The sequence below is a fragment of the Crocuta crocuta genome, unplaced genomic scaffold, assembly GCF_008692635.1.
Source record: "Crocuta crocuta isolate KB4526 unplaced genomic scaffold, BGI_CrCroc_1.0 scaffold705, whole genome shotgun sequence".
Taxonomy (NCBI): Eukaryota; Metazoa; Chordata; class Mammalia; order Carnivora; family Hyaenidae; genus Crocuta; species Crocuta crocuta.
The window spans coordinates 289,559-360,445 of NW_027527827.1; the positions used below are offsets into that span (position 1 = coordinate 289,559).

The 70,887-nt window shown below is 42.9% G+C and overlaps 3 protein-coding genes across 4 annotated transcripts in view; 2 read left to right on the top strand and 1 right to left on the bottom strand.

Moving 5' to 3' along the window:
* Window positions 1-3,563: 3,563 nt before the first annotated feature.
* On the top strand, window positions 3,564-10,531 carry UQCC6 (ubiquinol-cytochrome c reductase complex assembly factor 6). 2 transcript variants are annotated; one of them, XM_077778453.1, is made up of 3 exons: window positions 3,564-3,671; window positions 4,002-4,119; window positions 10,361-10,531. In XM_077778453.1, the coding sequence occupies exons 2-3, from the start codon at window positions 4,012-4,014 to the stop codon at window positions 10,454-10,456; spliced, it is 204 nt and encodes a 67-aa protein (XP_077634579.1). In that variant the 5' UTR covers window positions 3,564-3,671; window positions 4,002-4,011; the 3' UTR covers window positions 10,457-10,531. The 2 variants fall into 2 exon arrangements, with proteins under 2 accessions (XP_077634579.1, XP_077634587.1); XM_077778461.1 differs by lacking the exon at window positions 3,564-3,671 and adding an exon at window positions 3,679-3,785.
* A 3,847-nt stretch (window positions 10,532-14,378) lies between these two features.
* HSP90B1 (heat shock protein 90 beta family member 1) lies at window positions 14,379-32,854 on the bottom strand. Its single transcript, XM_077778472.1, has 18 exons — window positions 32,672-32,854; window positions 31,430-31,532; window positions 30,585-30,726; window positions 29,966-30,082; window positions 28,596-28,927; window positions 23,734-23,845; window positions 23,406-23,525; window positions 22,586-22,702; window positions 20,475-20,612; window positions 20,314-20,391; window positions 19,913-19,978; window positions 19,031-19,300; window positions 18,531-18,776; window positions 17,762-17,898; window positions 15,839-15,917; window positions 15,592-15,747; window positions 15,213-15,329; window positions 14,379-14,674 (listed from the first exon to the last, which is right to left on the bottom strand). Exons 1-18 carry the CDS (start codon window positions 32,718-32,720, stop codon window positions 14,645-14,647), a joined length of 2,409 nt encoding a protein of 802 aa, XP_077634598.1. The 5' UTR covers window positions 32,721-32,854; the 3' UTR covers window positions 14,379-14,644.
* Window positions 32,855-49,277: 16,423 nt separating this feature from the next.
* LOC144243436 (putative tetratricopeptide repeat protein 41) overlaps window positions 49,278-70,887 on the top strand; it is a 68,206-nt gene continuing 46,596 nt past the window's right edge. Inside the window, exons 1-5 of the mRNA XM_077778491.1 lie at window positions 49,278-50,079; window positions 53,956-54,136; window positions 58,411-58,625; window positions 65,510-65,670; window positions 68,574-69,015. Coding sequence (XP_077634617.1) covers window positions 49,278-50,079; window positions 53,956-54,136; window positions 58,411-58,625; window positions 65,510-65,670; window positions 68,574-69,015 — 1,801 coding nt within the window. The remainder of the gene's footprint in view (window positions 50,080-53,955; window positions 54,137-58,410; window positions 58,626-65,509; window positions 65,671-68,573; window positions 69,016-70,887) is intronic.

The following is a 70,887-nucleotide window of genomic DNA, read 5'->3' on the forward strand; positions in this document are numbered from 1 at the left end:
AAAAGCCATCATAATGGAGCTTATTTTACAAGTGACAGGGAGCAAATGAGGAGACCTGTGGTTCACACTCTCCTGTATCTACTCAGCCTTTTATTACAGGTCTTTAATACTTAAACTATATTTTGTAAAATGGGGTATTTGTGGTGTCACCCTGGGGGAATCGCTACACGTTCCAAGCAAATGATTTAGGAAAAAAAAAAATCTGTGTGTCAGGGATTTAACGAACATTTATTTTAGAGGAGGATACAAGATTTTTCTAGGCTTTGAAAGAATTGACTTTCCTTAAAATTTACGAGCCTTTGAACATTTTTTCCAGTTAATGTTTAAACTTTTATTTATGTATTTTTAAAGTTTTTGAGTAGATGGTAGGAGCTTGTGCTGAATTGAATAGTGTCTCCCTCACATTTGTTTGCACTTGGCATGTGTGAATGTGGGCTTATTTGAAAACAGAGTCATAGCAGATGTAATCAAGCCAAGATGAAGTCATAGTGGATTAAGGTGGGCCCTAAATCTAATGACTGGTGTCCTTCTAAGAGGAGAGACACGAGATACACACACATAGGACTCATTACTGATAGACTACAATATGAAAGGGAGTTGGGCACTGCATAAAATGATTTTGGATTCATGGCAGAAAACTCAAAAGATAAGGGCATCTGGCTGGCTCAGATGGCTAAGCATCCAACTCTCGATTTCAGCTCAGGTTATGATCTCAGTGTTATGAGTTCAGGCCGAGTTGGGCTCCATGCCCCACATGGAGCTACTTAAAAACAACAAAAACTGAAAAACTCAAAAGATATAAAAGACAGTTTTTCTCTAAAGTGGAATTGAATCTTACTGGTTTGTCTTTTAACAGCTCTTTAAATCGTTTTTATTTATTTTTCTTTTTAAATATTTACTTGTGGGAGAGCACAAGTGGGGGAGGGGCAGAGAGGGGGGAAAGAAGATCTGAAGGGAGCTCTGTGCTGACAGGCTGACAGCAGTGAGCCCAATGTGGGGCCAGAACTCATGAACCATGACATCATAACCTGAGCCGAAGTTGGAAGTTAAACTGAGACACCCAGGTGTCCCCCAAATCGTTTTTAGCTGTGCTAGGCTGGTATTTTGCCGTACTTATCTTGCCTTAAAGATCTTGTCCTGAAATTTCTTATTATGTATTCTATCTCAAGAATTTAAAAAGTATATACTTTATTAGTTTATAAGAATGTATAATTTAAAAATATTAGAGGGGTGCCTGGGTGGTCAGTCGGTTAAGCGTCCGACTTTGGCTCAGGTCATGATCTCATAGTCCGTGGGTTCAAGTCCCATGTCGGGCTCTGTGCTGATAGCTCAGAGCCTGGAGCCTGAGGTTTTGGATTCTGTGTCTCCCTCTTTCTCTGCCCTTCCCTCACTTGCTCTCTGTCTCTCTCTCAAAATAAAACAGACATAAAAATTTTTTAAAAATATTATTAGAAGGAATGAAATTATCCTAATAGAAGTTAATGTATTTCTGCATTGCTTTTAGAAAATAGCCTCTGACCTTTAATATGGAATTTAATCAACAACTGCCATTTGCAACAGATACGCCAAGAATTTGATTAATGTTTGGAATCTGATGTAGCTTTCACTTCTCAGAGACAGGAATGTGAGATAAGGAACAAACCAAGATCTCAAATAAACAAAAAGTAATTTTCTGAGGTGTCTATTAAATGACTTAACCTCAGAGCTCCTTTCTAACACGAAACTCATGTTAACTAAAGAACATGAATGAATATGTAGCTCCTATGCATTTTTAAATTAATGAATTAGGGGAGAATTTGGCAGAAATTAAGGAGAAGTGAAGGTTTCTGAGCGGTGAGCTCAAGAAGTAAGGAGCTAGACCGTTGGGTAGGAAATCAATTCTGCTGCTGGCAGGCAGGGCAGGTCTCTTGGGTGTTTGGCCTGTACACACAAAAAGCATGATCCATAAAAAAGAAAATTGAAAATTGGACTTCATTAAAATTGGAAGCTTCTGCTTTTCAAAAGATTTTTAAGGAAAAGTAAATAAAGACAAGCTATAGTCTGGGCGAAAATATTTGCAGATCAAATCTATCTGATAAAAGACATCCATAATACATAAAGATGACTAAACTCATAATAAAAAACCTAACACAATAAAAAATGGATAAAAGACTTTAACAGGTTCTTCAGCAAAGAAAATATACGCATGTAACAGGATTCTTAGCATCATTAGTCATGAGACACCATTACTAACTTGTTAGAGTGCCTGCAAATGAAAAAGACTAACCAGACCAGGTGCTGGGAGAGGTTGGAGAGAAACTGGGGCTGTCAGCTCTGCTGGTGGGAATGTGAAACCGTGTACCTACTTTGGAAAACAGTTTGGCAATTTCTTTAAAAGTTGACTATACTCATACCTACTATTTGCTGTAGCCATTCTACTCCTGCTCTATTCAATGGAAATGGGAGCATATGTTCACAGACCTGTATATGAGTCTTTTTGTTACACTTTACTGTTTATAAAAGCTTTATTCCTATAAGCCCCAAACTGGAAACAACCAAAATATCCACCAAAGGTGAATGGAGAAACCAACTGTGGTATAATTACGGTCTTAGCAGTAAAAAGAAGTAAACTAGTGATACATGCGACAATGTGGATGAATCTCAAAATAATTGTGCTGCCTGAAATAAGCTAGACCAAGAGGGTGCATGATTGTATGACAATATTCCATTTACATAGCATTCTAGAAAATACATTTATCTGTTGTGACAGAAAGCAGATCAGTGGTTGATCCAGAGGAGACTGTGGAGGAATGAGAGGCACAGAAACTTTGAATGTGACAGATATGTTCATTATTTTGATTGTAGTAATGGTCACACAGATGTACACATGCCAGACCTCATCAATTTGCATATTTAAAATAAGTGGTTTATGTCACATATACTTCCATAAAAGTGTTTAAAAGGTGAGTGTATCATGATTCATGTTACATACACAACCATAATGCTTCAGAATATAGTCCTGGGTTAACCTTTCCTCAACAAAAACCCATAGCCATAGCACAATCTAAATATGCATAGATTAAATAATGTGGACTTCAGTTTTCTTTTTTTTCAGTGGCAGCACAGCCCAAGAAACAGCAGTGTGAGTGTGCCTTTGCTTCAGGTCCAAGGACACAAGAACAGAGCGCGCTCTTTATTTCATTCACTGGAGGTGACCTCATCTGAGCACGTAGTGGTCGGCAAGCCAATCAACCCGTAAGCAATTTTCTTAGACGTGTGAAAGGACAAACGAGGGACAATAATCCTGCCGGCTTCGAGCCCGAAATTCGATATCCGCATATGCGGCAGATTTTACTGTAGGGAGAGTAATGAGCCCGATGAGAGCCTGGGGCTGGGAAAGCACTGGGAACTAAGTTAAAAAAAAAAAAGAAAGAAAGAAGAAGAAGAAGAAAGTAATAAAGGAAGGAAGAAAAGAGAGAAAGAGAGGAAGAAAGAAAGAGAAAAAAACAGACAACGGCTCCAGCCCAGAGTCCCAGATCTGCCCGGTCACGTGGCCGCGCCCCTCCTGACTTTCTGGTCCGGCGGGGCTCTCAGGCCCTGTACTTTCGGTTCCGCCCGCGGGCCGTCGGCTCCGACCCCGGCGCATTTCCGGCCGCGGTCAGACCGTCTGCCGAGCGCTAGGGCACTTGGCGGTAAGGTCTCTCGGGGCGCGCAGTTAGGGCCAGTGGGGAGTGCGGTGTGCAGTTTCCCTCCCGCTAGAGGTGACTGGGGCGCGGGGAAGCCACCGGCTGTCGGCCTTCCGCTTGGTGCGCAAGATCTATCTGCCTTTCAGTTCCAAAGGCCCAGCCCCGACACTAAGAGCCCCTGGGAGGCTGCTCTCAGGCGTGGAGGGGACGTTCGGCCCCTCCGCGCGCTCGTTTCGTAATTGAGGACCCGGGGCGCGGGGTGGGAGAGAAGCCGGTGGCCTGTTTCGCCTCGAGCTGGAAGCGTTCTAACGCCGCCCTCCTTCCGTCCCCGTCCAGCCCCTCGACCATGCCCGCGGGCGTGTCCTGGGCCACCTACCTGAAAATGTTCGCCGCCAGCCTCCTGGCCATGTGCGCCGGAGCCGAAGTGGTGCACAGGTACTACCGGCCTGATCTGGTGAGTGCAGGAGGGGCCTGGCCGCTGGACCACTCCATTCTCCTCCCAGCAACGGAAACGATCCTAAAACGGAATTAGAAGCATCTCCGCCGTGGACCTAAGCCTTAGGATAGCATTCCCATTGCATTAAGAGCAATGCATGCCCTGTTCTTAACAAGGTCTTACGCGGGTCTTAGCTGTCACATGCCTGCCACTGGCCTTAATCTGCCATTTACCTCTTGTTCCCAGTGTTGCAGCCACACTGGCTTCCTTGCTGTTTCTCAAACTCATCAAGCTTGTCCCCATCTCGAGGCCATGCTTTTTCTCATCCTGGAATGTTTTCTTCCCAGATCTGGGGTTGGTTTCCTACTTCAGAACATCAAGTCTCTCTGCTCAAGTATTGCCTCCAGCGATGAGGGTCCTTTGGATAGTTCCTGAAGGATTGCTCCTGCGCTATTCTGTCTCAGTCCTTTGTTTCCAGAAGGGACTTGTGACAGTTTGCGAGTATTTTATTCCTTTGTTAATGTAGTCGTTCTTTGTTTCCTCCACCGGAATGTCATCTCCATGAAGGGACTGGGCCTGCGTGGTTCACCTTGTATCTCAGTCACCTAGGAAGAGCTTAGAATGTAGTAAATGCTCAATAAATATTTGATGATTGAAGAAGGAGGTAATATAGACATTCAAAATAGGGAGAAATTTACATTAATTTTAATAAGCATCCATGGAGTTAGAACAGGAAATACAGGTGCCTGGGAGGAGTTCTGGTCTTGCGGAGGTGAGGCAAGGAAGCACAATGGAAAGAATTACAAGCCTGTGCCAGGTGTTACGCTGCAGGTGTGAATAGAGTGGTTTGGAGCACCGCGTAGGGAATGGTCCTTTCTGCCCGGACTCTGGGCAGGTAACCCAGAGAACCAACCGGTTTTTTAGTTTCAGTTCCCTGTCAATTACAGTTTGGGAGGTATTCCTGTTTTCAGAGGAGGAAACCGAGGTTCAGAAGAGTGAACGTGATTTTCCAGGATCACATAGCTTACTGAGGATTTGAAGCCCGAGCTTTCTGTTTAGTGTTTCTCTTTTTTGATCCTGTTAATAAAGTGGTGCAACACGCAAGTAAAACATTCAGCTTGAATTCAGGCATGTGGAGGAGAATGTGAAAATCCCTCCCTCCCATTTACTAAACCCCCCTTTCTCCAGGCTGTTCCCCACATGTCTACCATTTTTCGAAGAGTGTATATTTGCAGACTTTTACTGTTGTTTAAATAAACACACACACATACACAAACACACACACACACACATACAGAGTTTATAGGGTGTTTTCCTCCATGTAACTAGGAGTTACACACAGTTCTCTGTAACTTGTTTGTTTTCGTTAAAATCTATATGAATAGACATATGTTTATATCAATAGCCTTTTTCCTTTCTGACCATTGAATCACATTTCATAATAGAGTGTTCTGTATATTATTTATTATTTAATCAGTCTCTTAGTGACATTTTGGGGGTACCTAGTTTTTGTACAAACAGTGCTGAAGTAGCTCGTTCTTACCACCATAGACTGCTCCTCCTGTGAGTTCTGAGGATGCATCATGGATATTTAGTGGAGACAGAAAAGTGTAAGAACCTTCCAGAGAAATGTAATTGAGTCATTAATTCGTGAGGAATTGACATGATGCAGGCTTTACAGAGGAAGGAACGCCTGTTATGTGACCCTGGGAAATTGACCAGATAATTGACGTTTGATTCACCTATCTCATTGTAAGTGGGAATATGCAGGGTTGCTGCTTGGACCTTGAGAAGAGGCAGCATGAAGCCAGAATCTCTAGAAGGACCATACTGAGGCGTCTCAGGCCACTTCATCCCGACTGGGCGATAACGTCAGCAGTAGGGTACCTCTCTAGGGACTTGACTGCCAGGGCTGGCCAGCTATGTGTAGGATGCCGGATGCTTTACTAATATTTAAAGGCTTTGTGTTCTTTAGCGGCGTCTGTTGGTATTGTTCTAGCAATCACTGTCACTGTTGTAACAACCTTTGTAGGAGTCTTTCACAGCTAGAAGGTCTGGGTGGAGCGCAGAGCAGAAGACACCCTGACAGCTGCCTCGAGCTCATGCTCGGCGCTGGCTTCAGGGAGCAGCATTAAGGATGCATCTCAGTTGTCCAGCTCAGCTCCTCAGAATAGGAACGGAGGCAGGACTCAGGCGGACACTCTCCCGGAATGCAAAGTGTGCTTTTGCTTGAGCTGCTCTTTGCATTTTCATTTACTTTTGCATTACATTTACTAGTTCTGTTTTCCTTAGTTTATAATCTATTTATTATCAAAGGAATGGCTGGTTAAAAAAAAAATTCAGTCTCAGGACTCACGTTGAAGTGTTCATTTTTGGGTGTCTCCAGACACAACTGTATACACGCAAATTGCTATTTAGAATGTCTGCTGACATTGTTAAATTTTGATGTGGGTAAACTTTTTAGTCTTTTAAAAGTTATATATTTTACATATATAATATATATTATATATTTTTAGTAAGTGAAAGTGCTATCTTTCTTTTAATAAAAGTTGAATTGTCATTTTAGCTTTGTAGTGTATTGGCGACTCCAGTTACTCCACATGTATGTGCCTGTGTGTGCATGAGTGTCTGTACTTTGTAGAAATTTGAAACATGCTGTTACTGTACTTTATTATATTTTTTAAAGCTTTTCTTTTAATTCTAGTTAGTTAACATACAGTGTTATATTAGTTTCAGGTGTATGGTATAGTGTATTATTGTATTTTATAGGGCTTTGTGATTTCGTATAATTTCCTTTTGTTTTTACTTTTTTTGTTTTTTTTATTTGAGAGAGAGAGAAAAAGCACATGTGAGTGGAGGAGAGGGGCAGTGGGCGTGAGAGGGAGGGAGGGAGGAAGGGGGGGAGAGAGAGAGAGAGAGACAGAGACAGAGACAGAGACAGAGAGAGACAGAGACAGAGAGACTCCCAAGCAGGCTCCAAGATCAGCATGTAGCTGGGTACTGGGCTCCATCCCACAACCCTGGATCATGACCTGAGCTGAAATTAAGAGTCGGACACTCAGCTGATTGAGCCACCCCGGCACCCCCATGTAATTTCCTTTTGTGACCTGGGGGAGAAAAGAGCCCTTCTAAATTAATTAGTTTCCACAGTTTGATGAACATGAAACAAGCTACATTCTTTGCCTATAGTAAAGGGATTGGAATGTCAACATCCCAGGACTAGTTTTAAGATAGGAAATTGTCACACTAGTTAGTCTGCCTTGTATTCCAGTTCCCATCACTGATTTTTTTGGAAAGTCATTTTCACCTCAAAATGAGAATTTTGCTGTGAAGCATGTCTCTTAGGTCCCTACTTCTCCTTTTTTTTTTTTTTTAAACTTTTTTTTAAATATATTTTTTATTTATTTCTAGGAGAGAGAGAGAGAGAGACAGCGTGAGCAGGGGAGGGTCAGAGATAGAGGGAGTCACAGACTCTGAAACAGGCTCCAGGCTCTGAGCTGGCAGTCAGCACAGAGCCCGATGCGGGGCTCGAACCCACGAACCGTGAGATCATGACCTAAGCGAAAGTCGGACGCTTAACCGACTAAGCCACCCAGGCGCCCCTGGTCCCTACTTCTCCTATGACCCTGACCCCACACTGTGTATTCTTTCCTAAACGATTTTGTTTCTTTAGTATTAATTAGTTGTTAGGAGATAAAAGAGTAAAATGAACCAGATCAAGGTGTTTGAACTTCAGGCATTGAAAAGCTATTGAGGTATNTGAAATTATGCTCAAATAATATTTTATATAAAATAATTTGAGTAAAGATTTTACTTCTCTATAATCTTATGAACTTATAAGGGTCCTGAGCACAGTTTTTGCCTGCTTTTTATAACCGCCTAGGATTGTAAGAAATGAGGAGATCACCATGTGGTCCCTTTCCTTAGGACCTAACAGTGTTAGCTGACAGCTGCTAGAAGTAGCTACGCCTCTGAATCATCACGAACAGTTGCACTTGGATGTGCAGTGAGCCTGTTCAGGACTGAGCTCCCCGTCTTCCCCCAGCACACCCGGCCTTCTTGAAGTCTTGCCTGTCGCAGTGGATGGTGACTCCATTGCTCTTGCTGTTCAGGCCCCCCCTCTTTAACGCCTCTCTCATACAGTGTGTGACAGCAGATCCCACTGGCTCAATCTGAAGAATGCATCCAGAATCTCCCTGCTTTTCACCACCTCCATTGCTACCGCCTAATTCAAGCCACTGTCAGTCACCTCCCACCTACCTCAGTGACCGTGTCAGCTCCCTGGCCTTCTTCTGCCTTCCACCCCTGCTCCTCTACAGTCTTTCCTCAGTAAAGCCATTGCCCTCTTTTTACGCCTGAGTCGGGTCATGCATGTCATTCTGCCTGGAACTCTCCAGTGGTTTTGCATCTCTGCACCCCCTTTTGTCCTCTGTCCTCGTCTCTTCCTAACCTCTAGTCCAATACGTCATACCAGCCGTGCTGACCACCTTGCTGTTCCTTGCCCATAGAGGCATGTTCCTGCCTTAGGTCCTCTGCATTTGTGGTTCCTTCTGCCTGAAACACTCCTAGATACCTGCATGGCTGCCCTTCTCCCCCTCCTCCCTGTCTTTGTTCAGAAGGCACCTTTTCAGACAAAAGAGGCACATGAAAAGGTGTGCAGCATCGTTAGCCATCAGGGAAATGCAAATGACAACCCCAGTAAGATACCACTTCCTAACCACTATCGTGGCTATAACGAAGAGAAGCAGACTGCTCGTGACAAGTGTTGGTGAGCGTGTAGAGAAACCGGAACCCCCTTACAGTGCCGGCAGGAATGTGAAATGGTGCAGCTGCTTTGGAAAACAGTCTGGCAGTTCCTGAACCAGTTCAACATAGAGTCATGGGACTTAGCAATTCCACATCGAGGCTTAGCCGAAGAGCAATGAAAACGTATGTTCACATAACAACTTGTACACAAATGTTCACGGAAGTATTATTCATAAGAGTAAAAAAGTGGGAACAATCCAAATGTCCATCACCTGGTGAATGGATAAGCAAACTATGGTATATCCTTTTAATAGAAGATTATTCTGTCCTAAAAGGAAATGAAGTACAGATGTATTTGACAGCATGGATCAGAGCTTGAAGACATGCCAAGTAAAAGAAACTAGTCACAAAAGACCACATGTTGTATGATTCCATTTATATGAAATGTCCAGAACAGGCAAATCTGTAGGGACAAAAAGTAGGCCAGTGGTTGCCCAGGGCAGTGGCGTAGTGTGGAGGAGGGTGGTGGGGGAAGAGTAGTGACAGCTAATGGGCACAGGGTTTCTTTCTGGGGTGATGAAAAAGTTCCAGAATTTATTGGAGTGATGGATGCACACTTTTGTTAATATACTAAAAGCCACTTGAGGCGCCTGGGTGGCTCAGTCAGTTAAGTGTCCAACTTCGGCTCAGGTCATGATCTCATGGTTCGTGGGTTCGAGCCCCATGTCGGCCTTTGTGCTGACAGCTAGCTCAGAGCCTGGGGCCTGTTTCAGATTCTGTGTCTCCCTCTCTCTCTGACCCTCCCTTGCTCACACTGTCTCTCTCTCTCTCTCTCTCTCAGAAATAAATAAAACATTAAAAAATAAGTAAAACAAAAGCCATTGAATTATAATTGTATACTTTAAACAGGTGAATGGTATGGTGTATAAATTATATGTCACTAAAGCTGTTAGCAAAAAAAAAAAAAACCAAAAAAGAGGAAGTTAACTTAGGCTTTTCCTGACCACTTTTTTTGAAGTCAGTTTTTTTCTTCTCTTTACAGTTTGCACATAATAGCCACTTACTGTTTGTTTTTAGTATAATTTATTGTCAAATTGGCTTACATACAACACCCAGAGGCACTTGTTTTTGAATAAATGAATTGATTTCTCATACCTGTTTCCTGTGCCAGCCACATGGTGGAGAGTCAGTAAATGGTGCAGAATGAATTTCAAAATGTGGAAAGCTTTATTAAGATTGTGATCTGTCCATTAATATTGATGTAAACTCTCCCTCTGTGAGCTCTGTAATACTGAAGACACAGTCTGGATAATAGAGTCCTACAAGTGTAGGCCAGAAAGGGACTTCGATTAGCCACAGATTCTCAGAATCAGGATTTACGATTGAGTGCACAGGGACTTTTTGTTTTTTTCTACTTTTTACTTTCTTTGATGCCTTTCAGGTCACGTATACTTACAGACTACAAAAGCACAGCTATCTATGGTTTTTTTTTTGTTTTTGTTTTTTTTGATAGTCAATACCTGAAATTCCACCAAAGCCTGGAGAACTCAGAACGGAGCTTTTGGGACTGAAAAAGAGACAACATGAACCTCAAATTTCTCAGCAATAGAAACTTCAAAATACAACTCTGCCAAGAACTCTGTGAATAATATATTTAAGTATTAAATTCATATTTTAAAATCTATTGAGTCAAACTGCTAATCTTTAAACACCTAATGCAATGCTGACTGCAAGGGGAGGTGCACAGGTGTTAACTGATGCACTGAGATTTAGTTATGGGTTGACCAGTGTTTCTTGAGAACTGCCAAAGTATATCATCAGCTTTTTGAATGTGGTTGAATAGATAGTTGGTTTTGAATGTCATGTGAGAAAGAATATCTGCAGTGTTTCCTACCCTTATAATTCTGGTTTATTTCTCTGAATAAGCCTGACTACCATGGCATAATGGGAATTTCTAAATTAACTATAATAAAAGTGTCATTGACAACGAAAGCTTATGGTATGAAGTTAATATTTCTCTAAAACCGAAAAGTGCTATTTTTACTAAACTGAATTAAGTTGAAATATTTAAAGTTTGAAGTTCTCTTTTTTTTTTAAGTTTATTTTTCAGAGAGCGTGCATGCGTGCAAGCGGGGTCCTCGAGGGGTGAGGGGAGAGAGAGAATCCCAAGCAGGCTCCGTGTTGTCAGTGCCGATCCCAACGCAGGACTCGATCCCACAGACCAAGAGCTCATGACCTGAGAATAAATCAAGAGTCAGATGCTTAACTGACTCAGCCAGCCAGGCACCCCAAAGTTTGGAGTTCTTTTGGGATTGTGTGCTTGACAAAATTATAAAAGACGTCATTTGGACTGTTGCAAGTTCTTTACCCCCAAATTTGAGAACCCTGTTACCATGTAATTATTATTATTATTTTTAATGTTTTATTTATTTCTAGGAGAGAGAGCGAGAGAGTGGGAGCAGGGGAGGGTCAGAGAGAGAGGGAGTCACAGACTGAAACAGGCTCCAGGCTCTGAGCTGGCAGTCAGCACAGAGCCCGACGTGGGGCTCAAACCCACGAACTGCGAGATCATGACCTAAGCGAAAGTCAGAAGCCTAACCGACTAAGCCACCCAGGCGCCCCACCATGTAATTATTCTTATAAAATATATTTTAAAGTAACCGAAAAGCTTAAATGAGCTTTGTTATTGGGTGAATTGTGTCCTCTCTCAAAACATGTTGAAGTCTTAGCCCCCAGTACCTGTGAACATGACCTTATTTGGAAATAGGGTTTTTGCAAATATAACCAAGTTAAGATGGGGTCATCTGGGTGGGTCCTAACCCAACATGACTGGTGTCTTTATGAGAAGAGGAAAGCACAGACACTCTGGGAGAATGCCAGGTGACAACATCAAAGATTGGAGTGATGCAGCTATGACCCCAGAGTGCCAAGGATGGCGGATCACTACCAGAAGCCAGGAAGAAGCAAGGAGGGATTCTAGCCAGTCTCAGCACATGGCCTGTGCTACACCTGGATTTTAGACCTCTGCCCTCAGGAGCAGTGAGGGAATACATTTCTGTTGTTTTAAGCCACCCAGTTAGTGGTACTTAGTTATGGCAGCCCTAGGAAAGTAATACAAACATTTCAAGTCTTCCTCTGAGTCTATAAATAAAGGACAAAAGTAACTGATAGAGCGGTTGGCTTTTTATTTAGGGCTATTCTTCCAAAAAGAGTTTTTTGGAATTCTGCATTTTTAGAAAAATGTTTATTTGCGAGATTGAGCAAATGGGGGAGGGGCAGAGAGAATCCCAAGCAGGCTCTCTGCTGTCAGCACAGAGCTCAATGCAGGGCTTGAACTCACAAACTTGAGATCATGACCTGAGGTGAATGAAACCAAGAGTCAGATGCTTGGGACACCTGGGTGGCTCAGTCGGTTAAGCGTCCAACTTCAGCTTAGGTCATGATCTCACATCTCATGGGTTCGAGCCCCACATCGGGCTCTGGGCTGAATGTTTGTTCAAAGCCTGGAGCCTGCTTCAGATTCTGTCTCCTCTCTGCCCCTCCTCCACTTGTGTGCTCTCAAAAATAAATAATAAAATGTAAAAAAAAAAACCATCAGGACACTTAACTGAGCGCACCCCTCCCCTCCCCAGGCCCCCCAGTAAAGTGCTAATTCTAAGGATTCTAAGTGACTTTCACCAAAGTATGTATTTCTTCCTTTTTTGAAGTGGACCCCTATTATTAAAAAGTATACATTATGGCAGCCACGGAAATGCAGTAAGATTCCCTAAGGCAAGGCAGTCAATACTTATCACTGAGCAGCCTTCAGTTGTCCTGGCTTCTGCAGGGATTTTATCAGCTAGAGTGGCCTTGCTCAGAGCCACATACCTCCTACCATTAGGCACAATTCTGAGGGGCCGGTTTAGCTCAGTTCCCTAGGGGTTGACTGGGGCCATCTTTGGACGTGCTTTGCTTCTCACCTTCTCCCTCTGCTCCATCCCGTTTCCTTTCCTTCCACAGGTGCTGATCTAAGCGCATTCCTTAGCAAACATCCTGTATACCAAATCATTCTAGTGCTTCCTGGACATATAAGCCAAAAATTAAAGAGTAGTACTAGATTCTTCCTTAATACAGCTGTGGGAGAAAACAACTCCAGATAGATCAGCTGCAAGCTGTTTAGTCATTAGATGAGGTCAAACAGCTGTGCAAGGCTACTAGGCCATAGCTGCTTGTTTTCCCGAAACCTGAGGGAGTCGGAGGCTTTCTAAGCTTCCTGCTGGAAACCATGGAAACTCAGAATTTGTAACTGGAGGACTCTGAGGAACAAGTTTCAGATGTTATTTGATGCAATGTGACGGCTTTAATTTCTATATAACAATTTTTACTAAAAATGGCAATTTATAGTGGCCAAAAGACTGGAAACTAGTACAATAGCCAATATAACATTGTCACAAAAAGAAGCCATAGTATGTTTCCCCCATGAGGATGACAGAGTTCCCATTTTCTCTCTTATAAAAGAAAGATTTTTAAAAAGATACATTCAAGTAAGGTGGCCATTAAAGTGATTATTGCAAATTAACCCTAGAATAGCTTGGAGGGAGGAGTAAGAAGCATACAAGCAACAGAGATACAAGCCCAGAAAAGGGTCCTAGATGATCAAAATTTAATCCCTAAGAAAATAAAGTTAGTTTCTACAGAATTTTCTCATATACACATGATCTCTGAATAAACAAGTCAGACTTTCAGTTAAAAAAGACTACCATTTCAGGTGGCTATAAACTAGTGAAATTACAGAAACTGGTTTCTCATAGATAAGAATACATTTCTAAAGAGATTAAATGATCACTTGATGAGGACCGTCACTCAAGATCTATCGTTATCTCTGTTGTAGGATTATGGGTGTTTGAGAGACAGCTTTATTTTGGAATAACTCGAGATTTACAGGGAAACTGCAAAAAGATAGTACGGAGTCCCCATGTGCCTTCTGGTTTCCATGGATGCTGTCCTCTTACATCACCATGGTGTATAGGTCAAAAGCCAAGGAATCATTAACTACACACCAGACTTTAAATTTTAGTTTAATTCAGGTAATGAATACACTTAGTTGCCATGTCTCCTTAGTCTCCGTCAACCTATTTTGGTCCTTGGTTTTGACCTTGAAACTTTTGTGAAGTACTGTTCGTGTTATAGGTTTGTCTGATACTAGGTTATCTTGCGAAATACCAGAGATGGTAGTATCCTTCTTCCCACATCCTGTCAGGGATACAGGACATCACTAATACTAACCTTAATCACTAGGTTAAGGTCATGTCTGCCAGGTTTCTCTGCTACGAAGAAACGATTTCTCCCCTTTCTGTGCGCTAGAGAGTAGCCACTAAGTCCTCGCCACTTTCAAAATGGAAAGGAGTTTAAGCTCCACGCTCTACCTCCTGCAATGTTTTTTGGAATTCTTCTATAAGGAACGTTATCTTTTCTCTATGTAGGTGCCTTTTTAAATCCACCAAGTATACAAAGTTCTATACAATCTTTATGAAGATAGGCAAGACACTGAATATTTGGGATCTTTTTTATTTTTATACACATGACAAGATTTTACACCAAGAATAGTCAGTTAAATAGTACAAATTTACATTCATGAGGAATGTTAAAAAAAATTCAACTAAAAAACCCACTTCTTTCTGTGACCCACAATCCCAACATTTTACAGTGCAGGGGTGAAGGGGGCTGGGGGGAGCATCCAAAACAAGTCTCTCCCAAAAGAAATGACTTAAATTTCACATTCCCTCTCCACACAGGATCCAAATGGTGAGAGTATAATTTATAATTCATCTTTTTCAGCTGTAGATGTCTGTGAAAATAAAAAAATGAGAAGATACTAAAAACTAGCAGAAAAAACCCTTAGCTCACAAGGTTCACGTATGAAAAAAAACAACTGAAATGGGCCCAGTGTATTTCCATTATTTCAGCTGTAGGCTAGAACATCATTTGTTGATCTGCAAAATAATTCAGAATCCAATAAACGGCCCCTGAACATAATTCATCAAAAATTTCAACTGGCCTAAAGCTGCTATATAGAAAGGCAGAAGCAAATGGCAAAGACTGCAGAAGTCTTGTGGGGTAAGGAAGAATCTGTTTAAAAATATCTCAAGAATGGACGGCTAAAATAAAGGAACAAAAGGAGTGGGAAGCCGAAAGTATACACTTTATTTAGAGAGAAAAAAAAGGAGTTGCTCCAGCTTTTGAATTTGATTAGATGCCCATTTTTTGGCAGGTTTCCTGAAGCCTGACTTCTAGAACCTATGCGGTCTTAATGACAGAACTAAAAATACAAGTTTGCCTAGCTGTGCAAGAACTGCCACACCAGTCCCATCCTTGCCCTGCTATACCTTCACTGTCTCTTCTTCTTCATCTGCTCCTGCATCCGTTTCTTCTTCGTCCTGTTCTGTGTCTTCTGTGGTGTCCTCTGTTGTTTCTTCAGGCTCTTCTTCAGGCTCTTCTTCCACCTAAGGGCAACACTTCTAAGCTCAGTTACAGATCCAATACCTTGGATCTATTTTCACTTTGCTCATTTAAATGTAGAAGATCATAATTAACTTTACTCCTGTTTTATCCAGAACTGCACAGTAAATCTGCTAATTAGAGTTAAGTCAAGCTAGCAAAGGGAGACAGATTAAAAAAAAAAAAAAGATATAAAAGGGAATTTCTTATTAATTTTAGCACAGTGTGACACTGGGGAGTCAAACATTTCAATAAATGATTTCAAACCTTTGCATCAGGGTCAATGTTTAAGCTGAGGCGAAGCATTCTTTCTATTCGATCTCCATATGCTTTAGTGTCTGGTAACAGGTATCCTGACCGTAGTGTTGCCGTTTCAAACAAAACAACAGCAAGATCTGAAACGGTCTTGTCGTCTTCATCTTCCTGAGATGGAAGAAGTGACATCTGATTAATATTAAAAGGTACTAAGTATTCCAATGAAAAGATTAAGGAGCATGGCTGTGCTACTACTCGCCTTCACTCGTCGAAGCATGTCTTTGATCAGGGGATGTCTGGGGTTAATTTCAAATGTTTTCTTCTGGCTGGCATAGTAACTGGGAAGGGGTAAAAACGAACATTAACATCGGACTTCAGGCTCCATACATTTCCCATATTCTATACACTTTTAAAATTATATAGAATTCTTGGAAATATCAAGACTTCTTTATATTGCTACACCATGCTTTGCCTTTTAAAAAGGGCAAGGTAGATGAAAGAGTACAATAAAGAGAACAATTTTATTTACTAATGGATCCCAAGTGCCTAGAACACTTTGCTGAGCGGATGAATGAATGGATTTAGCGTCTTCATCCCGTCTACACTTGTTCTCACTTCCTCATTAACTGCAGCTCCCCCCCTCCCCGCCGGCGTTCTGACACATCTAGGCGGTCTCTGGGTGCTGGTTAATTAATACCTTCTTCATGATGTCTTCACCAATATGGTTCCAAGACACATCAGTGGTTTCTTTATCTGAGCTTAGTTCCCAATGCATTCTAAATACACCTTCATACCTTTCGTTTTCTGCTATCAGCTGTGACTGGTCTCCCTCCTAGAGAGGAGGATAGGGAGGAACCGCATCTATCCCTATCTTGGTATGGCCTCTATAGATGACAGTTGAGAAGATTAGGACTTGGTTTGTTATCCTGACTGGTCTGAGTGGCAAAAAGAGAGCAAGATGTCTATTCACTATGTATAGACACAGTAGGTGTTTGCTTGTCAAATGGAAGGGAACTTCCTGTTAATAAATGACTGAAATAAACACACGTTTATTTAATGGCAACTATACTGTTACAATGGGAGTATAAGCAAAAACCTATTTTCTACCTGGGTTTATAATCTACAAAATCTTCAGGGCAATAAGACATAATAGAAGCAAGATAGCATGTTAGCACTTTACTGTGGAAACATTAGATGTTGGGGAATAAATAAATAGGAAATATAAATAAATAGGTAAAATAAAATAAAATAAAAATAAGTAAATAGGAAATATACTTCATATATACAGAGTTTTGGAAATGTGATAATGGAGACTACACTTATGAGAAGAATCCGTAAGTTAGGCCTTGGGGAAAACATGAGTAGAGAGCAAATAAAAAGAAGACATTCCAGGTGGGAGAAGGGAGAATAAACACAGGGAAGTCGTCATTTTCAAGACCACTGCTGTGACATTACAATGTGAGTATGACATACAAGGGCACCTGGGTGGCTCAGTCGGTTAAATGTCTGACTTTGGCTCAGGTCATGATCTCACTGTTGTGGGTTTGAGCCCTGCGTCAGGCTCTGTGCTGACAGCTCAGAGTCTGGAGCCTGCTTTGGATTCTGTGTCTCGCTCTCTCTGCCCCTCTCCTGCTTGTGCTCGCTCTCAAAAATAAATAAACATTAAAATTAAAAAAAAAAAAAGACATATATATTCCCTGAAAATAAAGGGCACTGAAGAACCAGTGTACCTCCAGTACTTAGCCCTTAAGTTCATAAACTTGTTCACTCATGGGTCTTTTACCCTTTATTTTGCCGGGCATACTATGTGGGGAAGGAAGGACGGGGGTTAAAAAGGATTTATCTCAAATGACAAATCATGGTCATTAGCTTCATCTGTTAACCATTAATATCTAAAAAAAGTAGAGGAAATACAGACACCAGGCCAAATATATGCAAAACTAAAAAACAATATATGTAACAGATTATATATATTTCCATTTGTATATAAAAATACTATAAAATAAATCATGAGCTCAAGACCTTTACTTTATCAATCTAATGCCCGAGAAGCTTGTCTGTAATCTTGTCTCTAGTGGCGGCCACTTAAAAACCCATCAGTTCTTTGTACAGAAGTGAGCATCACCTACTAACGGCTGGCCAAGAACAAAAACCTTGCAGGGACCTTCCCAAGCACTCTTACTTTGTAGAGATGTCTTTGCCCGTCTGGTAGGCTTGAGCTTTCATGATTCTCTCCATGTTACCAGACCACCCGTATTGGCTGGCCACAAGGGCGCACGGAGACTCTGTCAGACGCTGAGATACCACGGCCTTTTCAATCTTAGGATAAGAAATCAAAGTTAGATACACATAAATACCATCAGTTAAGGCCATTCAGTAATTGAATTTCAATTCCTTAAGGACTCACTAGTTAAGATCAAACACAGGCAGGTCATAAAAAGGTTTCTTATGGAGATTCTTAGGAGACTCTTGTCATTTAATAGGAATTTTTTGGTCAAAAATAAACACCAACTTTTAAGCACAAAGAAGACAAATTTAACCAGTAAAAATTTAAGTTACCACAAAAGCAGTATTAAACGACAGAAAACTTTGTTACAAAGAAAAAATAACCAAACAGTACCCACATACATACACAATAACCACTATTATCCTTTAAATTCTTTGTAGTTTACAAATCTTTTTAAAGTAGGCTCTACACCCAACATAGGATTTGAACTCAGGACACCAAGATCAAGAGTTGTCAGCTCTACAGACTACTCTAGCCAGGCTCCCCTGTAGTTTATAATTTTAAGCTCCTCCTCCCTCGAATTTAACCACTATATTAAATTTTGTTCTGTGCAACTTTTCCCTCTCTCTGCCCCTCCCCAGCTTGAGCTTTCCCTCAAATAAACATTAAAAAACAAAAAATGCAGACACTAAAATTTCACAAGTTTTAACTTTCAGAAGTATACCTTGTCCTTGAGAGCTTTATCTTTCATCCAATTGAGCAGAGGCTCAAATTCTTTCTCAACTGCCTCACGACTCTCCTTAGTTTTCTCACTTTCGTCAAATTTCACTCCTTCCTTGGCAACATTCTGGAACCTTTTTCCATCAAACTCAGGAAGAGCCTGAATGCAGTATTCATCCACAGGTTCTGTGAGATAAATCACTTCATAGCCCTTTTTCAGAAGTCGCTCCACAAATGGAGAAGATTCAGCCTGTAAAATTAAAGGAAGTGATAAAGTTTCCAAGGCTAGCCCTGGTATACCTGTTCACCCCAGCAGCTACATTAATCTAGAACTAACAACCCCATTTTACAGGTGGAGAAATAAGAGGTGCGGCGAATATAAATGACTTTCCTGTCAGTGACTGAGCAGGCCTCATAACAACTCTAGTGCACCGTCACAATTAAGTTATTTTTTCTCAAGAGTTGGCTCCATACCAGGGTGCCCGACAGCTGGAGTTTGCTTACCTCTTTCCTGCTGGACCCGGCCATGAAGTAGATTTTGTCTTGTTTCTCCTTCATTCTTTCCACATACTGGTCTAGACTCGTAATGTCACTTGCATGATGAGAAGACTGGAATCTAAGAAGTTTTGCAAGACGTGTTCGATTTGAGTGGTCTTCAATCACACCAAGCTTGATGTTGGTTCCAAATTCTTTCCAAAATGTATCATTGTACTTCTCATCAGCAATCTTCTTGATCATGTCCAGAGTTTTACGGACAAGCTTCTTTCTGATCACCTAAATAAAATTAGAGAATAACTCATTAGCCAATGTCATCTCACACTTTTGAGAACCTTCCATATGGAAGGCAGCAAGAGAGTAGGGGTGAAAGATCCAAAGACATGGCCTCGTCACTGTCGTTTATCAAGGGGCGGGGAATGGTAAGCAGTCCTATGTCAGACTGGGCAGAAACGAAGCTCTCAGTGGAAATAGTCACAAGATGGTTTTAATGATGAGATATGTTTAGAGAGAGTGCAAGCAGGGGAGAGGGGCAGGGTGGGAGAATCTAGAGCAGGCTCCATGCTCAGTGTGGAACCTGACGCAGGGCTTGATCCCAGAACCTCGGGGATCACCCCTAATGTTTATATTCGATCTTTAGACCAGGTAGTGGGATTATATGGGTGTTTACTACACAATTCTCTCAACTTTTCTGTATGTTTGAAACTTTTATAAAAACCTGGGGGAAAATAATCAGATTCATAGAATTTAATAATTCTAGAGTAAAATTTAATTCTTCAGCTAAAGAGCCAAGGATTAGTCTCAAACTGAGGACTCTGTTCACGGGGCCTGTCTCCCATGGCCCAAAGAGGAAAGAAAGCAGCCAGTCTCTTCCCAGAGACACTCACTCACCTTAAGCAGTTTATGTTGCTGAAGAGTTTCCCGGGAAACATTCAAAGGCAGATCATCTGAGTCCACCTTCAGATGTCAAAACAAAGTTTAGTGAGTAATAGAAACACTGGGGAAAAACCCAAACCAACAAACCAAAACCAAAAAAATATCTGTCCCCCCCCCCCTTTAAAGTTTATTTATTTTGAGAGGGAGGGAGGGAATGAGGAAGAGGGGAAAAGGGAGAGGGAGATGGAGAGAATCCCAAGCAGACTCTGCACTGTCAGCACGAAGCCTGACGGGGTTACAACTCACAATGACCTGAGCAGAACCCAAGAGAGATAGATGCTTAACTGACTGAGCCACCTAGGCGCCCCTCCTGTTTTTAATGACCCCCCTCTTTCCCCATATCTTCAGATACTTACAACACCCTTGACAAAATTAAGGTACTTGGGCATCATGTCATGGAAGTCGTCTGTGATGAACACTCGGCGCACATAGAGCTAAGCAGAGACCAAGGAAGGTCACTTTCTGGAAATTATACTTTCAAATTTTAAACTCAGTCTTTACAACTTAAAGAACTCACCTTAATGTAATCACTCTTTTTAGATCCATATTCGTCGAACAGACCACGAGGAGCAGATGTAGGTACGAATAAAATGGATTTGAAGGTAACTTCCCCTTCAGCAGTAAAGTGGATGTAGGCCATGGGGTCATCACTCTCCTATGGGAAGTTGGCATTCAGTCATTCAAAAGGCATCGGGAAAAGGCAGTGCAAAGGCTAAGTGATTTATTCTGTGGCACACATTTAGTTTAGCACTTAACAAGAGAGTCCCCTTGCCAATTAAAGGGGGGTGGGGAGAGAAACGGAGGGAAGAATTGGCTAAGATTGCTTTTTTATAAAGTGGCTAGGCATGTGGTTTTGCTGATGACCATCAATAGTGTCACTCAGCCTCTTAAACTGGGGGAAGGATGGAAGGGTCCAGGTTCCACACGTGTCAGAGGACAGGGTATGGAAGTCCTGATCCTATCTAAATGACAACATATAATGCTTCATGAGTGTACTGTTCACCCAGAAAGAAGTACTCTGAAACACATTTCTTCCGCTGGGATATGGACCACAGCAGTGGATGTAAAGAGGTACGTAAATAAATCATAAAGACAAATTCCCTAGTTCTGCATTATCCATTACAGTACCCACATGTGGGTACTAAGCACTTGGAATATGACTAATCCGAATCAAGAGATGTGGCTAAGCGTGAAATATACAACCAGACTTTGAAGATACGGTACAAAACAAAACAAAGAAGTAAAATGTGTCATTAATTTTTAAAATAATGATTATGTGTTCAAATATTTTGGGTATGCTGGGTTAAATAAATCATTAAAAATTAACTACGCCTGTTTCAACTTTTTAAAAAATGTGGCTTCTAAGAAGTTTAGAATTGCACGTGTGGCTCACAGTATGTTATTTTTTAAGTTTATTTTAGAGAGAGTTGTGTGCAAGTGGCGAGGGGGCAGAGAGAGAGGGATCCCAGTACTTGTAGTGCAAAGCCGGATGTGGGGCTCAAACCTCGAGATGATGACCTGGGCCAAAGTTGGATGCACCACCCAGGGGCTCACACTGTTTCTAATGCAGCTGACCTACTAGATGAAAGTACGTCATGTTTGTCTACACTGACTAACTCCGGTTCAGGACAATAGAAATGGAGGTAGAACCAAGGGGAGTTTGTATGAGTTTGTATAAAACTTAAAAGGTGGTCGGATGTTAACATGAGGAAAACAAAGAAGGTTAAGAAACAAATCAATAGATGAAATAAAGATTACAAAACATAAACGCTGGATATTAAGTTTTATCTAGCCATGCTAAGACTATTAAAATATTCTGTTCAGTACAAAATGCTACACAGGGAATATGAACTTCAAACAATCTTAATCAATGCCAGTTTTGGATTCTTCAGGTAAAAGGGAGCAATATAAGCAAACAGGCAAAGAAACACAGCTTTAATAATTACTCCTAAGCATATTATATCACAATAAAGGTCTGAGGTTGTAAGTAGGCTTTTTAAAGGTAATGTTAAAAGCCAAAGGAATAAACCAACAAAAAGCAGAATCAGACCTACAAACTGATGGTTGCCAGGGGGGAGGAGAGCAGGGGATGGGCAGAACGGGGGAAGACGAGCGGGACTCCAGTTACGGAATGAGTGGGCCACGGGAGTACAAGGTACAGCAGGAGGAACTGCCAATGGTACTGTAACAGCAGTGGATGGGACAGGCGGTGGCTACACTGTGGTGAGCAGGGCACAGTGTGGAGGGACACTGACTTGGTGTTGTTCACCTGAAACTAACCTAAAGTGTGTCAACTATAAGCAAATAAAAACTTTTTTAAAAATAAAAGGTATTCATTCTTGGAAATGGAAAAAAAAAAACCCCAATTATGTTAAAAGCCATTCAATACAAATATTATGTTTTATGGAAATCATCTGCCTACATATGTAGGCAGTTGTTAATCTTTTTCGTAACATAGACCTGTTGACAATCTGGTGAAGCCTACGGACTCCTCAGAGTAGGTTTTTAAGACGCATAATATAAAACACTCAAGATTAAAAAAGAAACCAACTGTGTTGAAATAGTTATAAAACCATTTAAAAATGCTTTGACTTAGAAATGTTCACATTATTCTAAAGTAGTATTTACCTTTGAAAAGGATTTGTAGAAAGCTTTGTATTCATCATCTTCTACTTCTTTTGATGGCCTCTGCCAGATCGGCTTGATATCATTCATAAGTTCCCAGTCCCAGACAGTCTTTTCAACCTGAAGGTACAGGACACGGTTAGTCAGTGCCAGCAGTTATACACGTGGTTAACTAGAACTTCAGGGCATTTCAAGTGAATGTGGGAACACCAGCGGACACTCCGAATCTACTATGGCTCCCACCAATGGGATCAAAAATCTCAAAAAAACTCCAAAGTGTTTCTCTTAACATTTTTTTTTTTCTCTTAACATTTAAGACTGATCTTTAATACAAAAAAGGCAATGGGTTATCATTATAATTGATAAAAAGCAAATCACAGTTTTTCTTCTGAACTAGCTAAAATGTTACTTCTTTTTTTTAGAAACTGTTATTTCTTGAAAGTATTTGTTTTCAGGTTAGGAGGCTATACATATTATTTATTCCTAGTTTGACTTACAGCAATCTAACATCTTACAATAGAAATATTCCTCAAACCTACCATTACTTCTACCTCCTCTGCTATCTGAACAGGTAAGAGAATTTATTTTATAATTAATATACACATGACAAAAGCAGAAAGATTTTTAATTTTAAAGTTCAGAACACAATAAGCCACTAGTCCTGGGCAACATAAAGAACTCGGAAAACTACTCATAAAAAATGACCTGTGTTTGCTATTTAAAATTTTCAGAGGCAGAAAGCACAAACACTAGCAAATCAACTCAGTCTTTTTCTTGGACCTATCCTAAACAGCATTTTAGTGCGGAGATGAACCAGACTTACTTTTTTGGTTTTTGGTTTTTTTTCCTCTTCTTCTTCTTCCACTGCAGCTTCATCATCAGAATCTTCCTTTTCTTCTTTTGCTGCTTCTTCTTCTTCCATGGGCTCCTCAACAGTTTCAGTCTATTGAAGTAGAATTATGGTTAAATTCATTTATTTAATAATCCTGATTTCATCTAGAGAATGCGAAACAAAATTATAGCTCAAACAGGTCTTCAGTAAGAAAACCCAGAGTCTCCTGTACTGAAAGGGCAAATGTGGCTGTTAAGTGTTAAAGATTTAAATATGTGCCAACGTAGCACACATGACCTTTTAATCAATGTAGATTTACCTTGCTGCTCCACACATAAATAGGGAAGTTTATGAACTGTGAATATTTCTTGACGAGATTTTTAATTGTATCCAATTCAAGGTAATCAGATGCTTCTTCTTTTAAAACAAGGCTGCAATGAAAATATGACATGTTTAGAAAGACATCCTTGGTTTAAAAGACTGGATTATAAATTCATCTAAATACCTCCCTGACAATGCTAACAGTTCGGTGAAATCCAAGATGGCCCCTGTTTTTTGCATTAAAAACTCTCATCACCAGTGATGGTTTGTGAGCTAAATATACTAAATAGCAGTACAATATAGGGAAGAATCTTCCTTGTATCCCTCAGGTGGAAAATATCCTTAGTCCCAAATAAGTGCAAATGTTCCAATCTTCTCAATATGTTAGTTTTGTTGTTTTTTCATTTGAAGAACTGAAATGTTAAGCTAGCTCAAGGAGCGAAGGCACTAAAACATTCTGGAGAAAAATGAAATTATAAGCATTCTGACAGTTACTCTAAAACCAAGTTATTATAGATGAGTGAACACAGGGGAGCCTGGCTGGCTCAGTCAGAAGATCATAGGACTCTTGATCTTGGGGTTGTGAGTTCGAGCACTGGTGTACAGATTACTTAAAAATAAAATCTTAAAAAAAAAAAAAAAAAAGCCTCTCCTATAGATAGCAAACCCTTAATAAAAACATGTTCCTTTAAAAACTAACCTGGAATACTGTTTATCTCTCCACTGACCAAAACAATAGTCATCAGTCACATTTATTTAAATAAAATTTCAAGTTAGTTCTTTAGTTGCACTGCCATACTGGGCAGTGAGTGCAGGGGGAAAGTGCTTCTGGATCTCCCAAACAGCGTGGGCTTAGAGAATTCTAACACTGCAAGTTGCACTATTGCTTTCTCTTCTTCCTTCCTTACCGTCCTTTCTGCAAAACCCACCTTCACTCACCAAACACCTCATAACATACCCTCAAACCCAGTGGGAAGCCCATGTACTGGTGTTTGGGCTTCTAATAAATATGGACAATGTCATATCCTGGGTCCCTTCTTGCTTCGGAAAGCGTACAGGATAGTAGCATCACCTACAGGTAGACAGTTCATGATGGCAAAGCCTAGTGAAATGGCCTTGCCTCTGGTGTCAGAGCAGGATCTTGGTGATGTGGGGTTGGAGGAGAGTTCAGTTGTAGATCCAAGTTGAAGCTAATGGTTACATCTCAGAGGTATTTAAAAGGCAATTAGATAAAGGAGTGCAGAGCCCAGTAGGGAGATGGAAACTGAGGGTTTGCAAACAATGGCTGGCACCTCTAAGAAATTTTATTGGGATACAACCTCATCCTATATGGTCTATGGTCACTTCCAAGCAAGGACATCAGGACTGTGACATGTGACAGATTCTATTAACCAAAACCTTAAAAATATTTACTAGCTGGTCCTTTATGAAAAAGTCAGCTGAACCCTGATTCAGACTGAGAATAGAGATCTCAGGACCCTGAGCAAGAACTGGAAGCTGAATGTATGACAGGAAGACTGCTTAAGGAACACCAAGATAATGAGAAAGGGCTGAAAAGTTACCTTTGAAAGAGAAATACTATCAACATTTAAGCAGAACAGAAAGGAAACAAAAAGATACACAGGGCCATGGAAACTAAGGAATTGTCTTAAGAGGTATGCAGTAGACACCGAATTCTATGGCAAACACAAGAGAAAAACTAAGAAAAAAAGGAATCCACTGCTGGGAGCAATGTCAATTAAAAAGCCCTGAACCCACTGGAATTAACAAGATTACTGGTGACTTACTTCAATGGAAAGGTGGTGAATCAAGTCATGATATGCCTGACAGAAGGGGGTGAGGCACTACCTGCCTCTTCCTTCCCCATTGAGACTTGAATATGTTTAGGCTTTGATGGTAAAGAGGGAGCATGTGGGAAAGGCTGCCTTTAAAGACGGGGCTGGAATTAACTTACACTTAGTCTCTGAGGAGGGAAGACAGAAGCAGCAAATGAGACACAGCGATCAGCTTTAGGGAACAATGCAGACTACCTCCCTCACAATAAATAGCAAGGACAGAAGCACACATACTAGTTAGTAGTAGCACTTACTGGATGCTAATTTCATGAGTTCATTCAATCCTCACAAAATCTCTCAGTAGTGTGTGTGTGTGGGGGGGGGGTGTACTAATTTAGGGATAGGAATAGAAGGAGTAGGTAGCAGGTGAATTGAAGACTTCTATTTCGTTGGTCAAATACAAGATGGAAGCCATATATATATATATATACACACACACATATATACACACACACACACACACATACACCATATATATACACCATATATATGGTAGAACCTTGACCTCATCACTTTTTTGACTTCTCTTTCCTTTGTCCAGTCTAGACTTTCAGTTCCTTAAATGGGTCTCTTGCCTTTGGAACTTCCAACATACTGTGTTTGCTTCCTAGAATATCTGAATCTAACTTACCATTATTTCAGTAGGCCTCTCCTCTTTTAAAAATATTTTATTACTACTTTTTAATGTTTATGTATCTTAAGAGAATCTGAAGCTGGCTCTGCACTTATCAGCCTAGTCAGCAAGATCATGAGATCATGACCTCAGCCAAAACCAAGAGCTGGATGCTTAACCAACTGAGCCACCCAGGCATCCTTAAAGATTAAATTTTATATTTGTTTTTTAATAAGGTTTATTTATTTATTTGGAGAGAGGAAGATAGAATGCAAGCAGGGGAGGGGCAGAGATAGAGGGAGAGAGAGGGTGAAAGAGAGAGAGAGAATCTCCAACTGTCAGCACAGAGCCTGACATGGGGCTTCAACCCACGAACTGTGAGATCACGAGCTGAGCCAAAATCAAGTCAGATGCTTAACCGACTAAGCCACCGGGGCGCCCCAAGACTTTAAGTAATCTCTACATTAAACGTGGGGCTCAAACTTACAACCCCAAGGTCAAGAGTTGCATGTTCTACTGATGGAGCCAGTCAGGTGCCCCAGAAAGTCCTCCCGACAAAGGAGATGTGCTCTAGCTTCCTTTCTGGTATTTGCCACTCTGAATTTATTTCACATTTTTCTTCTTTTTTTTTTTTTTANATCTGAAACAGGCTCCAGGCTCTGAGCTGGCAGTCAGCACAGAGCCCGACGCGGGGCTCGAACCCATGAACCGCGAGATCATGACCTAAGCGAAAGCCGGACGCTTAACCGACTAAGCCACCCAGGCGCCCCACATTTTTCTTCTTTACTTGAGACTCATGGAAGCACAGATTGCACTGGTCTTACTCTCCACCGAGTTCTAAACCCTAGCAGGTAACAGGCACTCAAACGATTACCTGCTGAATAAATGCTGGGGTAAAGGACTTGAAAAATGGTGATTTCGCTCAGGGAAAGCCCTCATAAAGTTTCACTCCGTGAGCAGCCATCCATGCTGCCTGCAGGAAGCTGTCCATATGTGCCCATTACCCTACTTACTCACTCCTATAAATACCTGCCAGTCAAGGGTGAGGCTCTGAAAATGGAACATTCAACCATGTTTGCTTCCATGAAGTTCCACCTAGATAATCCCGCCTGTGGCTCAGCACCCTAGGACACCAGCTCCTCTGGGGACATTGTTCTCCATCCCTGTAGTCAGGAGAGGAGATTTACCTATGTTCCTCTAACACCTAACAGAGAGGGCGTTGGGGCAGAACTATGAGTGATGCCTCCTAAGGAGAGCAGGAGCTAGGACTGAATAACAAAGGGAGAGAAAGGTAAATTGGGGACAATAAATTAGTACAAGTATTAAAATGCACTCATGCAATTAATCTTAATTAAATGAGCATTTATGAAAATGAAGATGGCACTTTCTCATCAAGTTTCTCAGTGAAGGACACTGGTCAAAAGGACAGATACATACATGATTTCTTACATTTGGAATACTTAAAAATTCTTATGTTGAGAAAATTTACAACTGAATTAAAAAAAAAGAAAAGTGGAGGCTGTAGGCACATTTTCACCTGGCAGGAAGGAAAACGTCAAATGACCCCTGAGATGGAATTTCTCTGATGTGGCCCAGAGTTGGCAGCTTCAGATTTACCTGTCACTGCAGGGGTATTAAGCAAATAGAAGTAACTTGTCATGTTTGTTGGGGGGCAAGGTGTGGGGGGAGGCAGAAAACTGTTCAAGGTGCTATAAATACCGAGAGATACTGGGTGGAAGAACTGCCTCATCTATAGTTACTGGCTTAAACCAAACTCTGATTTGGATTCAGTAATTTGCAACCGTCCTCAAAACAAGAGGTTTTCTTTCTTCTGAAGAACTTTCATGAACTTTAAGCTCTTTATTTGCACCTGGTCTCTCCCCTCCTCCCCCCCGCCCCCGGGTCCCCAACACCAGTTCCTCCCACAGTTGAGGATTTTCGGGGGTCACCCAGAGTCTCCCCTCACCCAGTCCCCACCACCCTCCAGATCATCTTCAGAAAACTTTAAAAAAGCTAATCAGAAATTCTATCATTAATTGCCACCAACTGAAAGGAATTTCTTTAATCAACAGGCTGTGCCTCTCTATGCCTTTATATGCCACAACCCTCCACAGACCTGAGGCTTCTTTCCCAAGTCTTTCCCAAATCTTGAATCAACCCACTTCCGGGAGGCCTCCAATTTGCCTTTTCCCCTTGAAGGACTAACTCTCAGGACTTTCTGCCCTCTGTGTACAGCAGCTATTATAACTTAGTGTCTGGCCCTCAGGAGGGCCTCCAAATAGTTCCTCAAGTGATGAGAACAGGTCAATTTCCTCGTTTTACAGGCAAGGAATGAAGGCCCAGAACACGCTACTTGCTCAGAGTCAAGATGCTCGCCGGGGCTAACTCTCATTAGGAATTAGCAACACTCACGTAATTGTCGTTCCCCGTCCCAGGGTGTTTCCTCTTGGGTCAGCAATTACAGAAAATTCATTGGAGTCAGATTCCCAGATGTGCTGGGTATCGTTGTTGTGTTTCGACGTGACAATAACCTTGTCAGCTACAAGGAAGGCAGAATAGAAGCCCACACCAAACTGGCCAATCAATTCAGAAGTTGACTGGCCATCCTCTTGTGCCTCAGTCATTTTGTTGAGGAACTCGCTTGTTCCAGATTTGGCTATGGTACCGAGGTTTTTAACTAGCTCTTCCCGGGTCATTCCTACACCAGTGTCGGTCACATGCAGCAGGTTCTTCTCCTTGTCACACTGAAAGGCAAGAACAAGATAGTTAGATGTGCTTAATACTGTATGACAAGTAAACAGTAAGCTGTAGATTTAGAAACTACCTGTTTTGGGTCACATCAATTCCAATACAGAAAATTAAACTGGGTTATTTTAGATTCTTATAGTATTTTATGGCCTTCTCAGAGAATGTGGATCTTACACACAAGCATCTTGATAGAGAATAATCTTAAGTTCAGCGTATTTGAGAAAGCAGCAATATAAAGGTGGCAGAGACTCGTCTAAATGTCAAAGGGCAGAGACAGACCTAATTAAAACTAGTTATTTTTGAAGAAAAAATTTTAAGAAAAATAAAATTTTCTATTTTGCCTATTTCTTTCATAGAAAATAAAAGGATTCAAAACTTAAACGACTCTCAATTTGCAATCTGTGGTGAGCAATGTTCTTCACTAAATATTCCCAGCTCTCTGACTTCTGGAAACAGGAGGAATATACTTCCTTCATTCTTGGTTATTGAGGCCATGTCACTGCTTCTGGCCAATGACCTGCCAAGTGGGAGTCAGGGATGTAGCATTCAGGCTAAAGCCTTTAAGGGATAGGAGACTCTCCACGCGCTCTCTGCACCTACACTCCAGATGGCAGCCACTCAATCAGCCAGTATCCAGGAATGAGGATGATGGGAAGCAAAGGCCACAGTGGCCTGTGATTGATGATTTAAGCCAGGGGCTAGCAAACATTTTCTGAAAAAGGGCCAGAGAGTAAGTATTTTAGGCTTGTGGGCCATATGGTCTCTGTCACAACCACTCAAACCTACTGTGTAGTACAAAGGCAGTCATAGATAACACACAAATAGGCATGGCTGTGTTTCAATAAAACTTTATTTATAAAAACAAGGAGCAGGTTAGATTTGGCTCATAGGCCATATTTTGCTAAACTCCAATTTAAGCCCCTAGGCTTGGGGATTATTTATTAGTGCAGCATAACCTGGCCTATCTTGATTGATAAAGACTGCCTATCACTAAGGATTCTTTTTGCCTTAAAAGAAATCTCTTTTAAGCTTACCTTAATTTTGACAGTTAGTTCCTCATTTCCAGCAAGAGCATTTTCATCAGTCAGGGATATTAACCTTATCTTATCTAATGCGTCAGAAGCATTTGAAATCAGTTCTCTCAAGAAAATCTAAATGAAAGCCAGATTTAACACACACTTAGATTAGCCTCAAGATAACACAAAACATCAAATTTAATGTCAAATTCATTTCACGTCTCCTCGGTACTCTGAAAAAGCACTCTATGAAACTCTTTATGGTACAGAAGTGGCTTTACTCTCTTGGTAAAAGGAGGTACAGCTCTTTACACAAAGAACTGTAGCAACTATAAGGGATACCTGAACAGGTGAGAGCAGTAACACCTTTCCGTATGCAACACACAGGGCGCAGTTTGTGGGACTGCCCTTCAGACTATTAACAGGCTCTGAGCATACTTGGAGGGGAAAGGAAAAAGGTGAAAATGCCTAAGCCCCCCCCCCATAAGTATCTAGTGGCAATTTTTATACATACTGGATATTTAAACTTTGCTAAGAACTACTTACTTCAAATTCCTATGTTAAGTACATTTATTATGAAAGTAAACAAGTATGCTGTTGTACAGAGACAAAATAACATTAACCACATGTTGCTTACCTCTTTATTTTTATACAATGAATTGATGATAAGTTTCATCATTCTATTCACTTCAGCTTGGAAGGCAAATTTTTCTGATTTCTCTCTAAGTTCTCTTATTTGGGATGCATTTAACCCATCCAACTGAATAGCTTCTTCCTCTCTAAGGAAATAAGTTTGATAAACAAATACTGCATTGCTTATTTAGTTCTCTCTAAAAACTTAGATCTGAGAGCACAGTGGTCTTCTAAGATTGACTTACGGGTTAAAGGGGTAAAATGGAAACCTTTATAAAATATTATTAACACACTATTTCTATTTTTTTTTTTTTTTGGCCACAGTAAAATTTTAGCAGCTTAACAACTGAGCTAGAATACTCGGTTCTTAAAATTGTCAGAAAAATAAACCCAACTTTCCTCTACTAAAAATAGAAAGCAAAATCCTACTGGCTTTTATGTTAATTCACATGTGGGACCGCCTCTTTGCCTGGGAAGCTTTGGCCTCTAGTGGCCTACAAAACTGTCAATTAAGTCCTAAGGGGCCAAGTTTGAAAACACTGCCCATTTGCGAGAAATTTTTTAAAATTACTAAGTTTAGGGGTTTCTGGCTGGCTCAGTTGGTAGAGCATGTGACTTGTGATATGTGGGTCCACAAAGGGGGGGGCCCAAGAGGTTACCTAAAAATTACTAAGTTTATACACTTACGGAATATAAAGCCAACTGTCCTCTGGAAAGTCACAGCACTATTCTATCTACAATCTAGTTATCAAAACAGTTCTCAAAAGAAATTCATTCTATTTCGGCCCCTCAGTCCTAGGGGCAAGTTAGGAGATACGAAGGGATGAACAGTTTCAAAAGAATACAGACCTCTGTACTACTTCGTCGTCCGTCCTTGAGCCTTCTCGACTTTTACCCAGATCCTCTTCCACTGTACCATCCACATCCACTTCATCGTCAGCCCGGACTGACCCTGAAGGAAGATTTAACGCCAGAAAAATCTTAACCATCGTTGCTTCGTGTGCTTCTCCGAAGGAATATGATCAAACAGGGCAAGGGTATGGGGTTGCAAAATTCAGGTGCTAAGTATGGGAGGTGGGGAGGGAAGAAAGGATCCACTAGTTTAAACAGCCAACGTAAACCCAACTTGGCATATTTCGTATTTAAGTTCAGATTCTGGGCCGTCCAGTAGATTCTGAAACGCGGAGGCGGGCATCACGTCTGAAGAGCGGCCCCGGGATGCTTTATAAATAAAGTTTAGCAGATTTGATACCAGGTCCCTTCTACGTTTACACGTGTTGCGTGCAGGCCGGCGCATGGCTTTCCGAGTGACCACGCCAAAACTTAGGCCTTCAGTATCACAGGTCAGAATACAAATAGAATTGGCGCAACCGCTGGCGAGAGGAACTGAAATCGGGCCCAATTGATCGCGGGGGAGAGGTGAGGAGATTCTGAGACGGCCAAGAGCTCGAGCCAAAGTGAAGCAAACACGCTGACACCGCCTTTCTCCTGACTCTGAGCCCCACGCTCCCCAGACCAGCCTCTAAGAAAAGGAAACGNCTGATCGCGGGGGAGAGAGGTGAGGAGATTCTGAGACGGCCAAGAGCTCGAGCCAAAGTGAAGCAAACACGCTGACACCGCCTTTCTCCTGACTCTGAGCCCCACGCTCCCCAGACCAGCCTCTAAGAAAAGGAAACGCGGGGTCAAAGGCTCGAAGACTGGGTGGCGGGGTGGGGGGGGGTCCTCAAGCTCGGACGGCTGGAGGCTCCTGCGTCTGACAAAAAAAGTCCTCCGGAATGGGCACCCGCAATGCTCCCGGGGGACCGAGAGGCTCCCCACCCCAAGTTGGTTGAGACCTCTAGGCGCGAACACTAGGAGATCTGCAAGGGATTTAAATGTTCTCGGTCCTCGTTCTTCCTTTCCAGAGGAAGAAGAGAGTGCGCGAACTCCCTCGAGCCGAGCCTCTTTCGAGGAAAAGCGAAGGATCCCCCTCAGCCCCATGGAGGCTCCGTTATCTCCCTCCCAGGCTCAACGCCCCCAGAACCTTCGAGAAGAGGCTGCGCTTGAGGAGGGGGGGCGTCCGGGGGTGCCCGCTCCTCCGAGATCACTCACCGAAGGTCAGCAGGACGCAGCAGAGGCCCAGCACCCACAGGGCCCTCATGGCGCGCGGCCGGTGAGAGTCTCAAGTCCCTTTTGATCGCAGGAGACGCCTCCACCCCCCCCACCACGGGGTTCAGATCCTCACACTGCGAGCCGCGCGGTCCGCCCACTACCCCCCAAACAGGTCGGGCTGCTTTTCACCCCAGCCTCTCGCGGGCGGGGGACGGGAAACACGAACCCACCAATGGTGCCGCACCACGCACCCTCTGTACCCAATGGGGACTCGTGGGGGGGACCGCAGTGAACCAATCGGAGCTGTCCAGGTGCGGTGCCCAATGCCCGAAGCGTGGCTCCCTCCAATTGGTCAACCGTAGCTTCTCTTTTCCAATCAAATGGCTCCGCGGGCGCGTCTCACACAGGACCGCCCCTCTGTCTGGGAAGCTTCTGCCCCTAAGTGAAACTGCCCAATGAACGTCAGCACAGGACACATCCTCAGTTTTAGAGAAGTCGCAGGGAACTACTTCCGGATCCTGGAGCGCGTTTATTCCGTGACCAGGGGAAACGGTGGTCATGGCAACGGTTCTTCACTCTTTCCCGGTCTACTTGTGGGGTCACATTGGGAATAATTCCAGCGCGACTTTTCGCTGTCAGCTTCCTCTTTGGCAGCGCTTCTGGGAAAAGAGAAACACGTGAGAGTTTGAAATTCCCCTGAGCACTTTTTTAGATGGGGACAGTGAGAAACTACAGTTCCCGGCATGCAACGCCCCCGGGGGCGGGGGTTACATTGTATTGAATGCTGGGAATTGAAGTCTTTGGCCTTTGGACCAGCTGCGTAGCTTGGCCTTTCCGCATTACCCAGCGTGTCTTTGCGGGGATTCTGTGTTGCAGGTTTTAGAATTTCCGTCTCGTTCTGTTTGTAGTCGATGTCTGTGCTTATTCCAGGACTCCCCAGTGTATCACAGCCTGTAGAAACAGGCCTAGAGAGCCCCGACACCCTGGCCAAAGCCGCCCAGTGTTGGGGTCGGCCTTTCCGAGTCACGGCTCCGCCTCCTGCTGGTAAACACGAATCTGGCTCCTCCGGCAGCACTTCGGCCACCACTGATCCTACGCTGCATCTCTGCGTTCCGTGGCTGGCTCCTGTGGCCTCCCTGGTTCGGTTTGCAGAAGCGTTTTTTTTTTCCCCTTGAGGAAAATTAAGAACAACTTTGATGCCCTCAACTCACTCCCGAAGTTCAAAGGCGGTGCCCGATGGCCCTAGAATCCCTACTGTAAGCCAGGTGGAGAGCGTGTTCGTAAAGTTACGTCTAGCACAGAAAGAAAAAAAAACTCGTTTACTCGATTTAGGAGGCTACACCTGCAGATATTTGAAAGCAAAACTTGTGGGGCTGCAAATGAAAGGGTGTGCAGCTTTGTCCCTTCATAGAAACACCTAGTCAGCGTTTAGAAAGACACAAAGCACCAGGTGTCTTTCCGTTGAGGGAAGTCCCTCACCCTAAGCTCGAGCCTTTGGAAGTATTTTCTGTGTTTCTTTAACCTAGTCTTTACATACACCCCCGAACCTGACCCCGTTTCCAACAAAGAACACTCCCTTCTTGTTTCCTCCAGGAAAATGGAACTTTGAATTTGTTTTTAGATAATTATCCAAATTCTTAAAGACAAACTTTTCAGTGACAGTCTGTCATAACCTTTTGTGACTTCCCCTATTTAGGTTTGCCAATCTTAACTCTTGTGGTTGGTGTTTACACATTGTGGTGGTGAATTATTTACATCTGCCCAAATCATCAAGATTTGTTATTAGTAAGCAAAGAGTACCTTAACAAAGTTCTTTAAAATGCCTCTGTGATTGTGTCTTTTTTTTTTTTTAAAGAGTAAACTAGGGTAGGAATTACATTCAGAAGTCTCAAATAATGGCATTTTTGTATCTTTTAACCCTTGTTTATTATTTTGCTTTTAGAAAAAGGGGAGTTCTTTCACTTTTCTGCATTTCACAGCCCAACTTCTTCACCTTTTTCTCTAGTTCTTTTTTTTCCCCTTTTTTCTCTAGTTCTGAACAAGTAAGCAATCAGTTCTGAAACTGCTAATTCCATCTGAACTAGCAGTTCAGTGGTGGCTAGTTCAGTGTTGCACCTGGAGGAAACTGAGAATGAGACTTGTCTTCCAAAATAGATCCATTGCTTGTGGGTAGACAGTCCATCTGATGGTGGTGGGAATCTATGAAGCAGGCCGACCTAAAACAGAGTCTGGCAGAAGATGGCTGGCTGTTGTCTGGCCCAGCTGTGCCCCTTTAGGACAAGATCCCTGACTGTGCACCTTGTACAAGGAAAGGGCAGCTTATTCAGATCCCAGCCTTGCTGTTTCTCCCCTGGAGTCTCTACCTTTTCTGATTTTTGACCCATTATTGATTCTTACTTCCCATCTTGGTCTAGGTCCTCCAGAACTTATACCCCAGGCTGTTATTAACTCCCTAAATTTGAATCTGATTCCGTTGCTTTCTAATTTTCGTTTTTCCCTTTGACACCGTAGGTCCATGGACACTACTGGAAACAGCTACCTTCGTTATTGTTGTTGGTAAGTTTCTTCTTGGAAGAGAAAACCACATGGGCAAAGGGCTGCCATCGGGGCAATGGATAGCTCACCCAGTGACAGGTGTGGTCCAACAGTGAGGAGTCAGGGAGAATGCAGACCAGGGAGATGATGGCAGGAAAGCAGTTGCAATGAGGGAGCATTAAGGAATGGGGGTGAGCGACATGGTGAATTTGCTGGTTGGTTCATTCATTCATTGATTCATTGATTCATTCATTCATTCAGGAAGTGTTGACCTGGTATGTGCCAGGCGTTATGCAAGATGCTGGCAGTATAGAGATGAACAGTGTAGATTTGGTCTCTGTGAAGAGCTTGAACAAATATTAACAGCAGAATTGCATAAGTATGTGTGTCTTATTTAAAGTGAAGCAAAGATAGGAGAGAATGACTGCAGAAGAGTATGAGGGGACTTTTTGGAGTGATGAAAGTGCTTTTGACGTTGATTCTGGAGGTGGTTAGTCCACATGGTAGATTAAAAATAACTCTACACTTAAACAAATGGATTTTGGGGGTACCTCGGTGGCTCAGTCGGTTAAGCACCCAATTTTGGCTCAGGCCATGATCTCGTGGTTCATGGGTTCGAGCCCCGCATCGGGCTCTGTGCTGACAGCCAGCTCAGAGCCTGGAGCCTGTTTCAGATTCTGTGTCTCCCTCTCTCTCTGACCCTCCCGTGCACACGCTCTCTCTCTCTCTCTCTCTCTCAGAAATAAATTTAAAAAAACATTTAAAAAAGTGGATTTTGTTGTATGTAAACTATACCTTGATAAATCATAGTACCTGTCATTCTAATTTTTTTAAATGTTTGTTTATTTTTGAGAGACAAAGTGTGAGCAGGGGAGGGGCAGAGAGAGAGGGAGACACAGAATCCAAAGCAGACTCCAGGCTCTGCACTGTGAGCACAGAGCCTGACACGGGGCTCACTCTCACAAATTTTGAGATCATGACCTGAGCCAAGTCAGACGCTTAACTGACTGAGCCACCCCGGTGCCCCTACAGCAACTATCGTTGTAACTATCAACTATAAACTATCATTGTAAACAGCAAAACACTACAACCCATTTCAGTAGGAATCAGGAACTAGACAGACATGACTTTTATTGTCGGTATTGTCCCACACTGTTTAGGAGGGTCTAAGACAGGAACATGAAGAAATTTGGCACTAATCTTAGGAAAGTTGAAGTCTTTCATTTTGGAATTCCTTCTTATGGTGAAATGACTGTATACCCTGGAAACTCAAGAGACTCTAGTTAGGGAGAAAAAATACACACACACACACACACACACACACACACAGTGAGTTTGGTAAATTATTGACTATAAGATAAATATATAAACACCAATAGACTTGCTCTAATCTTGCAAAAAAACCCACAGAAATGGAAATTTAAGGGGTGCCTAAGTAGCTCAGCTGATTAAGTGTCTGACTCTTGGTTTCAGCTCAGGTCATGATCTCATGGTTTGTGAGTTTGAGCCCCACATTGGGTTCTGTGCTGATGTGTGGAGTCTGCTTGGGATTCTCTCTCTCCCTCTCTCTTTGCCCCTCACTTGCTTGCACTCCCTTTCTCTCTCAAAATAAAGAAAAACGTTAAAAAAAAAAAAGAAATGGAAATTTAAAAGACTTCATTTATATTAAGGCAAAACCCAGCAAATATTTAGGAGTAATATGACAAGAAAGACATAGTTCCAACATGAAAAACAACTAGAGAATGCTACTGAAGAAGATAAAACAAATAGAACAGTTGGGTCAGGTGCCAGACCCTATGTATTACCTATTGCCATGTAACAAAATATCCCCAAACTATACAGCTTAAAACAGGAAACACTTAATCTCACCGTATCTGTAGGTCAGGAATCCAGGAGCGCTGAACTGGGTGGTTCTGGTTCACGGCCTCTCAGGAGGCGGTGGTCAGGATGTCAGCATGCGGTGCTGTCATCTAAGGTTTGACAGGCTGCAGCATGCGGTGCTGTCATCTAAGGTATGCCAGGCTGCAGGGTTTGCTTCCGCGGTGGCTTACTCATACAGCTGCTGGTGGGAGGTCTCAGTTCTTCGCCTAATGGACCTTCATAGGGCTGTCTGGTTGTGCACATTGCATGACACCTTTCTCCAGAATGAGTGAAAAACAGGGTAGGAGCCATAGTAAGTCATGACCCACCTCAGAAACCACACACCATCCCTTCTGCAATAACCCTTATTCAGTGAGAGAGGGGATTACACAAAGACGGGAATACCAGTCAGACATCACTGGAGCCATTTTAGAAGCTGGCTGCTATCACATTTTAGCTGCAAGGGAAGCTGAGAAAGGTTCTATCTGGCATTTTCAGCTGCTTTTGTGAGGGTTGGGCTCATAAGGCGGGGATAAGAATCTTAAGATGAAGATTCCCCCAAATAGAAGGAATGAGTTCAATGATGAACAGTCAAAAGGAATAATAAATGCCCATGTTTGAATAGGCAAACAGATCAGTTTAACAACAGAGAGAATCCAGAAATAGATTGTCTCAATTTCATATGTGACAAAAGCGATTTTTCTAGTTAGAGGGAAATGGCCAGTTTATTTCATAAGTGATGCTGGCCTTGACCGGTTACCCATCTCCAGCAAAGTGAAGTGGGCTCCTATCTTACACACAAAAAACAATTACTGCTTAGCAGAAAATGAGAGCACCTGTGAGCACACTAGGGATGTGGAGACCCTTCCCCTGAGCATCCAGAAAATACAATGGAAAGCCTATGGTGTTCCCCAGGCCTCCTCCTCGGTGGTTCCTGAATTCCAAGTTTTGTATTTCTAGCACTGGCACTATGAGGTGCAGCTTATCAGTACTGTGCTTTGCTCCAAGAATACACATTCCTTGTGGCATAGGAATCCGCAAGTACTTTGAGGGGGAAAGGAACAGAGAATATAGGGCTGACTTCTCAGAACTTCCTTTCTTTCTGGAGTCTTGTCTCCTCCAATCCTTGTCTCCTGGGTTGCTATCTGGTGCCTTCAAGTAAGTTCTCAGGTGTCTTATCCGGCTTCTCTGGTGGTTCCGGCAGAAGGGTTGGTCGGCCTCACATTGTCCATCATAGTAACTTGTAAAAATAGATGTGGCTCTACCTAGCAGATATAGAATTGCTTCGTCCTAGCTTACTATTACACACACAAAAATTTTTTTTTTGCTAAGACGTTAAACAGCCATAATTAGAGGTGCCTGGAAGGCTTGGTTAGTTGGGCATTCAGCTTTGGCTCAGGTCATGATCTCACGTTTCTTGAGTTCGAGCCCCGTGTTGGGCTCTGTGATGACAGCTCAGAGCCTGGAACCTGCTTCAGATTCTGTGTCTCCCTCTCTCTCAAAAATAAACAAACATTGGGGCGCCTGGGTGGCTTAGTCGGTTAAGCGTCCGACTTTCGCTTAGGTCACGATCTCGCGGTTCGTGGGTTCGAGCCCCGCGTCGGGCTCTGTGCGGACTGCCAGCTCAGAGCCTGGAGCCTGTTTCAGAGTCTGTCACTCCCTCTCTCTCTGACCCTCCCCTGCTCACGCTGTCTCTCTCTCTCTCTCCTAGAAATAAATAAAACATTAAAAAAATTTTTTTTCAAAAAATAAATAAATAAATAAACATTAAAAAAAGAAAATAAGTAGCCATCATTATTTTCTTATGTTAACTTTTTGGTGGTTTTTCATCAAGCAATTTATGTAATGTTTAATGTTTCCAAGCTGTAGAACTTGCTAAATGTGTTTCTAAATATTTAATGTAATTGCACCTGTAGTTTACATTATACCTTCTTTTTGACCAGTTTTAACTGCAATATTGGATTATTTGTGATCTTGTCCCTATACCCTGCCCCAGCTCACACCAATTATCTTGCTTGAGAATTGACTTTAGATTCACAATATGGTTACCTGCATTTGCTAATAAAATCTCTGGCTGCTGTAACTTTCTTATGCAATTAGAAAGTTTAAACCTATTTTTTTGTTTGTTTTTAAGTAGGTGCCATGCCTAATATGAGGCTTGAACTCACAACCCTGAGATCAGGAGCCACAGGCTCTACCCATTGACTCAGCCAGGAGCCCCAAGTTTAAACCTGTTTCTTTTTTAAATATTTATTTTTGAGAGAAAGGCAGAGACAGAGCATTAGCAGGGGAGGGGCAGAGAGAGAGGGAGACACAGAATCTGAAGCAGGCTCCAGGCTCTGAGCTGTCAGCACAGAGCCCAGTGCAGGGCTTGAACTCACAGACTGCTAGATCATGACCTGAGCCAAAGTTGGATGCTTAACCGACTGAGCCACCCAGGTACCCCTAAACCTGTTTAAATTAAATTCACCTGTAATCTTATAGTTCATATTTTCTTTTCTTCTTTTGGAGACAGAGAGTGAGAGGGAGAGAAAGAATGAATGGGAGAGGGTTAGAGTGAGAGGGAGGGAGAGAGAGAATCCTCAGCAGGTCCTGTGCTCTGCACAGAGCCCAACACAGGGCTCGATCCCATGACCCTGGGATCACGACCTGAGCTGAAATTAGTAGTTAGATGCTCAACCAACTGAGCCACCAAGGTGCCCCTTTTCTATTCATTAAAAACAAACATCTCCCTAGAGTTTGCTTAAGAAAAATAGGTCAATTAAAAAATATCTATCCAATTGTCTTTTATCAATTTTGGACACGAGCAGAGCATAAGAGGAATTGAACTTCAAATAAGATTTGTTAATTTTTAAGTTGTGTTAAGTTGATATTTTGCATGATCCAATCCATGTTGCTGACAATTTATGTTAGGACTAAATAGAGTTTTAGAGCCAGAAGGAATCTTGGAAATCTTGCTGTTCTACAGCTCTCTCTTTCAGTCTTAAGTGATAAAACTATTATATTTTTGTGGCTTTAAAAAAAAATGCCCAATTGGTACAGAAAAGTATAATGTCAAAGGTAAAAGTTGTAGATTCTTCCCACCTCCTCACCCCTGTTCTTTAGAAGTCATTACTGATAGAGGTTCCTTATGCATCATGCCAAAAATTTGTTCGTGTGTATTTGTGCAAAGGTACATGTGTGTGGTTAAATTAAAGATGAAATCTTTGATTTTTTAAAAAAACAAATTGAACAATACACATTAGCTTATTCTATTTAATACATCTTGGATATCTCATTCCTTTTTAATCTGCTGTCCTATTTGATAGGCTTTGGTATTGTTTCCAGCTTTTGTTGTTATCACAATCAATGCTGCAGACAGGGCTTTAACACACACAGGATTTCGTGTTTGTGCGTGTTTGTCTGGGGGATAAATATGTGGTTTTGGAATACTTAGATCAAAGCGTATGTACATTCAGAATTCTCTGGGTATTTACCAGTTCCTCTGAGAAAAGGCTATACTAATTTATGCTCCCATATCAAGCCCCCCCCCACTGCCCGCATACCCCCTTTAAAAATGAATTTAACAAGCTTAGGAAATTTATTGTCCTGAGAGCTTAGATGAAGTCCCAGGTTAGGTTTTGGCCGACCAAAGTAGAACTTATATTTTAAACATTTCATTAAAAAGATTTTTTAACGTTCATTTATTTTTGAGACAGCTAGAGACAGAATGTGAGTGGGGGAGGGGCAGAGAGAGAGAGGGAGACACAGAATCTGAAACAGGCTCCAGGCTCTGAGCTGTCAGCATAGATCCCGAGGTGAGGCTGGAATCCACAAGCCATGAGATCATGACCTGAGCTGAAGTTGGATGCTTAACCGACTGAGCTATCCAGGTGCCCCTTAAGCATTTCTTACATTGTTCTAGCCACCTCTTGACTACTGGGAAGGGTTTGAAAGGCTTTTTTTAAAAAAAGGAATTTTATTGTGTAATGATTTCAACAGCCATGAATATGTACTATAAAAAAGATTGAAAATTAAAAGAAAAGTCAAGAAAGAAATTTCAAATAATGCATATGCCTTATGAGACTTTTCACTATTAGCATCTTGGTGTCTAAATCTGTGTTGAAATTTAACATATATTTTTATTTATTTATTTACTTATTTATTTATTGAGAAAGGGGGAGAGAGAAAGAGCCCATGAGGGAGGGGGAGAGGGAAAGAGAGAAAGACAGAGAATCCTGAGGGACTCGATCTCACAACTGTGAGATCATGACCTGAGTGAAATCAAGAGTCATACGCTTAACTGACTGAGCCACTCAGGTACCCTAAAATTTAACATATATTTTTAAATTAAAATGGGGATCACACAATAACACTGTTTTTGAAACTTTCTTTTTCGCTTGTCAATATGTGGTAAACAGTTTCCCGTGTAAATATTTTTCCAAGATGTCTTTTAATGGATTAACACTGTTTCATGTCATGACTGCTGTAATTGTCCAGTTTATTATTGTTTGCCCTTTAGTTTCTTACCAATTTTAAACCATCATAAATATTGCTGCAATGATATACAAAATGAATTTTTAAAATTGGAATGCTTGGGACGCCTTGCGTTCTTTCTCTCTAAAAAAAAATTGGAATGCTTGGTAAAAAGTATGACTTGTTTTAAAAGGATTTTGATACTAAAAATTGCCCCTGAGAATAGTTGTACCAATTTACATTCCCACCAATTGACATTTTAAGCATAAGAAGCTTAAAAAATCTGAGGCTGTCAAGGGTGAAATTGCCAAACTTAGGTGCTGTGGTCATTGTGGGTGGGAGGTAAGGGGTGTGGCATTTGAATATAGAAATTTCTAAGCCTTAAAATATTGAGAGAAAATTCTGTAAAAGGTCAGAGGAACTTATGACCAGTTAATAGATATTCTCATGACTTTTAGTTATAAAGTGCGCTGACCCATGGAGAAAGACCGTTGAGGCTACTTTATCATAAAATATGAAGGCAAACATGTTATAAAGGTAATATTAACTTTGACAACAATAGGAATAGCACACATTGAGAGCTTAGTATGTACCTTTAGATTATAAAATATAAAACAGTGATAACTTGCATAAGAAATCTGTTGGGAAGGATATTTATGGAAGGTCCATTTTAGAAGTGCTAAGAGGCACCTGGGTGGCTCAATTGGTTGAGCTTCTGACTTCTGCTCAGGTCAGCATCTCACAGTTTGTGGGTTCAAGCCCCACGTCAGGCTCTGTGCTGACAGCTCAGAGCCTGGAGCCTGCTTCAGATTGTGTCTCCTCTCTCTCTGCCCCTCCCCCACTCGTGCTCTGTCTGTGTCTCAAGAATAAACACTAAAAAATTTTTTTAAAAAAGTGTTAAAACAAATTTTTATTTAAAAAAGTCTTACTAGGTGCTTATTATGCAAAGTCTCATTTAATCCTGTCACATGGGTATGGTCATCATTTCCAGATTTACAGATGCAGGTGTTAAGTTACAGAGTCAGTTTGAAATAGGGTTTATATGACTCCAAAACCCATGCTCAACCTAGGAGTGTACCCACCATGATGCCCCTCGCTGCTGTCAGATGGGCCAGGGATGGATATTAAATACCTTTCATTTCCTGGTGTAGATGTTGGACCTTTCATTTCTGCTTCAGTCTTTTTGATTATGCCAAGAGAAAGTTAATTTGGTACAAGTTTGTCTTAAATGTTTCTCTAATAAGTACATGTTAATCTACCTTTTCAATAAAAAGAGAAGTGTATCTAACTAGAATTTTTCACACTGTTTTTTAATGCATTTATTTTTATGGCTACTATCTATTTGTGGCATATGATAAGGGTTTTCCACTTATGGTAATAATGAAATTTCTAGTTAAAATTTTTTTGACTTAAATTGCTTTAAAGTAAAATTAAAAGTCATGTCTTACTTTTCTGTGTTTTCTTTCCACTCTTAAATGACTCCTTCCATTTAGGTGTCCTTTACCCGCCCCCCCTACCCCCCACCATTAATTCCCTAATTTGGCAAAACTGAGAAGGCTTTTTATGAGCAGTTGTGGAGCAAGGTGTGGAGATGATGATGATGATGGTGATGATTTTAATGTTTATTTTTGAGAGAGACACAAGGTGCAAAGGAAGGATAGAGGGAGACAGGATCTGAAGTGGACTCCATGCTGACAGCAGAGAGCCCAATGTGGGGCTCAAACTTAAGAACTGCAAGATGATGACCGAAGCTGAAGTCCCAAAGTCCCATGCTTAATAAACTGAGCCACCCAGGCACCCCTGGAGATTACTATTATTATTTTTTTAATTTTAAGATTTTATTTTTAAGCAATCTCCACACCTAAGGTGGGGCTTGAACTCACAACCACCAGACCAAGAGTCACACGCTACACCAACTGAGCCAGCCAGGTGCCGCTGGAGATTGTTTTTAATTTAAAGCTTTAATTATAGAATAATATCGCTATAATTTACAGCCTTTTTATTTTGAAAAGCACTTGTTAGCATTTAATGAACCTCCCTCCAGGTAGCAGCAAGCTACCAACCACAGCTCCGCCCCCCTCCGTCCCCACAATTGTGCCTTCAAGATGGCAGGTTGTTTCAGGAGCTTTATTTTCCCTAAAACCTTGTAGTAGTGCCATCACATCACATCAATGATAGCGGCTCCTGTCTTGTTTTCTTTTTGGCCGCATTTATCTGTGTCTGCTCACTGCCCAAGGTCCACATTTTATCAAGGGTGGCAGTTGGGCAGAGCTCTTTAAGTGGTAATGCCTCATGCCAACTGGGTGCTATTTGTCAAAGCTGATCCTGTGGCGATGCATGCCACCAGCATTCCACCAGCACCTGGGTGCTTCCGGTACTTGCGAGGCGGCTGTGGCCGTGGCTCCTGTGCCCCAGTTCCCTTGGCCCCGACGTTTCTGGGTCTTCCTTGATCTGGATGGCATGTCCCTGGATAGCAGCCCAGGCATAAGAGGACAGTCATTTTGGTTAGAGAAATAGACATGCTACAATCTGCATAATGAGCCCTTCTAACACAGCTACTGTATCATTTTTCTTTTCTGTTTTTCCCTCATGTGCATTTCTTCTAATAATGTTAGTTAACATTCATTAGATATTTGTTATAGACACTGTTCGTAGCATTTTACATCTAATAACTTGTTTGATCTTCTCAATTGTTTTGTGATATAGATCCTGTCATTCCTCGTTTGCAGATGAGGAAACTGAAGCGTGGTGAAATTAAGAAACTTACTCTAAGAACTTGAATCCAGGGAATTGGCCGCCTTCTTCTTCTTCTTTTTTTTTTTTTTTTAATTTTTAGTGTTTATTTCTTTTTGAGAGAGAGAGAGACTGAGTGCGAGCAGGGGAGGGGCAGAGAGAGAGGGAAACACAGAATCTGAAGCAGGCTCCAGGCTCTGAGCTGTCAGCACAGAGCCAGATGCAGGGCTGGAACCTACCAACCACTATGAGTTCACAACCTGAGGCGAAGTCGGACACTCAACCGACTGAGACACCCAGGTGCCCCGAGAATTGCTCTTCTGAGCTTGCACCTTTCACCTCTGTAGTGTGCTGTTTCCAATACTTGGCTGCATTTTGTTAACACTATTGTTATTAGGGCCTATACTTTGTTTTTTCTTTTCCCCCAACCATTATAAATATTTTCCTCTTGCTAGTTCTCAGATTTTTTAAGAATTAAACTTATTTCGGGGCGCCTGGGTGGCTTAGTTGGTTGAGCGTCCGACTTTCACTCAGGTCATGATCTCGCGGTTCGTGGGTTCGAGCCCCGCGTCGGGCTCTGTGCTGACTGCCAGCTCAGAGCCTGGAGCCTGTTTCAGTCTGTGACTCCCTCTCTCCCTGCCCCTCCCCTGCTCATGCTGTCTCTCTCTCTCTCCTAGAAATAAAAAAAAAAAAAAACATTTAAAAAGAATTAAACTTATTTCAGTATAATTTACATAAAATTTAAATGCACCCATTTAAAAAAAATGTTTATTTTTGAGAGAGAGAAAGAGACCGCGCTGGAGCACATGAGCAGGGGTGGGGCAGAGAGGGGGACAGAGGATCAGAAGCAGGCTCTGCGCTGACAGCAGAGAACCCAATGCGGGGCTCATATTCACAAAACGTGAGATCCTGACCTGAACCCAAACTGAGAGCCGTGAGATCATGACCTGCGCTGAAATCAGACTCTCAACTGACTGAGTCATCCAGGTGCCTCTATACGCATCCATTTTAAATGTTCAGTTGATGAATTTTGAGAAATGCCTATACCTAACCACCACTATATTTAAGATATAGAGCATTCCGATTGCCCCGAAGAGTTCCCATGTGACTCTTCTAAGTTATTTCTACCCTCTCCCACCCCGCACCAGGCAAGCGGTGCCTTCTTACTGCTTTCTATCACTGTTCTAATTATCTTTTGACTTTCTCTTCTACCCATGAATTTACAAATTTAGAAATGTAATGTGATGTTTTATTCTCCAAATTTCTGAATTTTTTAGTTATCTTTCTATTACTAGTTCCTAACTTAATTCCCTTGTGGTTAAAGAGTATACTTTATATGATTTCAGTTTTTTCAGATTTGTTGAGTTTTGGTTTATGGCATAGAATGGAGGTTGGCAAACATCATTTAAAGGGCCAGGTAGAGGGGTGCCTATGTGGTTCAGTCGGTTGAGTATCCAACTTCGGCTCAGGTCATGATTTCATGGTTTGAGCCCTGTGTTGGGCTTTGTGCTGACTGTGCAGAGCCTGCTTCAGACTCTCTGTGTCCCTGCCTCTCTCCCACTTGCTTTCCTTCTTTCTCTCTCAAAAATAAATAAACATTAATAAAATGAAATGAAATGAAATAAAATAAAATAAAAAGCTGGATAGAAAATATTTCAGGCTTTATACTCAAAGCCTCCTCCCAGGCTCAACTTCTCAACCCTGTTGTTGAAACATGAAATACATAATATATGGATGGGAATAGCTGTGTTCCAATAGAATGTTCTCTATAAAAACAGGTAGCAGAAGGGCTTTAGCTTCCTGTCTGTAGTTTGCTGACCCCTGGCATCGTATACGATCTATCTAGGTGCTTGTTCTCCATGCATGTCAGAAGAATCCATGTTCTGCTGTTGTTGGGTGGAATATTTTAAAAAATGTAAGATTGTTTGATGGTGTTTTCCAGATCTTCTGTATCCTTGCTGATTATTTGTCTTCTTGAAGTATTGATTAGTGAGAGAAGAATGTTGAAATCTCTAACTATATCAAGAGTTTGTTTCTCCTTTCATTTCTGCCAGTTTTTGCTTTGTGTATTTTAGAGCTCTGGTGTTAAGTGCATATACTCTTAAGATTGTTATGTCTTCTTGGTGGACTGACTACTTTATCATCATATAATGTCACTCTCTATTCCTAGTAATACTCTTTGTTCTGAAGTCTACTTTTTCTTTTTTGTTTATTTTTGAGAGAGAGAGTGAGTGTGTTCAAGTGTGTGCAAGGGAGGGGCAGAAAGACAAGGAGACAGAGAATCCGAAGCAGGCTCCACACTGTCAGCGCAAAGCCCAACTGCATTGAGATGATGACCTGAGCCAAAGTCAGACTCTCAACAGACCGAGCCATCCAGGCACCCCGTACTTTTTCTGATATACTTTAGTTTGCTTAGGCTTTATGCTCCCGTACTTCCTGAAGTCTAATATCTGAATAAAAGCTATTTAATGTGTTTTGTCCAGTTTTCTAATTTTCTGAAGAGGATAGGTAACTCTCGTACCTCTCCTTCTAGCATGGCTGCAAGCAAAAGTTCATAACTGTCTTTTAACAGATGCACAATCTGCCATCCATGGTTGTACTTTTATCCTTTTAGCTAGTCCCTTGGCAAAGACCACTTAGTTTCCTTTCTTTCTTTTACCATTTTCCTCTCATAAACAATGTAATGAATATCTTAATGGCTATAGTTTTTCACTATTTCGATTAATTCCTTAGAGTGATTCCCAGAAAGTGGAATCATTGAGTCAAACATTATAAACGCTTTAATATATTTTGAAATACATTGTCATTTATCTTCTAAATATATCTTCCAATACCTTTCTGAAGTTACCAGTTTATGGTTCCATAGCTATACGTGAGATAAAAGCTTTACCAATGTTTACATACCTATACTTGAAAATCTATATCATTGCTTTAAACATTTTTTTAATCTAGAAAGATTGCATATGGTTTTATACGTATTCTTATATTATTTTTCTTTTTATCTATTTGTATCTTTTGCTTACGTGTCTACTAGGATGTCAGTATTTTTATTTTTAGAATAAAGATAAATTTATTTGTGGCACATTTTTTATAGTCCATTGATTGCCTTTTAAGTCTTTTCAAAATGTAACTATATCTGTCCTTTTATTTTTGTAATTTCTTCTATAGCTTGTAAGTTTTGGAAGTCCTCTCCAGTCTTGATAAATATTTAATGTTTCTTTTAATTTGAAAATCATATTAAATTCTTTCGTTTGACAAATACTTACCTATCACCTACTCTGGACCAGTTACTCTGCTAGGTGTTGGGGACCTGGTAGAGACCAAAATAGAAATGACCTCTGATTGCATGGAATTAGGAGAAGGTGGATATTTGCAAGGGCTGATCATTTAATTTTAGCCTTCTACATCACAGGAGAGAAGTCTGTTAATAAAGCACTTATGACACCTATGCTGTCAGTTTTTAGAACTTTTTTTTGGTACAGTAGTGTGAGAGCAGACCCTAAACTAAGTTTTCTTTTCAAATTGCCACCTATTTATTACAATACCATTTATTGGATAAGTATTTCCCACCCATTGATTTAAGGTATTTCATGATCTCTAGAATATGGAGGAACTATAATGTATGTGTTCTGGAGTCGTGTTAACCTGTGTTTAGATCCTGGCTGTCCACTCACTAGCCAAGTGACTTTGGATATACTTATCCTTTTTTTTTTTTTAAGTTTTTAATATTTAATTATTTTTGAGAGACAGAGGGAGACAGTGCATGAGTGGGGGAGGGACAGAGAGAGAAGGAGACACAGAATCTGAAGCAAGCTTCAGGCTCCGAGCTTCAAGCTGTCAACACAGAGGCCGAAGCTAGGCTCGAACCCACAGACCTCGAGATCATGACCTGAGCCAAAGTCGGAGGCCCAACCGAATGAGCCACTCAGGTGCCCCTGGACATGCTTATCCTATTTGAACTTTTGTCTCTTCATCTGTAAAATAGGGTGGCAATATTATCTATTATTGAACTATGGTGCCAATTAAAAGCAAAAGGGTTAACACTTTTGAAAAAGGTATTGCAGTATTCTTGCCAGGTGATCCTGATGAAAAATTGCCCTATACCTGAGCACATGATGTTTTTCCATAGGTGAAGGCAAAAACCATAACCCCAAAAGCAAAGTTTGGTATGAAAATGAGTTGCATTAAGGAAATGATCGTGAAATGAGGTCGTTTTTATTTAACTTTTTGCTTCTGAGCAGGGTGCATGCATATGTACGTCATTGTTGGAGGGCATGTTTTATCATTGGCTCAGTGGAATTGAATTCCCAGCTCACGTAGGTGGTTAGAGTTCATATGTGCCTGCTCAACTTAAGATTTAAAAAAAAAAAAAAATCACAGAACTCTGTCAAGGTCTTCGATCCTGACTTCCTTGTCTCTCAGATGCCAGGTGTGTTACTGGTATTAGGCCATGTGACACTTTGATTTCTTCCTCTTGTCCTGATCTCAGCTTCATAACCTATTTTCATTCTTGCCTTTGGACTTGTTCAACGGTCTTGACTAAGTCTGTTCCTAGATACATTAGGCTCATTTCTGCATTTGTCTTCCTTTTCACACCCTCGGGAAGTCTCCTTGCATAATTTCCAATTTCATAGGGGGCAGGAGTAGCAGTGGATGGAAGGAAAACTGGGAAAGTGGAATGGCAGGCTGGGGAATGAGGGAGGGCCTAGTGTCCAGGGCCTGCTCACCTCCTGGTTCTCAGCTCTTCAGCAAAAGCTTTGGGGTAGAGCAGGGGGAAATATGAACTTCCTTTAATCCTAAAATGAATGTTTTTGTGTTTTTTTCTTTTTCAGTCCTGACTTAAACTAGATGTTCAACTCTGGTCTCTGCGTTGGTTGGCGCCTCTCTTCTTCGCATGTCAGTAAGAAAGAAACCATTTGGGGGAAAGTTTTCAGTGTCTGTAGCAAACACGGTTGGGAGGAAGTCTTAGAAGCAGTGGAGGTGGGCAGCTGTGCCGGATGAGAATTGTTACATTTTAGATACCATGTCATCCCCTGAACAAAGCGAAATGAGCCAGAAGGCAAATGTAGACAGGTGTGCCCAATTTGTTTTCAAGTCCCAGAAACCCATTCAGCCTTACATCTGCTCGACTCTGAATGATTTTCAAGAAGAGAGAGACTTTCTGGCGGACTACATCTTTCCTCGGCTCAACGAGCTCTGCAGTTCTCGGGGCACATATTTCAAAGCTGTGGACCTGAGGCGGTCAGCGTTGAAGGCTCTGCCACCCTCGCCCTCCAACCTGTTTAGACAGCATTCTTGTCTCCGCTCCCAGTATCTGAAGCTCTGTCTTGACTATGTGAACAAGTGCTTTCCCTTTTTCATCTGCATGCTGGGTCAGACATATGGGGACTTCCTCCCTGACTACAGGCCTTTAATGCTCTTCCGGGTGACTGACTTGTCAAGTCTATCCACCATAGAACAGAATCTCTACGTTGCTGCAAAAAATGGTTATCCTTGGGTCCTGGAGAATCCCAACTACAGTTTGACGGAGTTTGAGATCGCCCAAGCGGCATTTCTGAATGAGTCTCCATTTCAGTATTTTTACTTCAGGACTGGAACCATGCTGCTCAAGACTTTGGACAAGGAAAAGGAGGGGCTGTCCTTAGGCTCTTGGCTGAATGATGAGGAAAAATTAAGGGTTGGAAAGCTGAAGGCCAAGATTATTAGCAAAGGGCTCCGTGTCCGATTTTATAAAGATCTCCACGAGTTGGGTGAGCTGGTTTTCAAGGACTGGTCCGATGTGATAGAACAACTTTGCCCAGCCACTTTAATGACCGAAAATATAGGTTAGTAACTATGGAGAGAGCTAAGTCTATTATCAACATAAGGCTAATATGTTTTGTTATGTCTTCTTTGTAAGAGGAATTTTTCAATGACCGAACGTATTCCTAAGCCTTTAAAGTTGTTACCATAGTCCTGTAGCATGCATTTCTCCATTTGGAGATTTTCAAAATGGAAAATAAAAGCAAATGAGGGGTCAAGGAAGATGGTTCAGGAAGTTCAGGAGCTTTGAGGAGACATAAAATATCTGGCAGTTAATGTGATAGATCTGGAGCAGAGCATCTCATTCAGAGCCTGTGGTTCCCTGCGGGGCATTTGGGTCAAATCTGAAGACATTCTGGCATCAGAACTGGGGAATGGTTGTGGCATCCTAATGGGTGGAGGGCAGGGATACTGCCACACATCTTACAGCAGACACGACAGCGCCCTCCTGCCCCAATAAAAAAGAGTTTTCCAACCTGAAATGCCAATAATGTCAAGGATGAGAAACCCCGATCTAAAGGGAAGAGAACTTTTATTAATTTTTGAGTGCTTTCTGTATGTTTTCACACTTAATCTTCAAGGTTTAGCCCTGCAAGGTAGGCACTGTAAATCCTGTTTTACAGAGGAGCAAATGAAAGCTGCTGTTTGCCAGGTAAGTGACTTACCTGGTGTCCCATCATTAGTGAGGGATCATTCCGGGATTTGAACCCAGGTCATTTTGACTCCAAAATCCACCCTCCTTTTCTTTCCACCTTACTACTCAGTAAGTAATCCATGGGCCAGCACTGAGTATCACCTAGGAGCCTGTTAGAAATGCATTCCAGGTCTACTGAATAAGAGTTTGCCTTTTAATAAGGCAACCAGGTATGTCGCATACCCATTAGAGTTTGAGAAGCACAGTTTGCCATTCCACCTCTAAATGAAGTTATTACACTTATTTTTGAAAGTAATGCCTCGTGGACACATACAGAATAAAATGGGAGGAGCAATATTAAGAGTTTGGCAGAGATCTTTCACCTAGAAGGACTTTGGGATGGATCTGTGCTGCCCTTAAAACTATATTTAATAAATAGAATGTTTACATGTATATGTGTGTTTTGGGAATGGGTACAGAGATGGCCTGCATCCTTGATCAGATTCTCAGAAGGTTCAATGACCCAATGACCCAAAAAAAGGCCATGAATTATTGTTGTAAGAACCCAGTTAACATGGGCTTGCGAAGTGATAGCAGGCAGTGCATTCCCAAACACTTTCAGGGGTCAGGCAGGCTTTAGTCCCTATGGTAGGGAGCAGATGGATCTGTGGTAAACTGAAGGGAGAGCGTTGACTCACCTAAAGTCATTCAAATGTGGCGTTGGTGGGGAGGGAGGGGGTGGTGAAATCCCACCTGTGCTGATCAACTCTGCCCACAAGCCAAATTGTTTTGGAGTCCTAGAAAAGAATACTATGTCAATCATAACTCTTTGGGTTGTAAGTGACTAAAGCTGACTTCAACAAAAAGGGAATTTATTAGGTTATGTAAGTTTAAAGCCCAGGATTAGGTCTGGCTCAGCTCAGGCTTCACCCAGTGGCTCCAATGATGTTATCAGGCCCTGTTTTTTTTTGTTTTTTGTTTTGTTTTTTACTATTTCTCAGCATGGCTCTGCTGTCCTCATGCTGCCTCAGTTCCTTGGCCCCTCCATCATGGAAGGAAGATGGGTATATCAGCTCCAAGTTCAAGTCCAGCAGAAATGGCTCAAAGTCCTATCACTGAGTCTTTCTTTCTCTGATTAGCCTAACCGAAACCATATGCTTGCATCTGACTTAATCAAGGGTGCCAGGAGAATGTGATGCTCTGATTGGCCAATCCTAGGCTATGTGTCACCTCTGGAGCTGGAGGTAGAGCCAGACCCTCTGGAATAACATGAATGGAGAGTTAGGACAGGGTGGGATGAGAATGATAATCTGGGGCTGTTACTGAAACGAGAGTAGGGTGAATGGGTGTCGAGTGTCAAAAACTATCCTGAATATTTACTACCAGCTTGGAGTTTAGAACGTCTAAGGATAGACACGTTCTCAGATCTCAGATTTTTCAGTTTCTGTGTGACCTTGAGCAAATGACAATATTGGTAAGCCTCAGCTTCTTCTATATAATGGGTTCACATTAACCACCTTGAGAGTAATAATATGTGTAAAATACCTAAAAACAATGCCTAATGCATATTAGGCAAAAATAGCTAATAAAAATGAATAACAGCACATGAGTGCTGGAAGAATGTATGTCTTTGGCCAAAGCTTGAAATATGGTTAATAGTGATATTTTTTATATCACTATTAGTGACTAATCTCAATCTGAAACTGCATTTAATTAACTGTAGATGAATATTTACTAATGTGTTTAAGAATCAAGCCTGTCTGTGTATTTGGGTTAGAGATGGGTCATGTTTCCATAGTATTCTCCTTTGCCTTTGATTTTAGTTATTATTGAAAAATTAGCTTGTTTTAGACTTTAGTTTTGAATGTATGATACGTGGACTAAATATGTGAATTAGAAGTTACAGAATGGACGAATTATTTTAAAAAAGGCTTTAGAAGGAAGTGCTACATTATTTTTCTTTTGTATCTTTGATACCCTTTAATCACCCAGGTAGTTCCAAAATCTGATGGGAGTGGGTGGTGGCTAGCAAAATGCCACTTGGGAAGCTGTAAGACAATGTAGAGCTATTTGGTTCATACTCTTCACTCTTAGAAACGCTTCTGAGGTCCTTGGAGATACTGGAGACTAGTGGGTGAGGTTCAAGTTCACCTCAAGAGACCCATTAGACTGTGGGATCATTCCCAATTCTGTCTAAGATCTTGAAATTTGAAGCTGACTTTGGCCAGACTGCAGTACTTCCAGGTCTGTCTGGCCCTAACCTGAACCAAAGGGCAGCCCAGTTAAGTATGGAGGTCTAAGGTGAGTGTCTTCAGAACCTTCCAGGTTAACCTACCTGGTGTTTGTTTTCCTACGTAACAGCCTCCCTCCATTAAAACAAAAGTGAAAACAAACTTTGGGGGATCTAAATGTCTCCAGAGACAGAAGGGCATTTTGGCAGTCCAGAACACCTTGACTTTAATTAAACTATGAGTTTAGAATTATGGTAAGTTGAAACTGGAAGGAATCTGAGAGATCCAAGTGTCTGGCCCTGCCCGTTATTTTACTGGAGAGTTTAATGGGCAGAGGTACACTTCTACCCAAGGTGGTCATTGGATCAGGGCATCTTGTCCTAAAAATACACCCCGCTCTCCCAGCCCTTGCCATGGATAGACATATACACCTTTGCCACAAGATTGAATTATGTAACTTCATACTTAGTTAACAATCTAAAAAGATGAGGGGATATATGCAAAGCTAGGGTTTTTTTTAAAGTTTATTTATTTATTTTGAGGGGAGAGAGAGAGAGCACAAGCAGAGGAGGGACAGAGAGAGAGGGAGAGAGAGACAGGGAGAGAGAGAGAGAATCCCAAGCAGGTTCCATGCTCTCTGTGCAGGGCCCAACTCAGGGGTCTAGCTCACGAATCGTGAGATCATAACCTGAGTCAAAATCAAGAGTCACATGCTTAACTGACTGAGCCACCCAGGCACCTTGCAAATATGGTTTTTATTTATTTATTTTTTGCCCTTGTTATTCTGAGGTCATGAACTAACTTGAAATCTTAAGTAGGATTTCATGTACGAATAGCTTTAGGAAGATTAAATTGCTTGCTTATTGTTTGCTTTCATTAGAATACGTGACGGGCTGGGAAACATGGTGCCAACATAGACAGAAGGTGATCCAGACAGAAGGGGAGATACCTCCCTGGGCGTTCGTAATAACCATGTGTAGTGGAAAATGTGAAATAAATCGAAGATGTTAAAGCTTATCTTTTTGTCCCTAAAGACTACAAGCACAACTTTGAACGTTTCCATCATGAAAAGTTCACGGAGAAGTGCAAGGAAGTATTTGTTGTTTCCAAGGAATCAAACAGAACCTTTGAAATCTTGGAAAGATTTGCCTTACAGGATGTGAGAGCTGACTGTCACAGTGCCACAGCGGGCTCCAGCTTAGACGCTGTCCTCAGGTGAGATGGCACGAAAGCTCCAGCCTTTTCACTGGGCTGAAGCAAAACAGCCGGACTTTAGTGACTGTGATCCCTCAAATTGTGGCTGTCCTTTCCCACCTCCCCTTTCCTAGGCCCACCCTATCCTGAAAGAGAGGCCTCCTAAAAGCCACCCTTGGGTTAGAATTTCCTTATCAGATATCACTCTGCATTTGCAAAGTTTTCCTGGCTACTTCCATTTCTTCCAGTCTCCTCAAGAAGATTCTAAACTCTGGAGGGTGGAACTTGCCTCCTATCCGCCTCCCTCCCCCTCCCCCCCATAGATCTAGGTTGGTTGAAGTAATTCCTGACAATGATGGAAAGACTTTAAGGAGAAGAAATTGGATTAGGAAATATGGACAATGCATCCGTATAGAGTTGTGTATTTTATTTTATTTCATTATTTTTTTTATGTCTTTATTTTATTTTGAGAGACAGAGACAGGGAGTGAGCGGGGGAGGGGCAGAGAGAGAGGGAGACACAGAATCCAAAGGTGGCTCCAGGCCCTGAGCTGTCAGCACAGAGCCTGATGCGGGGCTCCAACTCGTGATCCACAAGATCATGGCCTGAGCCGAAGTCAGACGCTCAACCGACTGAGCCACCCAGGTGCCCCTAGAGTTGTGTATTTTACAAAAAGCTACCACATGCATCATGAGCTCATTATTAATTACATTAGGATTTTAATAAGCTAACACTGATTAAATGCCTACTGTGGGCCACATTGTTATTGGTGTTTGTGCACAGAACCGAGTTACCTTACCCAGTGTATGCGCTTCTTCCTTGTTTTGCCCCGCACCCCCCACCTTAGAACCCCCATGGCTTTCCCCACCCGGCAGGCACGGCAGGCACGGTGACATTCTCTGTTCACCACCCACAGGCATGACGAGGCTGGGGCATGACGAGGCTGGGGCATGACGAGAGAGTCCCTCTCTGTCTCTTCCGTAGAAATAGGGAGATTCTTGAGACAGTTGTATTTCTTCCATCCCCATCCTCCACTTCTTACCACAGATCTCATTTATCCTGTGAGCTTTGTAGTTTGAAATAAAGCCACAATGGCTGGGATGGCTCAGCCACTCACTGCACCTCTACCCTCTCTGTCACCCACCCCCACCGCCCCTGCCCTGTCAGCGCACCGAGATACAGAGCTCCCATCATTTGTGGTTCTGGCAGCTTGTGCCAAGAGGAAGACAAGTTATTTGGTTAACACAACATGGAGCTCAGGCAAGGGTTTTAAAACTTACAGGAGTTTGAATATATAGGTTGCGGGTTTAAAAAATCTTCGGTTTGGGGCGCCTGGGTGGCTTAGTCGGTTAAACGTCCGACTTTCGCTTAGGTCATGATCTCGCAGTTCGTGGGTTCGAGCCCCGCGTCGGGCTCTCTGCTGACTGCCAGCTCAGAGCCTGGAGCCTATTTCAGAGTCTGTATCTCCGTCTCTCTCTGACCCTCCCCTGCTCACGCTGTCTCTCTCTCCTAGAAATAAATAAAATTAAAAAAAAAAAAAATCTTCGGTTTGAGGGGCACCTGTGTGGCTTAGTCGATTGAGCATCTGACTTCAGCTCAAGTTATGATCTTGGGGTTCGTGAGTTCAAGCCCTGTGTCGGGCTCTCTGCTGTCAGCCTGTCAGCCAGTACAGTGCCTGCTTCAGATCCTTTGTCCCCTTCTCTCTACCCCCTCCCCCTTTGCCCCCCCCTAAAAAACCCACTTAGGTTTGAATAGGCAAATCAATAGAGACAGAAAGTAAGTTAGTGGCAGCCAGAGCATGAGAGAAGAGGGGAAACAGGAAATGACCCCTAGAGGGTCTGGGGGTTCCTTTTGGGGTGCTGAAAATGGTCTGGAATTAGTGATGATATTTGTACAACCATGTAAATCTAGTGAGAGCCGCTGAAGTGTACACTGTTAAGTGGTGAGGTTTTGGTATGCAGGTTATATCTCACATAGGTTATAACTTTAAGTATTTCAGAGTAGACGAAAATGTGATAAACTATTGCAGTGAAACAAGTCTGACTGTGCCCAGACAAAATACAACAATGAAATACGTTCTTTGAAATTAGCCATCCGGAAACAGGATTTTGCCATTTGGAAACAATGCTTTGGACTGTAAGTTCCCAAGTCACACGTATAGGTGGTGGGCAGGGGCGCCCTTTTGAGGTTTCCAGGCATTGTCTTCACAACGGACCATCTAGAGCAATGGCCACAGATTGCTTTGCAGTGTTTTCATTTTCTATTTGTTACTGAGAAGGAATCATTCAGGCCCTTGTCTAATTACGTGGATACATTCGATTTGTATTTTTCCTTCGATGGTTTTACCTGCTAAGTGCCAAGGAGTGTTGTAGACATGATGCAGCAGTGAACAGAGACAAAACACCCTTCATCATGGAGCTAGGTAACAAACATGATAAATATGGAAACTATGTAATAGGTTCATCCTCTTTAGTGCTGCAGAGCGAAGTCTAAAATCTTGACAGGGAATAGGCCTTCTGGTAGAAGGTGGTGTTGGACTGACTACTGGAAGCAGATAAGAGAGCAGGCTATGCAAATATGTGTTGGATAAGCGTTCTGGACAGAGGGAACAGCAAACACAGAGGTCCTGAGGCTGGAGGAATGAATGGCAGGGCAGATGGCTGGAAGGAAGTCAGGGCTGTAGGGAGGGTGGTGGGGAATGAGGGTGGATATGTTATGGTTGGGGGACGGGGAGGGTCATTGTAAGGACTTGGGCTTTTACTATTTTTTGCACAGAGAAATGACATATGTGACATAGCTTGACAAGTTCACTGTGGCTGCTTGGCCAAGGATAGGCCTAGAGAAGGCAGAGGTGGAAATAAGACACAAAATCAAATTCTGCCATTCACATTTGATGGAGAAATAATTAAAGCAATAACACACTGACTCCTAATTCATAATAATGGAGATGGAATTCTTATGGAGTAACTTCTACTGAATGATCCTAACCTGCTTCAGGTTTCTATTTTAATGGTTCTTCAGACCGATCTTGCTTTGGTGAACCTGAATGTCAGGCTTACTTATTTTGTCATTCACTCATTCGGCAGTGTGTGATTAGGTACTGTGCCGACCACGAGCTCTCCAACAGTGAGTACGATGAGCCTGGTAACTGCCTCCTGGGAACTTACATCTGTGAAAAATCACTAGGCACATATTTATGAAATCACAGGTGTGTGTGTGAGGAATAGGCTGAAGTCTGTATGCGGTGCTACTGTGATGCCTGGGAACCTCTGCATATCTGGACGTAGCTTCACTACAGAAGTTAAGCAGTGAGGTGTATTGTGCTCACACCAGTGCAGAGAAATCCTATTTTTGCACTACTACAGGCCAAGTCACCTGGTAGAGGAACAGACTACCTCTTAGTTAGTTACTAAAAGTCATGGTCATTTCCAGTGTCATGGTAATCAGGATTGATGGGGATCCTTGGAATATGAGTACTTAGATTTTTTTTATTGCCTTCTGATTCGGTGTTGTATGGAAGATCAGTTTGGTGATGGTGGCTGTGTCCCTGAGAGGGAGTAAGTATGGGAATGGTGGCTGTGTCCCCGGGAGGGGGAAGCATGGGGACGGCAGCTGTGTCCCTGAGAGGGAGTAAGCATGGGAATGGTGGCTGTGTCCCCAGGAGGGGGAAGCATGGGGACGGCGGCTGTGTCCCCGGGAGGGGGTGAGCGTGGGGATGGCGGCTGTGTCCCCGGGAGGGGGTGAGCGTGGGGACAGCGGCTGTGTCCCCGGGAGGGGTAAGCATGGTGATGCTGGCTTGTGTACCTGGGAGGGGTAAGCATGGGAATGGTGGCTGTGTCCCTGGGAGGGGTAAGCATGGGGACGGCGGCTGTGTCCCTGGGAGGGGGTAAGCGTGGGGACAGCGGCTGTGTCCCCAGGAGGGGGTAAGCGTGGGGACGGCGGCTGTGTCCCCAGGAGGGGGTAAACAGGGCAGATACAAGGATGGTGGGCTGGTATGGTAGGGTCTCCTGGGCGTTTGGGCAGGTGGGCCCTTGGTGTCAGCCCGGGTTTATACTGGACAACCCTAGGACCCGTGTAGCTGGAGAGCCTTCCACGGTTCCCATCCATCTCTCCACTGTCCTAATTTTCCAGAGGGCAGAGCTAAAGTCCAGAGGGCAGATTACTTACTTGGAGCCCGTTGAGGCCAAAGTTGAGACTAGACTTTCCTGTCTCTTAGAGAGAGATGCAGGAAGATCTTTTCTCCTTCCCTCCCTTCTTTAATATTCTTGACTACATTTTACCCCTTCATTTTTCAGAATAAATCCTCTTCCAGTGTACAAGTCTATTTTGCTCTTGTCTGGAGAACGTGGTTGTGGGAAGTCCACTCTGATCGCCAACTGGGTAAATTATTTCAAAAAGAAATATCCAAGCGTGTTGCTGATCCCTTATTTTGTGGGCAGCACCTGTGAAAGCAGCGACATCATGTCCGTGATGCATTACTTCATCACAGAATTGCAGCTCAAAAACTATGGTAATGGAATTAAGCTTTTAACTAACTCAAATTTCTTGTTAGAGGGCAGATATTCTGTCTACCGCTTGTGTGGCTGTTTTCCTCTTGGTCCGGTGTAAACCTCGAGTTGTCTCACCTGCAGAATCTACCCACCTCTTGCCCTCAAAGAATTACATTTCCTTCCTTTCCTACTTCCTTTTATCCCCACCTCTGGATTGAGTACCTACATGTGCCAGGGCACTCTTCCGGGCAGTGGGGGCCACAAGAGTGAACAAAATGGACAAAAGTCCTTATCCTTATGGTGTTTTTATGTTCTTGGGGCGGGGGAGACAAAGAGTTAACCAACTCAATGTTTGGTCAGTTCTGTGAAGAAAAAGAAAACAGAGCAAGAAAGGAGGGTGTGTGTGTGTGTGTGTGAGAGAGAGAGAGAGAGAGAGAGAGAAACTTGAAAGGTGTGGTCTGGAAGGCCTTGCTGCGAAAGGGACAGTTGAATACATACCTGAAAGAGGGAGCCGGACAGATGTCTCAGGGCTAGCATTCCAATCACAGGAAACAAGTGCAAGGCCTCCAAAGTGGGCCGTGCCTCTCAACTATCGCTCTTTCTCTTCATTCAGAGACTGTTTCTTGAGCAAGTTCATTTACTCACTTGCTCATTCATTCACTCATTCCTGAATATTTATTGTCACCTAATCTGTGTCAGGCATGTCCCTGGATTTTGGAGATATACGCACCAGGCAAATAGGGTCACGGCTCCCATACATACCATGTTGCAGTTGAGAAATACAGATAATGATAAACAGGAAACCTATCAGATAATGATAAATGCCATGCAGCGTGATGTGATAAGGTGACAGGTTGCTAGTGAGGCTGGTGGTCAGGGACAGTCTCTGTGGTAGAGGGTCTCTAGCAGCTGTGACAAGTAAGTCCCATTTCAGTGGCTTCTCGAATGAACAAGTGGCTTCCCTCTATGTGGTGATTTGGGGACACAGGACTTTTCCATTCTGAGGCCGTGTCACCCCCTAGGGCCTCTGAGTCCTCTGCCTTTGGCTAGAGGAAGAGGGAAAAGGGTGGGAAAGGTGCACCTGTCCCTGTGGGGCCTTGGCCTGGCAGCCTGATCCCCATCAATCCCACTGCCATTCTTTTGGCAAACACATAGCCACACTGGGAATCAGCGGGGACAGAACGCTAACGCCACACTCTGGAAGGGGAAGCTGGACTTCTGTAGGGCAGGTGGCCATCCCCGCTGTGCCCTGTGGAGACCTCATGGACAAGGAGGAGCTGGCCATGTGGAGATCAGAAGAAAGAACATTCTAGGCAGAGAGAGCAGTTAAAGTAATATAGGTCCTAAGCCAGAAACAAAGCAGAGTTAGAAAGGGCAAGCAGGCCAGTGTGGCTGGGCTGTGGTGGGCAGGAGGGGGAGTCGAATCCTAGGGAGCCGGAGGCGAGGACTGGGCCACCTCAGGTCTGGGCTTTGATGGACAGAATGTTAGGTTCGGATTCTATGGAGTACAGTGGGGCGACCAGTGGAAGATTGTAGGCAGGGGAAGGATGTGATTTGACTGATAATAAGAAAAGATTAAAATCCGCGTGATGGAGGGAAAATGGATGTAGAGTGTGGAGGCAGGGACACTTGCTGAGGCCGTTGTGGTGGTCTAAGCAGGGGAGGGCGGCGGCGTGGGGAGGGCAGCAGTGGAGGAGGAGGGCTTTAGGTGGATTGAGAATCTGCTGAGGAGTTGGAAGTGGGGTTTGGAGGACGGGAGGAGTTGAGGACAGCTTTGGGAAGCCGCACAGACAGTGAGCGCCGTGTGCTGAGATGGAACATTATCCGTGGCGTGGGGGCCGCAGGTGTCGGGGGGAATCTGAAGAGTTTTGCTTTGGCGAGAGATATTTGAGATACAGGGTGTATTTGGGGAATGATAACAGTCATGTGGGATCTACCTCTGTTCTAGAAGCAGTTGACTTCCACTGCTACTTATTAGCTGTCAGACCTTCTGCGAGTTATTTTAACTCTCTGTGGCTCGGTTTTCTCATTTGTAAAATGCGGATGATAAAAAAAAATGTCTTACAGGTAGTTGAGAAGATTAACTAAGACAAAGTAGGAAAAACAAAGACACTTAGCACGGTGCCTGGCATATAGTAAGCCCTGGTAGATATCAGCTATTATATTATTAGGTGTCTGCCATGTATTTGCGTGTCTGACTCTGCCTGGTTTTGGGAACTTGTCCCTTCTTACTTGGGGCTTGTACCCAAGTGCACATTTGGGTATCGGGTAGGTATATGGGGCACAGAATGGGTTTTGATGGACGCGTATTATCTCTGTATGTTGGGACAAGTATTTGAGCGTCTTTCTGTGTGTGTGGTGGGTGTCTGTGAGTAAATAGGGTGAACACGTGGGTGTGAGTTCTCTGCCATTGCATTGCTCCAGGCGTGTAAAGAGGTTCGTGGGTTCGAGCCCTGTGTCGGGCTCTGTTTCAGATTCTGTATCTCCCTCTCTCTCTGACCCTCCCCTGCTCATGCTGTCTCTCTCTCTCTCTCAGAAATAAGTAAAACATTAAAAAAGAATTAAAAACAAAAAAGTGGGTAAAATCAAAATCAGTAGCAGCAGGTGTGACTGGCTCTAAACAACAACAACTGACCCTACTCAGCCACATCCCAAGGGTGTTCGGTCAGGCGAGGTTGATGAGATAAACCCTAATAAGCATGCTCATTAGGATTTTATTCCCAAAGGGAACTGTTAGCTTAATGAGTGTGTTTCAAGGTGCTGAAAACTTGTAACAAAAATAGCTGCTATCCGAATTCAAAAATAATGTTTTTATTTAATGTTTATTTATTTTAGAGAGAGAGAGAGTTTTGAGCGGGGGGGGCATAGACAGAGGGAGACAGAGGCTCAGAAGCTGGCTCCACCCTGATGACAGAGGCAGAGAGCTCCTTGCAGGGCTCGAACTCACCAACTATGAGATCATGACCTGAGCCAAAATCAAGAGTTAGATGTTTAACCAGCTGAGTCACCCAGGTTCTCCAATGGCTGTTTAAAAACAAGCAGATCTTGAGGTTGACAAAGCAGACTACGTTCAGGAACAGCCTATGAGTACCTGACACTCAGGAGACCCCTTCTGTCGGTGGGAAGAACAGCCCATCTCATTAACAGCAGGAGGCCGAGGGGAAAGGCTGTGGTTCTGGACTCAGCCCACCTGCACTTTCCATTCTGGCTCTGCCTCTTACTAGCTGTGTGCTCTGGAGCAGTTTGCTCAAGCAACGTGGGCCCCCATTTCTCATCTGTGAAACGGGGGTGGCATTCACAGTACCTACCTAAAGGATTAAAAGATTATATAGGTAGAGAACCTAAAAGAGCACCTAGCACACGGTTGTCCTTAGTATTATCATTGTTGTGATGATGATGAGGGTGATGATGATGATGGTGATTCCTCACTGAGCTAGAGAAAGAGGCAGGGAGTGGGGCGTGCTGAGGGAAAGAGAAACTTCTATTCATCAGCTAGGCTAAGGGAGGAGGTAGCAAAATGCAGGAGAGTTTGTAGCNGGGGGGGGGGGGGGCGGGGGGTGGGGGGCCTTGAGGGGAAGCACCTTGCACCGTGTACCATGTACGTGTGCTCAGCTTGGCTGCCTGAGCCAGGAAGCTGGGGTTCGCCCGGGTGAGGTGGATGTGGGCAGAAGAGGAGGAGCTGCCGCTGAGAACACATCTGGCCTAGAGGTCAAGTGCTTGGACCACGTTCAGCTTCTTTGCGGTGTGTCTCCTGTGGCTGCCTGAGCCATAAGCAGATACAGCTCCTGCAGGCAGGCGCCCTCCCCAGTGAGAACGACAAAAGGCCCCTGTGTGAGGCTCACATTTCTGCTCCTCTGTCCTCACCCCTGCTTGCCTAGAGAGAGGGAGCTTGCAGATAGAACTGCTTGGAGCTCATGCTCCCCCTTCCCAAGGCCCTCAGCTTGCAGGCAGCTGATGTTCCTAATGTGACATGCCTCACGGAAGGTCAGGAGAGCCTCTGATTTTCTTTTCTTTTTTTTTTTTTTTAATTTTTTTAAATGTTTTTTTTATTTCTAGGAGAGAGAGAGAGACAGCGTGAGCAGGGGAGGGTCAGAGAGAGAGGGAGACACAGAATCTGAAGCAGGCTCCAGGCTCTGAGCTGGCAGTCAGCACAGAGCCTGATGTGGGGCTCGAACCCACCAACCGCGAGATTGTGACCTAAGTGAAAGTCTGACGCACCGACTAAGCCACCCAGGCGCCCCTCAGATTTTCTAATTTACCCGTTTCCTCACCCTGTCACCCCCATCCCCTGGCGGCAGCCCGAATAACAATGAGTTCCATTTACTGAATTGGCGTTCTGAGCCCCAGGCTCTGTGCTAAGGCCTTTATCAGCATCTTACTTAATGCTCCCAGCATCCAGCATTCTCGCCCCAGATAAAGGGCTCAGAGAATGGCTGGCTCACACAGCTGTGTGTGGGCAGAACAAGGGTTCAAACTCAGGTCTTTGCTGAGCTCACGGCCCCTCGTCCTCATTCCTGCCCGGTCTTGCCTTCTTGAACCAACAGAGGGACATTTTGCTCTTTCCAATGGTTTCCATCAGGGTGCTCTCCTACCACCAGTTACCAGGAGAGTCTGCACTCACGTCGGGTGTGGGATGGGCGGAAGTGCCAGCAGGACTCCTTGGCAGGGCTCTCCAAGCCTTGTGCCCCGGGCCTGGCTGACTTCTCCAGGGGCTCTCGCTCTTTGTGCCACGGCTGTGGTTTCCCTGGGGCAGCCGGTCACTTCTGTCTCTCCATGTCTGTCCACTTCCATTCTCTTCTACTGGAATGCCCCTCCCCTTCTCAGGTCAGTGAAATCCTTGTCCCTTAAGGCCCTATTTAAACTTTTTTTTTAATGTTTATTTTCGAAAGAGAGAGCGAGCTGGGAGGGGCAGAGAGAGAGGGACCCGTAGCAGGCTCTGTGCTGTCAGCACAGAGCCTGATGTGGGACTCGAACTTATGAACTGTGAGATCATGACGTGAGCCAAAGTCGGATGCTTAACCGACTGAGCCACCCAGGTACCGCAAGGCCCTATTTAAAAAGCACCCTCTGGGGGCACCTGGCTGTCTCAGTTGGTAGAGCATGAGACTCCCAATCACGTGGTTGTGGGTTCGAGCCCAGCATTGGGTGTAGAGATTACTTAAAAATCAAATCTTAAAAAAATAATAAAGAGCCCCCTCTCAATAAGAGGGCCTGCTGGATGCCTCCCTCCTTCATCTCTAACTTTGGGCAAGTGGCAGGGGTAGCCCCAGACCTGCTGTAGTCTGGTTTATGTGGGTGTGCCCCGCAAACACTGTGAGCTCGCCATCCTGTCACCCAGCACCCACCACGTGGTCCTGACACTGTCTGTTTTACTGTGTCCCTTTATAGTCCTGGGTGTGCGGGGACCAGTCTGTTTTATCAGCCATTCTCCCCCTTGGTGCCTGACGCAGAGGCTGATGGACACAGAAGGTTCTTCACAAATCCTTACTGAATGATAACAGATAATGCTGCCAAAAAGTGAAAAAAATTAGTCAGTCACTAAATCATTTTGTTACAAAGTACTTGGAAATTCTATTAATTAATGTTTTTTCTCTCCCCATGAATTTACCTATCCTGACTGGGTGTTTAAACACTTGAGCTGTTACCATTTAAATTAAGCAATAGGCTCTCTCAAAAATAAATAAAACATAAAAAAAATTTTAAAAAGGGGGTACCTGGGGGCTCAGTCAGTTAAGCATCTGACTTTGCCTCCGGTCATGATCTTGCATTTCACGAGTTCGAGTCCTGCATTGGGCTCTGTGCTGACAGCTCAGAGCCTGGAGCCTGCTTTGGATTTTGTGTCTCCCTCTCTCTGCCCCTCCCCCTCTCATGCTCTGTCTCTCTCTCTCAAAAATAAATGAAACATTAAAAAATTTTAAATTAAGCAATAGGCCATTGTCATCTAGAAGAGACAGTTTGGTCACTTCCCTTAACTCCTTGACTTTATTTCTAGATCATTTTATCTCCTTTTAGCATTGAGCACAGAACCTTGCATGTAACAGGGAACCAATAAATATTGTTAAACATAATTACTCATGATGCTTCTAATAGAATCTTAATGCACCTGAGGGATGTAATCCATTAAAAACTTCTTTGTATAACTTGATTTTCTAGGTTCTAATGTGCCTAAATTTCTATGGGAAACATGGCCTTTGAAAAATAAAAGCAAGATCAAAGTCATATGTAGTAAAATGCTCTTAGAGTATTAGGCAGTTGATTACGATTTTGGGTTGCTTTCTACTATGTCATGTAATCAGAGTTTGAAAGTTGGTCCTCTCAAATTACATCCTATGCCCGTTGCTGGTGTATAGCCTGATTCTCCCTGGTAATTTACAGATTCCAAGGCCTGGGGTCCAACATTGTAGGTAGAGTAATTTAGGATTGGTTATGTCAGATTTAATGTGGGCGGGCACTGAAGAGACCAGGCAGTGGGTAGGGGATGACGCACGTGTGCACCTGCTGGACCACCCAGGTGGTACTGTGACCCCTAAACAGCCCCCTGATGTTACAGAGTTGCACAAACTTCACAGACCGCATAGACTGGCTTCTCCTTCTTCCCGTCCAACTCTTTGTAACATGAACTATTTTTGCATTTTGGAAGATGAGAGTAATGCTTTGGATCATACAAAATATTTTTTATATAAAATCCTGAAAATGTATAGGAGACATCTGGTGGTAAATATCATTATCCCTTTTGGGTTGAATATTTTTAGGCTGCTAATCACACATATACCTATATGTGTCAGCTGTACAGCTGTGAATAGCACTCATTGTTCCCAACCCCTTCCGCCTCCCCATCCCATTAACATATTCTAGCAATGATGGAAACATTTTTGCCTAATTTGAGCAAATTCCTATGCTCTAGGTACTCAGCTTGAAACTGATGTTCTGAACGAAGGCTCAAATGTCTTGGTCTTTTCACTTCTTGTGGAAGTATTCATTGCTTCCATCAATTTAAAGCCATGTATACTTGTCCTTGATGGAATTGAAGAACTGATTGGCATTTATGGGATTTCAGGACAGAAGGTAATCTCTTTTAAAATAATACCTATTTTATTACTGTTTTATAAAAAGAAACCCCATAATTTAGAAGGTATGTAACACATTTTTTAATTTAATTTTTTAAATATTTATTTATTTTTGAGGGGGGGAGGGGCACAGAGAGTNGACCTGAGCTGAAGTTGGACATCCAACCTACTGAGCCACCCACGCGCCCCCGTAACACCTTTCCATTGCATTGCATAGCTATAGCTACAGCCAGCATTGCTTATAGCTACTGCTATATGTTTTACTGAACAAATACTTCTATGGCACCTACAATGGGTAAGGCACCATGCTAGGAACTTTGCAAATATTAACACATTTAATTCTCACAAGAACACTATGAAAAGAGACTGTGATGATCATCCCTGTCTATACAGAGGGGACTGAGCATGGAGGTGTTAGGTGGCTTATCCAACATCCTAAGATTGTGGAAGATTCGGAATTTAGTGTGGACAGTCTGGTTCTAGAAACTATGGCCTTCTGCCTGGTTCTGTGCCTCCCCCCCATTTTATACTTTGATCAGGTATTTATTGGGCTCCTAGTATTTTCTTTATGTTGTGCATTATGATCTGCCTCATCTAATCTGATTTTGCACGTACCAAATCCCATCGATTGGTTGCTCTCCTTAGTTTTTCTTTTTTTTTTTTTAACATTTATTTATTTTCGAAGGAGAGAGACAGAGTGTAAGTGGGGGAGGGGCAGAGAGAGGGAGACAAGGAATCCAAAGCCAGCCTCAGGCTCTGAGCTGTCAGCACAGAGTCCTGACTCGGGGCTTGAACTCACAAACATGAGATCATGACCTGAGTCAAAGTTGGATGCTTAACCGACTGAGCCACCCAAACACCCTTCCTTAGTTTTTCTTCTGTTTGAGCTGATATTGGATCACTGGAACCTTGTGAAGCATTTTCTCTAAAACTTAAAAACACATGTTATTATAAATTATGTAAGTAATACATGTTTCTGATAGAAAATATGATGAATAAAAAGAAAACAAAATTAAGTATACTCACAGTCTCCCCACTGTTCAACATTTTGGAGTATAGCCTTCTTTCTTCTGTGGGTGTCTATATACATTCCTCGACGCTTATGTAAACAAAATTACACACTATATTGTTTCATAATCTGCTTTTTAATCCAATACACGTCAAACACCATAAATTCAACAAATAATGATTGAACATTCACTATGGGAAAAGCATTCTAAGCAGAGTCAGACATGGTCCCTGCAAGAACACGGAGCTTTCATTCTAGCAAGGGGTGGCAGATGTTAATGATGCTATCACGCAAATGAGTATAAAATTACAAACTGTGACAATCGCTGGGATTTGATATATAGGAGGATATCCTGAGTGATGGCATGGAGATGCCAATGACATTGAAAGGAGAAATGATTATTTATATTTCCCGAGAGAAGGAGACATGCCTTACCACTTGGGCCCCAGGGAAAGTATCAGGGTGGTCAGGAAGCAGAAGATTGGAGCCAGAATAAGGCCAAGGTCAAAGCCTTTATTGGGGTTCCCATGGGAAAGGTAGAGTAAACCATTCAGGATTGGCCAGTTTGTGTGATTTCAGCAGGCTTCGTGGCATCGTTGTCCCTAGTTGTCTGCTCTCTGGCCCAAGATGATGATGTGAGGTAGAGAAATATTGGCTTGGTGAGTGCAAGTCAGATAACAAGGTGAGTGGGGGGGTGTTCCTGCACCTGTGAGTCTGCACATGACAGGCATGTTCCAGGCCACCTGCCCACCACCCGCAGGAATTAGCTTGCCTTGGGAGGAGTGGCCTCTCCTGAATCTGTAAGGCCCTTGAGAGACATCAGAATATCAGAAGACACAAAAAATAAAAATCCTTAACAGTGCCTGGAGACACATTCAACACAGTGCCTGGCTCAGAGTAAGCAGTCAGTGTTTGATAGTTATTGTTGTTATTATTGTTATAGTTGCTATCATTAGTCAAAGGGGTAGGAAAGGCTGTTAAAGGAATCTAGAAAGACCTGATTAGGTGTTTCTTTTATTCCCAAATAAAGCCATTTAAGTCATAATAGTATTGCTGTACAAAGCAACTATTCTTCAGCATAAAACAATGTTCTGTTTTTCAGTTGAGTGGTTCAGTTTGCACTCTTAGATTTCCTTTGATCATCACTATAGGTCATTCTTTTTTTTAATGTTATTTTTAAAATTTATTTTTGAGAGAGACAGAGAGTGAGAGAGAATGTTAGTTGGGGAGAGGCAGAGAGAGAGGGAGACACAGAATCTGAAGCAGACTCCAGGCTCTGAGCTGTCAGCACAGAACCCCATGCGGGGCTCAAACCCATGAACCATGAGATTATAACCTGAGTCTAAGTCAGACGCTCAACTGACTGAGCCACCCAGGTGCCCGTATAGGTCATTCTTTAGAAGCCTAAGATTTGTCAGATTACTTGATTGTAGGAACCCTTTTTAATTTTTAATTTTAAATGTTTATTTTGAGAGAGAGAGAGAGCAGAGGAGGGGCAGAGAGAGACAGAGAATCTCAGGTAGGCTCTGCACTGTCAGTACAGAGCCCTATGTGGGATTCGATCCCACGAACCGCGAGATCATGACCTAGCTGAATTCAAGAGTCACTTATGTGACTGAGACACCCAGGTGCCCTATATGAACTTTTTTTTAGAGGTCACCTTTGTACTATCAAATTCATAACAGATGGGTGAGTCAGTCAATGTAGTTCTGTGGAGTGTGAATTGATATTATCACCATATTGCTTGCTATCCAACTTACTGTTAATAACCTCACCCCAGCCCTTACCCTCTACTTACTCCCTATATTCCAGCTGCTCTAAGTTTAAAAACCATCAGCAAAGTAGTTTTAAAGTCTTTAAAGTTTTCAAATGTCTTTGACTTTCTCCACCAGGCAAAAGATTTTTCGTGGCTGCCATGCTCGCTGCCTCCTCATTGCAAATTCATCATGAGCACTGTCTCCTCCAGCCTGTCCTACAAGTCTCTATGTGCCCGCCCGGATGTGAGGGCGATGGAGCTCGTCAGCACAGGAGACGAAGAAGTGAAACTAAACATCTTTAGACAGTATCTCTCCATTCCCAACGAAGACCCCCTCCGACAGAGCAAACCCACCTTGAGGAAAAAACCAAACCTGAATCCTTTAAAACTCACGATCCTAGCAAATGAACTGAGAGAGTGTAGAATCTACCGAGAGGAATCTCAGTGTCTGAAGGAGTACTTGGACGTGGTGTCCATTCAGGAGCTCTGGGAATTGATTCTGAAACGTTGGGTTGAAGACTATAGCTGGACTTTTACACCAAAAAAGGCAAATTCAGACACAGCGGCTTTAGGACAAGGTAGGCCTTGGTCAGCACTGACAACCCGCTGGAGTTCACAGGGAGAAAGATGTGTGTATGGTGGACCACCCAGAGGGGGAGAGCCCCAGGGTACGGTTGTCGGAGAAAAGACCAGAGGCCCCATTAAATTGTAGTTTCAGATAAAGAACAAACAGTCCTTTAGTAAGAGTATGTCTCAATTATTGCATGGGACACACTTACACTAAAAATTAGTTGAGGGGCACCTGGGTGGCTCAGTTGGTTAAGCATCCGCCTTCCGGCTCAGGTCATGATCTCACAGTTGTGAGTTGAGCCCTGTGTCTGGCTCCGTACTAATGGCTCAGAGCCTGGAGCCTGCTTGGGATCTGTGTCTCCCTCTCTCTCTCTGACCCTCCCCCACTCATGTTTTGTCTTTCTGTCTCTCAAAAAAATAAGTAAACGTTAAAAAAATTAAAAAAAAATTAGTTGAATTACAGATAAATAATTTCATTATAAGTATATCCCAGATTATTGCATGGGACATACTTATACCAGAAGTTAATTTGTGGTTTATCTAAAATTCAAATTTAACTGGATACTCTGCATTTTTATTTGCAAAATCCAACAACCCTGTCTCATGAGCTCTGTGTTGACTGTAGAGGGAACTGTATTAGGCACATTTTTCAGGAATCTAAGAAATGGGCCTTTATTATTTCTATACCTCAATTCTTTTTTTAAAATTTTTAAATGTTTTTAAAATTTATTTCTGAGAGAGAGACAGCGTGAGCAGGGGAGGGTCAGAGAGAGAGGGAGACACAGATTCTGAAGCAGGCTCCAGGCTCTGAGCTAGCTGTCAGCACAGAGCCCGATGTGGGCTCGAACCCATGAACCGTGAGATCATGACCTGAGCCGAAGCCGGATGCTTAACCGACTGAGCCACCAAGGCGCCCCAATATACCTCAATTTGAGCCTGTAGTCCAAGTGATGGCAGAAACCTAATTCAGTTCATCTAGATTTAATCCATCAATTCAGCTTTTTTTTTCCAGACAATTCAAGGTGTTTTTCAGTCAAGAGAGGATTTGTGTCCTTCCTGTCTCTTTCGGGTTGAGCTGAAATCTGAGGGTCTTGGTGCAGGATGTCCTTGGTTGTCATCTGTCACCACTGGCTTCCGCTGAGGTGGTCATGGCCCCAGATGGTCCACAGATACCGACTTCCTCCAATGTTGGCATCCTCTAGGACACTGGTGTTCCCATCTGTTCCTGGGTTGTTCCATCTAGGCTGCCATCTGCTGCCATTTTCCCTCACTCTAATGTGAGGGGGCCCCTCTCCTCCACTAACATCTGCACTCTCCTGAGCCTACAGGCTTGTGGGTACTCAACATTCTGGACAGAGAGGGTCGGTTGCTCACTGCACCCTCGGAGATCCTGGCTCTGTGGGTCTCCCCATAGTGATTTCTGCTCTCTGGTTTGGTGGTGGTGGGGGGGGCACCAGAAGATCTATAGAGCTAGTGCCTTCCAGGCTCCCAGTGGGAGGCACAGCACAGGCTCTCTGTACTATTGGGTCCCCAAGTGCATCCAGTAGGTCCTCTGTCCCTGCTCACAGCTTGGGGTCAGGGAACGGCACAGGCCCCTTCACAGAAACCCACCTGAGCAACCCCGCTGTTCTCTGCTCTCTTCTCACATGGTCTCCTCTGCCTTTCCTGGTTTCCATCCTCTTTAGCTCATCCTGTAACTGAGTCTTTTGTTTGCCATTAAAAAGTGTATTCCATGAGTTGGTCAGGGAGTTTTGTCTTGTGATATTCAACAGTCTTTTGAGAAGCAAAGTTTGCTCTCAAAGCTGTTATCTCTGCTATGAGCTTCAAAAGTCTTTTGAAACTTGAGTTTCTACCATAACAACCCTCTCTTGAGGGCGATG

What these genes read in the sequence shown, in the direction of transcription:
- HSP90B1 (XM_077778472.1), bottom strand. Translation starts at nt 32,720, where the DNA reads ATGAGGGCCCTGTGGGTGCTGGGCCTCTGCTGCGTCCTGCTGACCTTC. An exon ending in CCGGGTCCAGCAGGAAAGAG is followed by an intron (nt 18,777 to 19,030) that starts GTAAGCAAACTC and finishes TTAATTTTACAG; the next exon opens with GCTGAATCTTCTCCATTTGT. An exon ending in ATAAAGCTCTCAAGGACAAG is followed by an intron (nt 17,899 to 18,530) that starts GTATACTTCTGA and finishes TCTTATCCTAAG; the next exon opens with ATTGAAAAGGCCGTGGTATC.
- UQCC6 (XM_077778453.1), top strand. Translation starts at nt 4,012, where the DNA reads ATGCCCGCGGGCGTGTCCTGGGCCACCTACCTGAAAATGTTCGCCGCC. An exon ending in GGTACTACCGGCCTGATCTG is followed by an intron (nt 4,120 to 10,360) that starts GTGAGTGCAGGA and finishes TTTTTTTGATAG; the next exon opens with TCAATACCTGAAATTCCACC.